The sequence below is a fragment of the Aptenodytes patagonicus genome, chromosome 27, assembly GCF_965638725.1.
Source record: "Aptenodytes patagonicus chromosome 27, bAptPat1.pri.cur, whole genome shotgun sequence".
Taxonomy (NCBI): domain Eukaryota; kingdom Metazoa; phylum Chordata; class Aves; order Sphenisciformes; family Spheniscidae; genus Aptenodytes; species Aptenodytes patagonicus.
Genome location: NC_134975.1, coordinates 2,063,605 through 2,133,837, shown reverse-complemented (window position 1 = coordinate 2,133,837; position 70,233 = coordinate 2,063,605). Strand labels below are relative to the sequence as shown.

General features: G+C 49.3%; 4 protein-coding genes across 4 annotated transcripts in view; 2 read left to right on the top strand and 2 right to left on the bottom strand.

Moving 5' to 3' along the window:
* Positions 1–2,017, top strand: part of KRT80 (keratin 80) — a 16,355-nt gene extending 14,338 nt beyond the window's left edge. The window contains exons 7-9 of the mRNA XM_076360489.1: positions 1–46; positions 415–470; positions 561–2,017. The exon at positions 1–46 is cut by the window's left edge and continues 175 nt beyond it. Coding sequence (XP_076216604.1) covers positions 1–46; positions 415–470; positions 561–763 — 305 coding nt within the window. The 3' untranslated portion in view covers positions 764–2,017. The remainder of the gene's footprint in view (positions 47–414; positions 471–560) is intronic.
* Positions 2,018–21,863: 19,846 nt separating this feature from the next.
* On the bottom strand, positions 21,864–25,806 carry BCDIN3D (BCDIN3 domain containing RNA methyltransferase). Its single transcript, XM_076360498.1, has 2 exons — positions 25,615–25,806; positions 21,864–23,342 (listed from the first exon to the last, which is right to left on the bottom strand). Exons 1-2 carry the CDS (start codon positions 25,804–25,806, stop codon positions 22,728–22,730), a joined length of 807 nt encoding a protein of 268 aa, XP_076216613.1. The 3' UTR covers positions 21,864–22,727.
* A 2,283-nt stretch (positions 25,807–28,089) lies between these two features.
* On the bottom strand, positions 28,090–47,006 carry FAIM2 (Fas apoptotic inhibitory molecule 2). The gene is made up of 12 exons (XM_076360495.1): positions 46,787–47,006; positions 44,985–45,165; positions 41,267–41,370; positions 41,055–41,119; positions 40,262–40,315; positions 37,842–37,892; positions 37,250–37,289; positions 36,712–36,749; positions 35,435–35,522; positions 34,771–34,866; positions 32,830–32,883; positions 28,090–30,953 (listed from the first exon to the last, which is right to left on the bottom strand). Exons 1-12 carry the CDS (start codon positions 46,799–46,801, stop codon positions 30,804–30,806), a joined length of 936 nt encoding a protein of 311 aa, XP_076216610.1. The 5' UTR covers positions 46,802–47,006; the 3' UTR covers positions 28,090–30,803.
* Positions 47,007–59,485: 12,479 nt separating this feature from the next.
* Positions 59,486–65,972, top strand: AQP2 (aquaporin 2). Its single transcript, XM_076360497.1, has 4 exons — positions 59,486–59,959; positions 62,040–62,204; positions 63,025–63,105; positions 63,902–65,972. The coding sequence occupies exons 1-4, from the start codon at positions 59,594–59,596 to the stop codon at positions 64,115–64,117; spliced, it is 828 nt and encodes a 275-aa protein (XP_076216612.1). The 5' UTR covers positions 59,486–59,593; the 3' UTR covers positions 64,118–65,972.
* The last annotated feature ends 4,261 nt before the right edge of the window (positions 65,973–70,233 follow it).

Sequence of the window (70,233 nt, the reverse complement as noted above, 5' to 3'; positions counted from 1 at the left end):
TGGAGATCCTCACTTACAGGAAGCTGATGGAAGGGGAAGAGAGCAGGTAAGCTGGGCTTCCTTGTGCCTGAAAACAGGAAGGGATGCACCCACCTAGAGAGAAAGCAGACATCCCAAGCTTTGAGTCTGGTATTGAAGGTTGGATCAAAGAAAAAACAAATCCCAGCAGTCCCCATACAGTTCAGCTCTGTTTCTTGCTCTAGAGTTTTCCTTAGACCCCCCAGATAGGAGGGTTCCAGCACTTCTCTAGATGGTGCTTTGCCCATATGCTGTTGAGTTAGCTTTCATGATCCAACCACACACTTGGCTCTACCCATGTAGCCCAGCTCACATGGGCCAAACTCCAGTCCTCTATACCTCTCTGGCACTGCAGAGGTTAATATGTGTCCTCACACTCTGTCCTTGTGTTCACAGCATGGAGCAACCAATACCCACAGTCATCAGCACTGTCCACTCCAGACCAAAGCACCGTAAGTGGTTTTATTCATACAACTTGGTAAAGCAGAGTGTGAATGAAATGTTTCTAACCTCTCCCCTCTCATTCCCCCCAACCCTGACAGTTTCTGTCAGCACCCTGAGAAACTCCAAGCTGTTTGCAAGAGGAACAGGCAGCACCAATGGCGAGATGAAGCCAAATGGAGGCAGCACAAAGATACTGCCCTCTAGAAGCAACAGTGACAACTCAGCAACACCTGAAGCAGATGCCTTCATCAGCTGTGCCCAGCCAAAGCTCAGTTCCCTGCCCACTGAAGAATGCTCCTAGGAGAAACAGAGCCCCACAGCATAAACACAAGACCCATTGGCATCTGTAGCCAAATGAGGCCAAAGCACTTTCTCTTGAACTCAAGCCAATGTCCAAGGGACAAAGGATGAGAATCCACTCCAGGCTGTCTTTTTTTAAGTTTGTCCCAGTTAACATCTCTGTTACCAGTTACAAGCAGAAACCAACCCAGGATTTTAGAGACTCTCCCATTCAGATACCCACACCAACACCTTCCTCTCTAGGTCTGTTTCCCCAGAGGATGTGCATTCACAACCTTTGAGATCTACCTATAAGAAACTTGACAGGAGGGGAAAGTATTATTACACAAGCTTTTAACACAGCAGCCAGAAGGCATCAACCCAGCCATTTTACCAGTATTATAAAATCATTCTCTCTGCTCTGTCCCTGCTCCGTGCCTGTCCGTGAGAGGTGTTCACTGATGCTGCCTTCCTCTGAAAGCCACATCGAGCTTTCCAAACTGAGCTGATGGGGAGATGCAAGTAAACAACCTGAGCCAGGTGGATTTGCGACATCTGGATTTGCATATCTGGTGACGAACATGCTGGCTGTACTGGGGGATCCTTAGCCACTTCAGAGTATTTAACTGATTTTACTGCCTTTTGGGTGGCCCCTCATTCTTTCCCATGCCACCAAAGCTAAAAACTCCTCAAAACTTTGATTTTCATAAGCCATCTCTAAGAGACCATCTCCGCCTGTCTTGCCTAAAGGCACTCCAGACTCCACACACAGTGGTGCTAGGTCCTAGAAATGGGATATTGGTTCCCATTTAACTACAGTGAGCAGGACTTGTCTTTGTATTTATTGAAATTACATAGCAGCTTTTACCTTACCTGGCTGACACCAGCCAATGCACACCAGTCATGCCACACCAAAGCTACTAGAGCCAACTCTGTAGATGCCATGTCCCCCTGTGAGCAAGGTGGGGGGGATGTTCTGGCCTCACAGACATTTCTGTGGCCCTCTTGCACAAACTAACATAGACAGGGCCCTGCAGTATTTTCCTTTATGAGGCCAGGCTCTGGCCTCAGCCACTGCCATGCAGCCGCACTTGAGTTCCCAGATTTTGAGTTCACGGGAGGAGTTGTTAATAGTCTCTTGGCATATTTCCGTTAAGTGCATCGCAGTATTTCCACATTTCTGTAGGACAGACAACTACCATAACATCTATGTAACCAGAACACCGGCTCTCCAGGGTTAAGGCTGTTATAATAAAGTATTGAGTGTCACACAGAATGCGTTGTATTGTTGGTTTTCTCTGAATTTCTTAGCACAGCCCACCTGAAACAGCAATTCCTTCCCCAGTTGCCAGCAGGTCTCAGCTGAGGGCTCTGGCTAAACTCTGGCAGCCAAATGAAGCTGAAATTGCTTCCCAGGTAATTTGTTTAGTCCACATCCCCAGGAAAAAGTACACAGGGCTGGAGAAGCAGACGCAGAGCCAGCAGCCAAGGCTTTGGGGAGCTCACCACTGTTCTGCCACCAGGCTCCCACATGGCTTTCAATCACAAAGCAGCTCGAGCATGTTTCAGGAGATGAAGGGTTATTGCACAGGCCATCACACTCTCACCACTGTACTCATCTACACAAAGCTTCCCCCTGCACCTCTGCAAAGGGGAACTTCTGTGCAGCTGGGACCCAAATCCGTTGTGGGGAACCACACTTCCATGCAGTCCCTCATTTCAGAAGTGCCCTTCCAGAGCACAGGGGTTTTCTTGGAGCTCCTTGCTCAAAAACACCCTCCTCTAAGGGACTTACCTGGGAGATCCAAAATGGGCAAGGCCCCCAGAGGTGCTAGAGGACCTGAGATGGCAAGCATCTCTGCTCTGCTGTTTGCTGCCCACCTGAAACACTGCACTTTCAGAGTCAGCTCAAAGGGTACAGGGGCAGAGGAGGGGAGGACAGTCCAGGCCAGGAGAAAGAGTCCCCACCTGTTAAATCTAGTTTCTCAAACTGGCAGGGATGGGAAAGGGGGGAGCTATGAGTGAGCTCCCAGTCGTACAAGCTGTTCCCAGCTCAGAAGGAGATGGCACTTTAGTGCAGAGCTTCCCCTGGAGGCAGGACCCAGAAGAGCCCTTTGATGAAAGTCCTTCCAGCTGGAAGAACAATGCTGGGTTTGTGCAAGGCTGCACGGCACCAAAGGTGCATGAGGCCCAGAAGATGAATGACTGCTCTGAACAGCCTGGCGTCCTTGTAAGGCAGGGTGGGGCTGAGGCTCTGTGAGCAAGGGGAAAGAGAAACACAGAGCTAGTGTTGCCCAGAATGAAACCGGAATGGAAAGGGAGGGCTTGGGAGCCCTGAACATTTCAACCTGGGGGAACTGGAGAAGAGGGTGGTCAGAGATGTGTGCTCACGGCCAGGCTGGAAAGGGCAGGGGATCAAGAGCAGCCCAGTCCTGCAAGAAGAGAGTTTCTAGCTGTTTTCCTTCTCTGCCGTATGGGTTTTTCAGTTTTTTTGTTTTTTTTTTTCTGCTTCTGAGCCTTCACCACCCAGAGGACTGGGAGAGAGCCCTGAGGCCAGAGCAGGGGACTAGGAAGCTGGACTCCCGGGTTCAGTTCACTGTTCTAGGACCCAGGAGAGAAGGACCCAACTCGCTATTTTCACCGTCTCAGTCACTTCACTGCTCTCTGCCTCAGTTTCCTCGCTGACAATTAGAAAGTGTATATCAAGCCACATCATACCATGATGATTTTATGATCAGAATGATTTTATGCAGCAGAATAATTCCTGCACTCCATTGATGGGAGCTGAGCTATGCCTGAGATAGTCACATTACTTTGGGACACCTGTATCTGCCTGTGCACCCGTCCTTCCACCTCCACCATACTACCCCTTAAGCACTGACTTCATCTGAAGGACCAGCCCCTTCCTCAGGCCTAATTTCTGTAGCTATTCTTACACCAGAGACACAGCCAGCCCTAAACGCAGCTGTTAAATTCACTGGGCAAGTTCTGCATCTTTTTTCTTTGTCCAGTGAAGGGCATCACACCCCTTGCCCCCTTGAGAAATACCAGGCAGCGCCATCAACTCAGGATCCCCTTTGGGGTTCTGGGGTACAGTCCTACAAGGGCAAGGATGCCGAGCCAGCACAGTAATCAACACAGCAGCCAACAAATTTAGCTGCTGCTAAGGGGGATCAGTGGAATAAAGGCAAGCTCATCCACATTACCTGGTGAGCTACATCCGTGCAATTCAAAGCACAGCCATCTCCAGGTAAAACCCTATCAGTTTCAACTGCAAGAGGCTTCCCAAAGATGATCTCAAACCCTGTCTGGAGCCAAAGATTAGAGCATCTGCCCAATCGTGGGGAAAGGAGACATCAGATGTCCAGGACATGGCCCAGTTGTGAGACAAAGCCCAGGGGCAAAACCCAGGGACAGATAAATACATGTGCTGAAAGCAGGGGGCAAAGCTGATTTTGGTGGGGCAGACTCTGGCAGGGAAGATCACCAGGGAAATATTCACGTCTGCACAACAGCAACTGGGCTGGAGTCCAGAAGACAAGCCAGAGCAGACAGAGGGAAGCGGCTGGGCTCCTCTGCTGTCTTCCAAGCAGGGAGAGTCTGAGCCCCAGACCACATCTAAGGGCACCGCATACCTGGGCCGCTGCCTCCCCGGGGTGGGGAGCACCCAAGCGTGAGCTCCAGGCTCCCTCTCCTGGGCAGGTGACACCATTGCAAACGCCTCCAAAGAGGCAGCTCAGAGGCCTCCACAGGCCCTGGATCCCATAAGCTGCCACATCCCAAATAACCCCCTCCTTCCTTCCAGCAAGCCCAGCCTTCCAGGAGAATGGGAAAACAGCTCCCAAGCACTGAGAAAGAGGACACCAAAGCGTGGTCAAGTTCTTTCCCTGGATGCTTCAAGAGGGTAGAACAGTGACTACAAAGGTAGACTGAGACACAGAGGTTTGCCCGCTCCTAAAGTGTTTTCCTCACCCACCAAGAACCCACGTCCTGGTGGAAATCATGCCTGTAACCTGGCCTGGCTGGCCCAGGTTCGTTTCACTGCACATAGACTGAAATCTCATTCCTTCACAGCCCACATATTTCCGAATCAGTCTGGGGATCTGCTTGGGGAAGGCAAATCAGTTCCCAGCAGAGTTACTAAGAGTAAAAAACACCTCCCTCGATCAGATCCCACCAGTTCAGGGAATGAACCTGTCACCTTCCCCTCCTTGGTGTCTGGCTTTGGTGAGTAACATCGAAAGCTCTGGCTGGGGGCTGTGCTGCCAGCCCCGCTCTGAAAAAGGCCATGGACCCTTTCTGACCTGCAGAGACACACCACTTTTTTTGTCCTTTAAGGGCTAAATCCTGCAAGAAAACACTAAATGTAATTTTTATAAAGAGACGAACCATGTTTTCCTTTGGAAACTCAGCTTTCAGCCCATCTGCTTTCCATGAAACAGCTATCCAGCTGCATGTGGGAGCATTTCTGGTTCTTCTCCTACCTCTCCTTTCCCCTCCAGATGTAGTGATGCTCCATTGGGCAGAAGCAGAGAGAGCCCACCAGGCTCCCACTAAAACAGGTCACGGACCTGGTCTCGGTGCAGACAGCCTATCTTCTAGTCCTCCCCAGCGCACTGAGCAGCCGGGCTCACAGAGACAAGTAAATTTAGACTGGGGAAATCTGGCGCAAGCCGAGTTCATGCTCTGTACCAGCGAAGAGGGGGGAAAATCCCTCCACACGTTCCATGTTGTTAAACATGTGGGAAGTGAGATGGAAATGTGTTCCTGGGGTGCAGAAAAGATGGCCTAGAGCTCTGGAGACTTTCCACTACACCTAGTCCCACTGAGTACAATTGCACTCTTACAGAAATACCCCCAAGCCCACTCCAGTTTCCAACCCAGTTTAATCTGCCAAGTCCCACTTCACCCACAGCTGCTCCCCCTGGTTCCAGCTCATGTCTGGAGTAACTCCAAGAGACAGGGCACAAGACAGGAGAATAAAGACAGATCCCCCAGGTTCATCTCCCAGGCCTGCTGCCTGGCACAGCCGTTTCCAGGGATCAAAGCAGCTCACCCCAAGAAATCAGCCGATGGGAAAAGGAACTCCCCCAGTCTTGGGCAAAGACAAGAGTTTTACTTTCCTTTCCCTGCATGACCTTGGACAAAACTGTGCCTCAGTTTCTCCTATTTGTTTTTGCCTGCAGTCTAAGCCGGGATCAAGTTGAGGGGGTTATAATTTAGCTTTCTTAACCAAATGCTCTAGCCCAGGATAGAGAGTAGGGAGTTTAGCAAGCAGGGAAGAGGCTTAACCATCAGGCAGGCAGTGATTTGTACTGTCCCTACCGTCTACCTGAGCTTGAAGAGATCTCCAGCCCCACCAAGGGGCACCCTTGGTTGCCCACCCATCACCTCCCTGGCTCTTGGGGGACACAAAACCAGCCGCACTCGCTGGGGGGAACCAGCCTCTTTGCAAGCCCCAGAAATCAGCCATGCTGGCTGCAAAGCCAATGCCGTAATTGTCTCCAGGGCACCTGGAGAAGGGAGGGGAGAGCAGCGAAGGGTGGAGGAAAACATGCCCGACCCCATCAGCCCATCCACAGGTCCCTTCGCAGGGAGGAGGAGGAGCAGCTGGCACTGGCTTTTTTGACCATATAAGGCCAGGTTTTTCTCTCCGTGGCCAATCCGGGGAGGAATGTGAACACCTGAGCCTTGCCCAGTTTTGACAGGGCCCATCCTCCCCTGCCCACACCCTGCCTCCTTGGCCAGGTGTACAGAGCTCTACCTGCAGCAGGGGAGGGGAGGCTGCCTCCACACAGCCCACTCCACACCTGGCACAAAACAGGGGGGAAATTTTGCCCTGCATGAATTCATCACTGGGGACAGTGGCCCAGTCAGGGCTTTCCTCTCCTGCAGCCCTTCAGACTCCCCAGGGTAGCTGAGCTCAGGTTGTCTGCTGCAAAGCTGGGTTGCCCCTTTCTTTCAACTATTTCCTGTTATTCACCATCCCAGACATGTGAAACACCTCTTCTTCGGTCCTGCAGCCATCCCTGTTGCTTAGTTTCCATCTCCACCTGTGCTTGGCTGGCTCAGGGCAGCCCTGGGGTCTCTACCTCCAGGATGGTGCCTGGGAGATGGGAGCCTGCACAGACCTGCTAAGGGAGCTTCACCTTTGAGATGTCCTCAGCCTGGCTTTGGTTCAGGGGAACTGGATCATGGGGGGACTCCATGCATTACCCTGTCACGGCTGGGACTCCCAGCAGTACCAAAACCAGTACATGATAGGGCTGGCAGCCTTCTAGCCCAGTGGCTCCCAGTCCCGGTATCACATCTTACTGCCTCAGCCCAAGGTGAGAGGAGGAATGAAGGACAAGGTTGGTCCATCACTTGGTGCACCCAGATTAGGGAAAAAAAAAATAGACCCAAGCTGCTACCAGCCAGGAGGGACATAGGAGAGACCCTGAGCTGCCAGCCCAGCCAGCCTCCAGGCCCCACCGCCCACCTCTGCCACAGCGATGCACATGCCAACTCTGCTATGACTCCACATGCCAGCGCCCTGACCAAACGAGCCCAAGAATTTCAGAGAAACCAGCATTCCCTTGTTGTGCTGCCAAGATTCAGTACCCACCTGCCAACAATCCTGGTTAGAGCGGGACAGATTCCAGGAGAGTTGTGTCAGCTCACTGCCCTTGGGCTTATGGGGTGGGAGTGCCAACAGGTCCCACACTTCCGCCTCCAGGCATGCCAGGGACTCGCACACACAGCAAAGCAGCAGCAACACACTCCCCACCCAGCCCAAATTCCTGCATATCCACAAGGCTGTCACAGGCCTAGAGGAAGCCTCATCTGAAACAAAATGGCAATAAGGTTGGCCATTTGATGTTTGCCCATATTTAATCCTGCACAGCCCTCCAGGAGGGCAGAGCCCCGGCGTGGGGGCAAAAAGGGTGGGGACCAGTGTGTGTGGGAGGGCAACATTTCGTTCCCTGGAAGGCATGAGTCAAAACAGCATTTCCCAGCACCTCCTGACCTGCTCTCCCCTCTACACACACACCATTTATGCTACAGAGCAACATCACCCAGCGGCAGTAGGAGTCTCTGGGAATCCAGGACAAGAAGCAAAGGGGCACTGGGAAAAGCAGCAGCTCTTCCCACAGATGCAGACATGAACAAGAATGTCCCTGCCGGGCAGGAGGGGTGTGTGGATTGTGGCCCATGCTAACCCCCATCAGGTCTCAGCAGAGATGGGGGTGTTCCTCTTTCCAGTGTGGAAAGTTCATCAGGGCTTGGAAAGGCCAGCCTGTCCAGAGTGCAGTCATGATGCCAAGGATAGATGTGTGTGAGCTGGTGTCCATTTTGCTGAGCAAACAAAGGAAAACAGAAAGAACGTCAGGTCAAATTACTACTAGTGATCAGGACTGAGACTTTGCAGCTCAGATCAGGGTCTGTCTGTACCAGGTTTCATATGCTCCAAGCTCAGTATGGTCCAGAGACCACTTACAACCTCACACCCATCATCTTCACTCTGCACAGATGCTAGCTGAATCTGAGACAGCTTTCAACTGTGGAGCCTGACAGCGCATCATGGCATGGACTGCAGATGTTCACTGGTGGCTTAACCTTGCTAGCAGGCACTGCTAGCACAGACGACCTGCTTCCTTAGGCCTTTGTAGACATTAGCAACCAGAGCTTGTAACTGGGGTTCAGAGTTTGTTGTCTACTTGAGAGGTCATCCTCTCTGCTAGCTTTAAGCATGGCTACTTAAACAACACGTATCCCTCAACAGCCTCACCAGGAACAACCAAGCGCTCGTGGTGCATTTGAGGAGGTGGAAGAAGCCCAACACATGGCACATGTCTACCCTCAGGAAACGGAGATAGTTTGGGCCCAGACCACCCAGCTGTGCTCCCTCCCAGCCTGACAGATCTCTCCAATGCACAAATACACCAGGCAGCCTCCAAACTTGATGCAGCACATCGAGTTGAGATCCATGGAGGGTCCTGGGTGAGCTGGGGCAGTGCCCAGTGTGTAGGGCAGGGCAACAGAAAATATTTGAGATTGCAGGTTGGACGAGATGAGTCACACACAAGGATGGGCAGTCCAGCTGCGGGAGCTGCCTGCTCAACTCTCCACCCCTACCGGCATAGTACCCTGGGAAGTTGCTAACCGTGGGAACTGGGATATCGCAGCAGGCCAAGCGAGTACAAAAACATGGCTGTTGCTGAGAGGAGATTAAAACTGTCCATCTCTGCAAAGCAATGACTTAGTGAGAGGAGCAAAACCCCAGAGCTCAGCAAGTCTAGGTGCTTGAGATTGGCTGCTTAAGCCTGGCAGAATCCCCGTGGCAATCGGCCAGGTATTCATAACATAATGGGAACGGTGCTCACCCATTCCTGCTGGGGCCTGCGTGGGTTTGCGAGATTTCATAGACACACCCTTCAATTCAAGGCTTTGGAAAAAAAGCTCAGCACCTGGGGAGGAGGGGGAGAAAGAAAGAGAGAAGGAACCACTTCAGAGCTGAGGAATCCCAGCTGTGACTCACTGTGGGGCGGGCAGTGGAGGCTCTGACGCAGGAAGCAAAGAGGGCTGGGAACGCCGGGGAGAGGGTCAGGGCAGGCTGTCTGTAGCCCTGCAAGGGGATCCTGCAGGGCAAGGCAGCCCCCTCTGCAGAAAGGACTCCTCTGCTAGACTCACCCAGCATCCAGCCTCCTCATGCAAAGGGGGGGCTGGTGCTGCCGGGGCCCAACTTCTGCTCTTGGAAATGGGCCTGGCTATTTTTTAGCATTAGCAAACCTGGCATGCACGTTTTCCAGCTCCCTAACGCCCATGTGCCCAGCTTTACCCACCTCTATGGCACTGAGATCAACTCCGAGAGTACCAAAAATATCCTTTGTCTCCAACATTTCTCAGGCTGGTGATATCCCAGTGCAACACCAAGACCTCCCCCGGCCGGCAATCTCTGCCACCCAACAAATGTCAGCCCCTTTGAGCTGCCCCACCAACACACATAGGAAAAAAGTTCACACTTAAAAAAGGGAATATAAAACATCTGGGGCTTGGTTTCCAACTCTTCCAGAGCCTTATCGTGTAGCCAAGTGATGTGTCAGCTCCTTTGTGCAGGATAAGTGCAGTAGGGCTGAAAGATACCACTACCAACATAAGAATGCTGATTTGGAGCCTTCTGTACAGTTTGCAGGGGTTAGAAATACAAGACAAAGAGTAAGATAACACCAGTTCAGATCCATAGCTGCAGATCCGCTCTAGATTCACACCTGCCTGTCCCACTGACCTCAACCAGATGTAAATCCAGCATTCCCTTAGCACTTCACTGGATAGAAGCCTGTGTAACTTCACTGAAGTCAGTGATGCTGCACCAGTTTATCCCCCCAGTGCCAGCTCTCCCAGTGGGTGACACTGTTTTAAGTCCCAGTTCCTGAAGTCAGGGCAACATGGAAGAACGGTTGCTCTCCCAGTTCAAATCAAAGCTGTAGCCTACCAACAACAGAAAACACTTAAAAACTGGGACCCCAAAAGATTTACAAACTAGACAAGGGGAACAACTCCAAATTTCTTTTCTTTCAAAGCAGTGGACGACAAGGCATTAAAAATATCCTGAAGTTCATTTAGCCTTGGATTTACCCAGGGGGAAACCTGAAACTTAGCAGCATGCAACATGTTTACCCCTCTAAAGAGCCAGCCCTGAGCTAGCATCAGACAAGCCCTTTGCTCCCACAGATGGATTGCTGTTCAGCCTCCATGTCAGTGCTTTCTCCAACCTAGTTTTGAGTGCACCCAGGTGGTGTGGAGTCTCTGGATGAAACAGGACTCCATCCATACATGCTCCGCTGGCAGCTTCCCGAACAGCCAGCTCATATTCATGGCAACAAACACCTACGGGACATGTTCTGACCTGAGCGCTGAATTCAGTTCTCCCTGGAGGATTCGCCCACGTACATATCTGGAGTGTGCTCTGCAGATTATACAACACGTATCTGGGGCAACAATGACAAGTGGATCCACAGAAAAGCCCCTGACTTTGCAAGGTCCTGGGGGATCCCAGTTGGACCAAGATAGAGGAGATTCAGTGGTTGGCGGGATTGAATTTCAATACAAAATGCCTGACTGTAACCCAGAAACATGAACTTCTGCCTTGCTGGAAGCTTCTCAGTCGTTGATGAGACCTTAAGTAGAGTAAGAAGCAACTCAGGGTCACATCTTTGAATTTATAAACCAGCCCTTGACTGCAGCAACGCTCCAGCCCTCTGCACTGGTTAAAAACCTGGTTCACAACTGGAAATTGCCTCTTGGCTGCACCTCCTATTCACCACTAGTTTCTGGGAAGGGTCAGCATTTCAATCTCTCCTTCCTAAAGCGGGCTGATCCGTTCCAAACCTATTGCCACCCTGACCAGGAAAGACCCCCGATTCTTCACTCAAGCAAAGAAAACAACCCATAGCAGCCTGGCTGTGCTTGTCCATCCAGGTCCTCCAGCTGCACAAGGAAGAGGCAGCATCAGCACAGAAAGACCTATGTTGCTCCTGAGCCTTCTAAAACCCTGCTATCACCATAGCTCCGATTCTGAGATTAACCCTAGGTCTGTACCAGAAGCAGGTACTTGACAGCGCCAAGAGGACAGAGCTGTTGGGACCAGCTTGCAACTGTATTGAGGATGCTGCTGTCCACAAGCAGCAGAGCTGGCAAATTAAGACTAACTTCAGCCTGACTGTTCTCAATGCCACGCCATTACCTTGCTCCTGATTTATGCTGCTAATAACAAGCATTGGCATCTGCCAGCTTAAACCTAAGTGGAATAAGCAAAATTTCAGTGAGCATTGGCTACAGCAGTATAGTGGGACTAGACTCCCTGTGGATTTTATGGGAGCTGGACTGGGCCCCGTTGAGCATTACTTTTGTGCCAATTTCTCTGCAATTTACTGAGAAGTCTGAGCTTTTTGCAAACCATCCCAGCCATGCAAGGAATGGGGTGGGGATGTTTTGACATGGAGTCTTGGATCACTTACAGATCCCACCCAGCTCCTTCCATGCTCACCTTTTAATGCTCTCTATGTGCTCTTGTTTCTCAATAACATCAAGAGGAGAGCAATTCCGATAGCGTAATTTAAGAGAAAACAGACTGCAGGGAGCAAACACTGCACAGACCAGAGTGAATATGCACAGCTATCAGGCCCAGGCACAACCCGTGCATGTGAATGCAGCATCCGAGGCTACACCTGCATCTGTTTGTGTGTGCACAAACACATCTGTGTGTGTAGACGTGTGTGTAAGCATCTCTGGACCCCACTGCTTGTCTGCATGGGCTGTGAAGCTCAGCTCTAAGCAATGCCATCACTTAACTGGAAATCTGAGGAGAGACTTGGCCTGGCAGCAAGAAAAGGGGAATGCTTGGGGCAGGTCCTGGCTGTTGGTTGGAGATGAAGGAGGGGCAGAAAGACCCCTAATAAGCCTGGAGTGAATTTCCTTTGGCAGCATCAAATACCCTTTGCACCTCCAGCTGCTAAGCAGAAAGGATAAAAACATTCCCCCTCACCAAAAAAACCCTAACAGATACAGAATTTGTGCTGCCTAACCAGATGTATTTAGCATTAGATTCCCGACAGGTTAAGCTAATCCTGTGTACATCACTAACTTTACTAAAGCCGATCCTCATCTTAGTGTGGTAGCTCAGCTCCAGTTCACATTACCCCCCTTATTTTCTTTGTTTCACATTGGCTGCAGGTGAGGTTGGAGCCAAGGCTGACAACATTCCCTTATTCTTGTTAAATCCTACCCCGTAAGAAAAAATTCAAAGTCTTTCTACATTTTCACAACAAACAGCTGCTTCTTGCGAAGCAAAACAGACACGTCTAATGTGTATGTACATGACTGCCCCTGTTCTCAGTGTTTCTGCAAGGCTTCTTAGGTGATAATCACATTTGTTTAGTCTGCAGTGAGATCCAAATCCAGTTTCAGATGTGGATCTGCATTTTACAGCTGGCCTTTATTCCCCTAACGCGTTATTCCAGCCCTTCCACCTGAATCCAAAAACCTGCAAAATTCAGCGGGTCTTCAGATCTGGAGCTCACCTGTTGAGTCATGAACATTGCATTGATACAACCCCTGGTGAAGATGTCTGAAGCAGCCCTACAAAGCAGTGCTCCTTTCAGTTCTCAGACACTGGTGAGAGCTTTCCTGAATTCACAGGAATGTATTAGAGTTAGTAACGATACCCAATTACACTCCATGAACCATGCCAGGGAAGGACAGAAAGGCCAGGAGTGACCTCGGTACTCCTAAAAGGGCAACAACAGATTTAGCTAGGTATGCTGGGGTAGAAGTAGCCTCCCGGCACACACATTCGTGTCCCCTAGGCCATGCAAATACTGCTCTGAAATTAGGAGAGTGATCAGGGCAGGGAGACGGCCCTTGGGCTGGGGAACCTTAGGAGACGCAGCCAGCTCAGGTTTCTTTTTCCCCCTCGCTGGGAAAAGAGAATTCAGAGGCTGGGCCACCCAGCCCCAGAGGACTTTGTCAGCATTGTTTGCAGCAGGGAGCAGGCTGTCGGCCCCGCCTGGCGCTTCCCTTTGTGCATTTGCTGAGCTCTGATCTTACAGCGTCCATTGCCGTGGGGAGGGAACTGCTTGCAACCAGGGCAGACGGCTCCAACCTACTTTCACTGGGTTTTGCGCAGAAGGCAAATCTTGCAGGCTTCAAAGCTTCCACATCAGCAAATTGTCTGACAAGTGCCTTCCCTGACGTCTTGTCAAAGAAATGCCAATGTAAGGGAAGTGTGGGGGGGTGTTCTCTCATATGTAGAGGTGCCCAACTTCTGCATTATATTCAGGAAGAGGTCATCTACCGCCCCTTTCCTTTTACCCAGCCACTCAGGCCCAGACCAACATGCTCTTTTCCACCTTCACTGCCCCCCAGTTCCTGTTTTGCCATCATGCAACCACAGTGCAGGTGCCTCTGCCCCACAGCAGGTGCACATGCAAAGCAGTTCCTGTGATGGGGGGAAAATGGGCCATTCTCCCATCTTATCACACAACCAAATTTGTATTTCTGTTACACGATATCCATAGGCATATCAGAGAGAGGAACCAGGGTGAGCTGCTCTCCATGACCTCCCTCTAAGAGATCTGATGGCCCCTTTGCGCTTCTCTGCTCTTTAAGAGTCAAAGTCTTTAAGACTACCCTTAGACAATATTACACAAGGTGCTGCAATAGTAACTGGTGGACTCAGTGGGCCCACCTGCCCTGGACCCTGAAATCAGAGTAGGGAGTCGAAAGGAACCAGGTTCTGCATCAACCAGTTGCTCCACTGATGACAACTGAGACTGTCATCAATGTACTTCTACAGGGAACATTAGGCCCTCTGGAAACCTCCAGGTACCTTCTTGGTACGTGCCTCCTCTCCTCCCTGTCTCTACATACACAACCATTATCAGGTTTACTAGTGGCTTTACGAGCATTTACACAATAAAGCATTCTTTTGCCTTGCAGTTGTGCCAGCTCTTCGTAAATCCTTAATACTCTTCCTTTTGAACCTGGAAGAGAACCAGGCCACCTCTACCAATACTGTTTGCTGTAGTTTATAGCTTACAACTCCTTAAAAAGATACTTTTCTCCCTCTCCCCTAAACCTCTACCCTTCTGAGTCATGCTCTGCACAATGCCTGAAGTCAGCACTTCACACAAACCAGCTGAAGCTGGTCTTTGGAAAAAACGCAGACACATACATACAGAGCAGGGAACAGCTACCAGCCAGGACCTGCAGCCTTGGCAAAGAGCAGAGTGAATTTGCTGGTGACAGCACCAGCTAGAAACGCAGATCAAGAGAGAACACGGAGAAGCAGAGCACCTCTCCTCTCTCCACCTCCCCCGAAGGCAAAGATCAGTGTTTGGGACACTAAATAGTCACCTGGGAAACTTGCACTGGGGGAGAAAAAGGCCTAGCACAGGACTGTTTTTTCCTTTGCATTACTCTCTTCTTCAACCTACAGCTCAGGTAAATGCATCCTTTGGCCTCGGGAATCCTCCGCAAATCAGTTTTGCACTGATGTTATTCAAGGTCAGATGAGATTCCTACTTTCAGCATTGATAGTACAATCCTCAGGAGAAAAGAGCTCATAAATACAAAGGCCAGGAAGCACCCCAGGAATATCTAATTTGATTTTCAAGTCTCATCCACATTTACTCTCCTTTTCTTCCTCACTCCTCTCCAAAGCAGCTACAAGGCTCATCACTCCTGTGAGGTCCCTGTTCCCTTTCACTGAGCCATAGCCTTTCAGACAGTATCTTTTCCACTCAAGGCTGAATACTTCATTACACATTCCCATGCTCTCAGGTTCAACGCCTCTGCTCTCTTATGGCTTTTCCATGAATGCAATGCTTGCCCTGAGCACTGTACAAGATGTCACGGAAGAAGCCACACCATTTTGGAAAGTCCCACAGGTTGGTTGAGGCAAAGCAGAAAAGGTGCTTTCACAGGTCACCATGGCTGCCCTGATCCAAGGACAAGGTTGTCCACAGAGGTGATGTGCAGTGGGCTCAGAAATGATCCAGGGCAAAACAAAAGCAGTTCTCTTCTCAGACATTCGTCCTGAGTAACAACTGTGGGTATTTTGAGGAAAAGACTAAGCAACACCTGTTTAAGTAATGGTTAAGATGTGGAGTTAAAACTCAGCCTGAGTCAGTAAGGAATGCACTGCAGGTCCTGCTCTAGAGGCTGGAGGACAATAAATAATTCAGCATCTGCCCTACTTAGCCACGCCGGACAACAGGAGTCAGCACTGGTCAGGCTGGGAATGTCCAGACAGAGAATGCAGCGGTTACTCCAGCAAATCAGTCCCAGGAGATCCAAGAGCCCTGGATAATAGCCACCACACACATTCCTGAAAAGCCCTCACAACTTTCAAATACTGCCCTGCTAATTCATTTGCCTCCACACACTGGCAGCAACGAGGTCTAATCCCTGACGTAATGCAACGGCAGCCCTACAGAGGAGACATCCTGCCCTGGTACCGTCAAGGCACTGCAGCTGTAGAAAGGGACTGATGTTCTCCAGGTAGAGATTGACACAGGACTCCACACAGGGCAGCTTGCACCCAGCTCCCCTGCGCGCTTTTATGCTCATGCTGTATCACCTGCTACGATGGGACACGAAGATACTGGCTATATTAGAAGGGTATGTCAAAACCTTCGCTCTCCTGTATGCTTTCTTCACAAAGGGTAAGAGAATTCTTCCCCAACATGCAACCAAGGATCTCTTCCCTCACACTAGCCACTTCACAGACAAGCTTTTCCCACCACCATCTCACATGCTTGAAACAGTGATCATCTAGGAGGTTACTGAGATTAAAGGGACACAGAGAAAGAGATGAGCAGTCTCAAGGGCCAGCCAGGAGAGGAGCCGCCCTGCTCACTTCCTTTTGATCTCCACAGAGAACACCATGGAGCTGCCCTTCTCTTTTGATGTGTCACCCTGCAGCTTGTTCTCTCGCAGGAGGGCAGGCCTGTTGCAGCATGACTGCTCCTGGATTTCAGCTGCTGGGGTAACAAAGCCACATTTCAGCAGCTTCTATGCATTTTACAGACTTCAGAGTCTCTGGGTCGACCCCAGGGGTGGAGGGGAACTGAGAAGGCCAAGGAGGGACACCACCCTCAGACTCAGCTCTAACTAAATCCTTGTCACTCACATGGAAGACACATAAATTGCTAGTGCAACAATAAAACAGAATTAATTATTATGGAATCATGAAGCGCTCCACACCAGGAAACAAAGCAGAGGATGTGCAGTGCCATGTCTAATCTCTGGCCCACCATATACAACTTAGATGAAGGGGGTTTTAATCAATTACAAAGGCACTTATCTAAAGCGTGTTCTGCTATGGAAACATGAGTAAGATCCCTCCTTACCTTCCCTGCTTCACAGCAAGGTCCCCACACTACAGTAAAGGAGTTTAGAAAGCTCTACTACTCTGAAAACATTATCACTCAAAATAAAACCTTCTCCTCAGAGTCAAGCCGCTCTGTGAAGTATCCAAGGATGCAGCAGTTTCGTTGCAAGCCAGGATAAAAATCCAGGCACCTGATAATAAGCATTTTATAAGCTTGATCTACAGCTGATTGAACTTGTGTTGTCTGGTCATAACAGATCAGGTCTGCATAGCATTTCGTATTCACCCAAGAGCTTATCACACCAGATGTCAGGTTATGCTTCCCAGTGAAATAGAGTGTGCAAGATCACAGGTCCAAGGAAAGGAGCAGCTTGCCCAAGTTCTGCAGCCAGCTGGTGACAAGCCTAAGAAAGGAACCCATACTTTCCAACCTAGAACAAAGGTCTTTTAGACTTGAGCACCTTCAGTTCTTGTCAGAGCATTATAAGCATATCCCAACCCCAGATCATGACCCCAAGCTTTCTTCTTCAAACTCAAGACCACTTCGGAGTCCAAACCTCGTGGGTGACCCAGCTCTGTGGTAATAAGGACACTCCCACATAATTAAATCCAAGAAACTCAAGCTTGAGCTGATAACAGAATTGGGGGCAAGGCTTCTGCCCATAATGCTCCAAGGGATTTTTGTGCAAAGGCATGTGGGAAACCAACCCTCCCACCCATGTTAACACAAGTAAATCTAATGAGAAAACTGACGTGCCTGCAACAAAGCCCTGAAGACTAAAGAAGGAGCCCAACGGCCGTACAAACTTCCTACACACCACTTATCTATCTATCAACTTCTCCAATAGGTCCAGAGAGACTGCACGTAAGCCTTGGAGACTCGAAGAGACCATTCTCGCCTAGGCATCAAACTTAAGTGTACATGGCTAAGCCGCATCCATTTCCATAACCAACTGGGCACAAGAAGCGAACAGCTAATCTTTTGATCCCCTCTGACCTACCAAGCGCTCCTCATTTGCAACAAGACCAAACAGGACCAGCCTTTACACATGTCCAGAGTGAACCTCAGACTCACACCTTGGATTTGTGGTTGCTTTTCCCACCAAGCCCCCCCCAACTCTGCCAAAAGGGCTCTGTTTCCTCACACCACCAGCTCACCTAACAAATCAAAACTTTGCAAGAGAACTGGCTCACACCTGCTAAAGAAAAGAAATCAGGCGTTTGGTTTGTGGCTGTTCTTTTCTCAGGTTTCCACACTGCCAGAAACAGATACCTGTATTTCCATGGGTTGACACCTCTCACTTTTCTCCTTTAATTCATGGGCAGCAAAGTGCCAGGAAGAACAAGAATGAACTTGCCCTCAGCTGAGCATAGGAAATCCGAAAGTCTGCAGCTTCTGCTGTACAAGCTTGTAGTGACAAGTTGCTGGGTTTCCAGCTAAATGAAGCTGCTTATGGGAGCAGACATGTTGCTGCCAACTCTCAGTTCCTAAACTTGATTCCTCCATTCTTGGGCTGGTCACACATTCTGGGGAAAGTTGAATTAAACCATTTTTAAAGCATGTCACCATTTAGAAATGCTGATGAACAGCATCTGCAAAGCTGTCAATACATATATGCGTAAGAAGGGAAGCAGACAGCAGGGAGATAGGTGCTTACAACAGTTATTTGCTCTGGCAGCTGTCAATGTTAAACTGATAAAATTGCTGCTGTTACACCACATTTACACACTAAACTTTTCCCCACTGAGTGCATCCTTTGTACTCATCCAGCACAAGTATTTAGTAAACAGCAAACTGTCTCTTAGCATAAGCAAGAGTTAAAGTTAAGAAAAATAAAAAATAATAAAAAAGGACCTCTCATCGACTCCATCTAAAATCTTACTTCCTACAAAGGCTGGAAGCAACTGCAGAATCATCCGGAAACTGGAACCTCCAAGTTCTCAGCCCCAACTTTGACGCTAGCTTATGCATGACTAGATGCTTCACCACCTCTGCCTAGATTTTTTCCATCCAAGGAAGGGGGATAATTAGCTGCAACTTGCTACACAGCAGTGGCATGAGACTTAATTAGTCAGAACACTTTGAAGGTATGGTACCTAATTAATATCTGAAGTGGCTGCAGTGATTATTATGAACAATGGCATAGCTCACAGCTGATGATACAGCTCAGCTCATCAGTATTTTTCATTCTCAAAAGTGCTGTGCAAACATACAGCCAATATTTCACATCAAATCTCCACAGTGGTGGGTGGTTATCAAGCTCATTTTGTGGATGGAAAAACTGAGACAAGGTCTGATGGAGCCCAGCAACAATCACAAACCACAGAGCATGGGAACTTTACAAGGCATTTGCATGGGAACTCCTCACTTGCTGCTGGGATGGAACAGGGCAGCAGTCTAACAGTCCCATCACAGTGCCCTGCAATATTTTGGGTCTGTTTGAAAATGCTCAGCTATACATGCTCTGTGCAGGTGTTGAATTTAGAAGGCTCCTGTAAGCAACCACAGGGTTGGAGCTTTAAGGGTAGGAAAGAGCAAGCAGGATCTCTTAACTAACCCTCCAATGCACAGGCGCACACACACACAAATAACATGGCACATCATGAGCGAGCCAGGACAGCTACAGGACCTACACATCAGCACAGCCTGATGCCATATGCTCCCAGGTGAGTAGTGGGAGCACAGCTCTCCCTCTACATACACAAGGAAGTTGCATCTCCCTCGTTTTAGCAGCAGCAACCACCACCACGTTGGCCCCATTCTTGGATCATGGAGGACATGAGCAAGCAGTACTTTCAGCACAGAGGCCTCTGCGCCTTCCCTTAACCGAGGTACCCCGAGCTCTACAAGGGTAACCACCCTGAGGACTCACACAAGCAAGGGGCATCTCCATTTCACCAGCTGTATGATGAACAACTACCAACCAACTTGCAAAGTACTCTCAGCAATAGGGAGCAGGAGCGTTGGTTTTAACCCTCATCTTTACTTTCCTTCTGTCCTGCCTTCAGGAGACCTGGGAACACATTTTAGCCACATTGCGAAATGCAGAAAGAGTATGAAAAAAAATTCTCTATAGCCTTACATAAGCACTGCAGTTGAGATCCATAGGCTCTCTTCTATCGCTGTGTCATGGAGCTGGGTTCCCACCTGTCTCATCTCCCAACAGCTTCCTGGAGAGCAGAAGCAGCAAGCTGAAAAGAAAAGGAAAGAGTTTTGGGGTTTTTTTTTCTCCTGTCTGCTAAAGGATTGGCTCCATTTTGAGCTCCTTAGTATCCCAAGAACTGCAGAGAGATTTGTGTTGACATTATTTTGAGCTGTATTTGTGGCAAAATCCAAAGGATGAGAAACAAAACACACTGCTGTGCCAAAGCCAAACAGAGCTAGTTTTGGAGCTCAGCCATTTCTGAGACAGTGGGACATATTGATATTAGCAATTTAATAGTACAGACTTGAGAAACAGATAAGAAGTCATCATACTGTTACATACACACTGGGCTGGTTTGCAGGTCTGTACACGGCCAGCACATAAAGGCTTGGGAAAAAGAAGAAAAAAAACCAACCCACAATCTTTCAACAAGCAGCAGCCCAAAAGGATCTCCCAGGCAGATACTGATCTATCACTCAGCACATAAGGAACACAAAACAGGGTCTCTTTGAAAGGGAAGGTCATTCTAGATGGGTGCAGGGGACATCTTCTGTGTGTAACTCTTTGGGTTGTCCACCTTCTTAGCAACTCTTCACAAAATTTTTCACAGGCAAGTGTGTGAATCCCCAGAGGAAAATGGAAGGCAAGAAACCCTGTTCACCCCTTTAAACTTGAGCACTGAACAGATAAGTCCAGGACTATTTTATAAATATTTCAAAGTTCAAAGAAAACAGCAACTAATATTGACACAACCCAACAGAAACATCCCAGGGGGCAAGGCTGCAGGTTGCACGATACTCCAGTGCCACCAGCCGCGCAACACAGGAAACAGCAACTAAGCAGAACGAAAGGGGAGGCTGAGCTGCCTGGTAGCATTGGGTGAGCCAACACCCCTCAAGTCAGTGGAGCTTACCCATAGATTACAACGAATGTCAGATGAGGTGCTTAATTACCAAAGTGATAAATGTTATATGTTAGTAAGCTGCAAGAGAGATCAGGCACTTGGGTGAACCCTCAGGAAAATACATGACAAATTGGTTCTCCCTTCGCTCCCACAGGGATAGTAAAATCAGCCCAGACTTAAAAGTTGTCTTTAAGAAAATTAACAACCACCACCACCAGGGAAGGCACGTTTGTTTGCAGCTGAGAAGGCAGAGGAGCTCTCAGGACTCCTGGCGGGAGCCCTAAATATTTTCTACGTAGCAGAACACTGTGGAAGTTGCATTTGTGTGAAGAGCCTCGAAGCCTTTCTGTGACCTTACTCAGTCCCTTTAAACACATGTACGTACACACACACTTTTTTCACAAGTTATCCATGGATCCCAGCAGCTTTTCATCCAGAAGGCTGTGGCCAGCCAGAACACTCACACACTTCACTCTTTCATCTGAGCTCATTGCAGAGGAAATCAAAGCTTGCTTTTTTTTTTTCCCCCCCTCCACTATCACTGCATGAGTAAATAACAAGGAAGTCCCAGTAAGGACATAAAAGTAAAATGCAAGCAAAGTTTCTCTCTGCCCCTGCACACAGGCTCACCTGGGCACGAGAACTGCTAGACAAGAGCACCTCCTGGAGGAGACGTCCTCCTCTCCCTTCTTTCTCCCGTACTGAGCTCTCATGACACAACGCTTACGGCACATACCTGGGCTTCCCTCTCACTTCGCAGTAAGGAAGCAGCGGAACTTAGAAATTCGTAAGAGTCATCCGTTATCTATTTCTGTGTGTCATAGTCTACTCAAGTGAGGTTTTTAATCTGTTTAGACAACACTGTAGAAGCGTGACTCCTACTTACTATCAAAGCTAACAAAACCACTATGCATGAACTAAAGCTAGTAGGGATATTAAAACAAGAAAAATGAGGTTAAAATAAGACATTTTGCTCAAGTTTTCTTTCTTCCTAGGTATTACTGGGGGGGGGGGGGGAACCCATAACAGTGAAAGTTGTAATACTTTAACCTTAGCCAAACATAGCTTCAAGCTTACCAAATCTCACTTGAGTCTGTAAATACAACGAAATTATAAACTCAGTTACCTGGGACTGCTTAGGTGTTGAAAAAAAATGTGAACAAAAACAAAGATTAAAAAAACCAACACAGTATTTACGATAAAATTAAGTTATTTTTATTTCAAGGATATTATTACAAAAAGCACTCACTCAGTTACACACTTAAACGAATACACGCCCTACCATAGAAATCCCTCACTCTGCAGAAAGATCACACCACTGTCAGCCTCCAAAGCACACTCCAGGCAAGCCCCATCTGCAAAGGTGCATCGATCACATCCTGACCAATATCATAGGCTCACAGAAGGGTTTGGGTTGGAAGGGACCTTTTAAAGCTCATCTAGTCCAACCCCCCTGCCATGAGCAGGGACATCTTCAACTAGAGCAGGTTGCTCCGAGCCCCGTCCAGCCTGACCTGGAATGTTTCTAGGGATGGGGCATCCACCACCTCTCTGGGCAACCCGTTGACCAGACAGCCTCTGCAACGATCCAACTCACTTGTTCATAGGTGGTAAACCAGGTTATATATTTTCCAACAGCATTTTATACAGAAAACATGACAAGAAGCAGAACAAACAGTGCATCGCACGGGTCAACAGAAATGTCCCCTTTCCTTGAAAAGCTCCAGGGACAAAAAAAGGCATGTTTTCTCTTCTTCCAGGGAATATTCTTGGTACACATAGAAAGCACATACGTAGCAACTCTGATTTCAAGAGCACTTTCTAGGAACAGCAATCTCAGAACCCAAAAGGTGGGTTAAAACTGCCACCGCATTTTGCAGATGGAAAGGGGGGGGGGGAAAAAAAAAAAAAAAAAAAATCACACAGACATTACTTGCCTCGAACTCCCTAGGGAGGTCAAGGTCTGGTCCCAATAGGGATTTAGGAATTCCTAGATCTGACTGTGTCAACAGCAAGCACCTCCTTGCCTATACATTCGTGAATGCGAGAGGCCATTTGTCAATCACTGCTCCTGTTCTGAAGACTCCCTGCCCTCGTAATTTGAGCCATTTGATTTAAAAAGCAAGAGACTTCTGTCCCAGCTGGTGCTCCCAAAGCAACACACCAGCTCCATGGCACAGTCCTTCGTTAAGATCTGCGTTATCCTCTCTGCCATATCCCCATTGATAGCAAGAGATCGGAAGTGATCAAAGTCATTTCTGCCCAGCTTCCGAAGGCGGCGTGCGGCTGCCCTGTAGCACTTCCATGGCTGAGGTTCAATCAGCAGGTACTTGCACAGAGAGGAGAGGAAGGACAGGAACTCCATGAGGCCATTATCCCCATGATTCAGGTGGATCCACATGGTCACAGACATGCAAAAACCAATGTCAAAGGTGGAGCGGCCAAAACGGCCCAGGTAGGAGCTCAGGAATGGCTCCCTCGCACTGGAGTCCATGATGTCCAGGTTGGCAAAGGATATGGAGGCAGGAAAGGGGCTGCACTGCTGAGCCCTCTCAATCAACACCGGATCAATGTCACAGCACAGAAGGTTCAGATCCTTTCCAGCTGCAGGCTGGTCCAGGCTGCCTTCACTCTCCTGAAGGCCAAGGAGATGCCTGTACAGAGCCACACTTAGCTCCTGCAGAAAGGAAAATAACAGGAGTTCACGGGGCCTGCGCTGCTTTGTTAACACATCACCAAGCCCATAGGATCCCACTCTCAGCAGCAAGGTACAAGCGCCAACTCAGAGCTTTCTCTCAATGAAGTTCCGAACAATAAGCTCACCGACAATCTTCCTTTCTGTAGCAAAAAGCATCATGGTAGCCCTGACTACCGGAAAGTCAACCAGAGACTGGAACTAAACTTGTGTCGCCCCACACTTGGGGTTTTGCTCCAAAAACTATGGGAAAGATGAGTTTTAGTAACAGGAATCTTGCTGGATATCCCCATCCAACATGGGGGGGTGAAGGCTTCACTGGCTTCCCTAGGTGAGCCTCAGAGTTCCCTAGTAACACTTAGAGCTATTTATAATGCCTAATTTAGAGTAATACATTTCTTCTTCTTCTGCTAAAGTAAAAGACATTCCCTGACCATTAGATTGTAGCATAAGATAGTTAACATGAGAGTTTTCCTTCGAATTTCCTTTCACAGAGTGCGCCACTAAGTGGAAAGTGTATCAATCTTTCATTAAAGGAGATCCACTGAAGTTCCTGAATGACATCGGCTATGAGCGCATAGCCCACACAAGTGGGCAGATAGTGTCCTCTAGTGGTGAAAGTCTCTGCATCTCAAAAGAACTGGACTGAGAACATTTTTACCTGACCTGTTTTACAAGTTCACCTGAAATACGATCTAGAATTGTCCTTTAGATAATGCCTTAGGCGGCCTTTCAAACCTTCTGGCAGGGGGCTGGGAGAAGAGAAGCCATGGAAACAGTAGTACTCTTGTCCTCCACCAGAATGTAATTTCATTCTGAATGAAAAATTATTTCTGAGTTAAAACATCGATAATGTTTCCATCTGAAAAAAAATAATCTTTAAACATAGTTAAATTAAACATTGCACCAGTATGTATCAGAGATGCACACATACTTCTGAATTACAACACAGCAAAGCTGCACACTGAGGAGAAGCCATGAGAATAAAGCAGAACTAGGTAAAGAAAGAGAATGAACTCTGAAAATGGGAAATTCTACAAGATTCACCAGCTCTGTCACAAGATCTTCAAGAGCACGTGACCAGGATTTTAGTTCAAAGTTCTGTCTCATGGATAAATGATGTGATACTACCCAAACACAACAGACTATGGTTTTTAGCTTCAGGCTTGTCCAGTTCCCCTGCTCTTAGGGCAGTCCTATAGCAGCTTACTGGTACTCAGGACACGCAGTAACCCAGGGCACTGCACACTTAGGCCTCAGTGGGAAAGAGGACAGACCCACCAACACAGCCTCCTAAACCAACTCTCAGCAACACAACCAGCTCCACCCCACCCCTGCCTTCACCCTCCTCTCACAGGAGACCTGCAGAGAGGGCTTCCCACACACCGACGATCTCCTGACCCCCACCAGTCTCATGTTGCATCCAGGTCCTGCTTTCCCACTGTGCCTTTTATACAGGCTCATCCCTGTCCCAGCTGCTATCCCCACCCCAGCCATTCCAGGCTGTTTCACTCCTCCCCAGCCCCCAGGTCAGTGCTCCCCCCAGCCTTCCCCACTGTCCCCCAAGACTCCAGGCCACTGCCCCCACCCAGTCTTCTCAGTCTGCCCCATTCTTCACCAGCATCCCATGGGACTGCCTCCCCCAACTTTCCCAGTCTCCCCTCCAACACCCCAGGTTGCTGCCTGCCCCAGCCTCCCCACTCTGCCCCAATGCACCAACACTCCACACCAGTGCCTCCCCACCTTTCCAATCACCTCCCAACACTCCAAACTCCTGCCTCCCCCAGTCTCCTCCGTTTGCCTCACTACCTCAAGTCACTACTGATACCGAATACTTCCCCAGTTTTCCCAGTTTGCCGCACTGCCCCCCTCCCAGGCTCTCATCCCCTCCAGAGTCTTCTCAGTCTGCCCCACCACGCTAGACCAGTGCCTCATCCCCAGTCTTTTCTGTATGCTGGACTGCCCCCCAATACCCCAGACCGATGCCTCCCCAGTCTGCCCCACTGCCCCCCAGTAGTGCAGAGCAGTGCCTCCCCTCAGTCTTTCTCACAGCCTCCCAAAACCCCATACCAGTACCTCCCCATAATATTTCTCACAGCCCCCCAATACTCCAGACCAGTGCCTCCCCCCAAGTCTTTCCAGTCTTCCCCACAGCCCAGACCACCACCCCAGCGTTTCCCCTCACCCCAGGAACCCCCCAAGCCTGCTGCCCCGCGGCCTACCCCTCCCGCTGCCCGCCGAGGCGCCCTCTTACCCCCGAGTTGCACCCCACATCGAGTCCCAGCAGCGGGCGGGCCGCCGCGGGGAACAAACTCCGCAAAAGCCCGCCGGGCAGGAGGCTCACTCGCCCCTCGGGCGGGTGGAAGCGGGAATAATTGGGGAAGTTGCCGTAGGGAGCAGCGCCAGGCTCAAAGGCGGGAGACACCTCACTCACGGGCGCCGCCATTTTCCCCTCTGCCCGGCGCGCTCCGGGCGGGAGCCAGGGGGGAGCAGAAGCGTTCCGGGAAAGAAAGGTTCCGGGGGGGGGGGGAAATGCGCCTACCTGCATTGGGGCGAGGGGGGACCTGCGGCCTTGGTGGGCTGGCGGGGACAGGGATGGGGTCAGGGGACAAGGCCATCCTCCCGCTGCCAACAGACCAGCACAGCCCCAGCCCCCCTTCTCCCAGCCTTTCCGGCTCCATTTGAGTGAAAAGAAGAATTCTTAGAGATTTTGTGTAAAAACACCCTGCCTGGGCCCCGTCACACCAGGGCAGGCTGAAGAGGGACTGCTCCAACCACCCAGGTGTCACCTTCGGCCCTGCCACCTTTGCCCTTTGCCCCAGCATTGCCATGGCGCTGCTGTGGCCTAGTGTGGGGGCGCAGGCCTTGGGGGGGGGGGGATCTTGGGGTGCCCCCCGCCCAGGGCGCCTCGGCAGCAGGGCCCTGGATGAGCCACCTCCCCCGAGAAACAACCCACGTCCAAAGTCTGGTGTCAAATAAAGCCAGAATTTTTAGCTCCGCTTTCACTCTGTGCCGGTGTCAAAACCCACCTGAATCTGGGCAACCCAACCTTGGCCAGCGCTTTCCCCATTTATAAAAGGTTTTACAAACTTTTATAAAAATGTTATTTAAACACACACACGTATATATTAAAAAAACCCATATAAATGTTATTTAAATCGCATTTAAACACGTGATTGCCCTGGGATTGCCCAGGCCCCCAGAGGCAGGCAGCTAGCAGGAGGTTTTACAGCAGAAGAAAATGAAAGCTCGTGGTTAAAGGAAGGAAAGAGTTGGCATGGGGAAGGTTTTAGGGTCAAGTTGACACAGGGAACCTGGATTTCATTTTATGTTGATATTTTATCACAGCGTGAAGAGCAGAGGGCGCCAGGAGCTCAGAAATGTGGGTGAACCGCTCCTGACTGAATCAGGGCCCTTCTTGCACTTTGTTCTTGCCATGGAAGAAGCAAGCAGGGATCGGCAGGGATCCCCTGCACTGTGGCAAGGCCGGTGCAGAGTTGGCATCAAGACTCCATCCTTCTTTGAAATACCTCGAGCACGGAAGGGAAGGCAGGCAGAAAGAAGTGCAAAAATAAATAAAAAAATTTCCCCCTTCTCCAGGCAGTGGAATTCAGTTTTTTTGAGGTCTCCTCTGACTCTCTCTGGCTGTATTTAGGGCCCACAAATTTCTGTACTGTTTGCTATAGGCATGTGAAACAGCACGATCCCTTCCTCTTTCCAGCATCCTTCACACCCCGATGAATCTCCCTGTCTCCTCCCTTCTCCCACATCCTACCTCTGAGTGGTCCCACTTTGATTAAGCGAAATGAATTTTTGCCCTGTTCCTCAAGAGCCAAGTGTTGAAATTTGACTGAGTCATCAGCCTTTTATCCCATTTGTGGTAATTACAGGAACAGCTGATGATGCCTCATATAAATGCTCGTGGCCACCTCGTTGTTTGCATAGAAATGCGCCGCTTCAGTTATTTTTCCACAAATGCTGTCCCACAATAGAGCATTACCCAGCACAACACAGGGCAAAATATTTTCTTGCCACAGAAAATGCACCTGTCGGCAAGAAAGACCATACTGGCTGTACCGCACTGTTTAGCCACACTTCTTAGGAAACAAATCTCACACCTGCCTTTTGGGCACAGCTCCTTCCAAGGAGCAGAGATCCGTTGCTACAAGATGCTGCAGCTGGGATTCCTCTCCCCTGAGAGCTCTGACAGCCTGGACTAATCAGCCCTTCAGAGCTGATAGAGAGAGATAGGAGTTTTCACCTCCCCATGTAGGCATTAATTTAGGACAGGTGAATTGCTCTCTGGAGGCATTTTTTTCCCATTGACTCTAGAGAAAGCTTAGTACATCAGGTTGCTCTCCAGAGCTACAGAAAATGCCCTCTGAGCAGGTGCCTGGCTTACAACACTTGCTTACCCCCACTTACTTGTTTTTTAATCCTGTGGCCACTTAAACCAAGTCTAAGAGAGAGCAGGATCCTCACCCAAGGAGCCTCTCACTTCTCATGTATGATGCCTATGCTGGAGCCATATACATTTTATTACTTTGTGTAGGATGTGTTCCTTAGTCATAACCAGGGAGGGGACAGCCTGGTCTCCATTAAAACTTTGGGCCATGCCACATGAGGCCATAGTCTTGGTTATGTTTTCTGTTTTAAGGGGATGAAGCACCAGCTGTGCAAGCAGACCTTCCTTCAGCTGTACTTCAGTAAGGAGACCTCACAACAGCAGTAACGGTTTTGCAACAATTTATTAGCAATGTTCAGAGAAAATACAAAATCCTATTTACAATGAAATCATAAGAATGGCTGGACAAAAGGAGCAGGGGGATACAGAGCCAGTGTCCAGGTGATGCAGACCTCAGATAAAGGACATCCACACAGAGGAAGAGAAGCAGCCCTGCACCTCCCCTGCGCAGAGGTCAGGGAACCCAGGAGGAACATGCCTATAGCTATATCCCACCCCTAATCCTGTGTCACTCAGCCTCATGGGGACTTCCACCTCTCTGAGCATGTACGTAGCATTCACTGCTTCAGTCCAAGTGCTTTCACTGGGCCTGGCTTAGATGGACTGCAAGCCACAGGGTCAGCACAGAAGAGGGACCAGGACACATGCAAGAAGGGAGCCCTACGGAGGGGCAGGGGAGGGCAGCAAGCCATCTCCACTCAAGTGGCCTGGAGACAAGCAGGTGCCATGCAAGCTTTTCCCACGCGGAAGCAGAAAGCCAGGAGGAAGCAGCAGCTCAGGCAGCAGCAAAGTTACTCCACACCAGAAGGAAAAAGAGCAAGAGATCCAGAGTGGGCTGCAGATCCATGTTCTCCTCCCCAGGTCCCAGGGTACACAGGGCCAGCTTGGAGGAGTCCCGGTGCAGAAGGGAGAGCTGCAGAGCTCTGGTCCAGATTGCCCGCCAGAGGACGAGTTTTAGGACTATTCCAGAGTCAGAACTCATCACGTAACTCCATACTCCCTCCCCAAAAGCTGGAAAGCAGAAATACCTACAGGCCTTTTGCTGTGAGCAAAAAAAGGCCGCACAGCCAGTCTGCTAAGATAGTTCAGAAGTGCCTGCATGGGTCTGAGCCAGAAAATTCCCTCTTTAAAATCCTATTTCATAAACTTTTAGGGTGCCTCCCATGCTGTCACCTCTCCCAATTCTACCTGCTTGGCAATTCAGGGCCCTTGTTTCTTCTCTGGCATGTACTGCAGAAATCAGTGAGTCATGAACTTCATGCTATCACCACCCAATAGTCTCCCTTATTCCTAAAAAAAAAAAAGAAAAGGGGGGGGGGAATTGGTTTGGGGGTGGGAAGGTAAGGTGGAAAGTATCACTTGTGCTCCTATGTGATCATGGACAAGGTCAGTGCAGCCACAGAGGGGCTGAAGCATTTTTACTCTCTGCACAGTAACTTTCCTCTGCCCAGCTCAGGGCATTGAACACGTGTGGCGGGAGGATACAACATGTGAAGGGTAAAAGCCAGGGCAGCAGCAGAAGAGGAATGTGCGGTACAGAGCATTTTGGCATAGCCTCTCTAACACACGGGGATTGCTAGAGGCAGCTCAGTGACGCACTTGCCCTGGCATTCCCAGAGAGATTGAAGATACAGGTTTCTATCAGCAGGAAGGATCACCTTTTAAATAAGAGCAAAAGGCCTCTTATCTCCACCTGGAGCTTTACAGTTAGAAATTAGCCAGCTAATCCCCAAACAGGGGAATGTGAGCAAGGGGAAGATGGAAAGTTACCTGAGCATTCAGAGGCATCCAGTGCTCTCACTGACATCCCTGTTTGGGGGAGCAAAACTGGAAAATGGCCAGAGCAAGAGGAAGAGGCAACATTGGCGTTTGCTAAAGCAGTGCCCATTCTGAGCAACAGGCATTCACCCTGGCCTCAGTCTCTGGGTAGTAACCACTAAGGACCATTAATCTCGAGCAACCAAGACAATTTTGTGAAGGCATCAGATCCGTAGGATGGGTCACAGGATCTCAGCCACCCATCTCCCACATCAGGAGGTGCCTGGCTTTGCATGGGCTCTGAAACTCAGCCTCTTTCACCTCTTCTCTGCCATTCTCTGCCAATAATCCTTACATGGGACCACAACCCTCCCAGGTGAAGAGCCACACTTCAGAGAGAACTGACATACATGTCCCCCTTGAGTGGGGAGGTGAGCCCACAGCCGGTGGTCCTGCTACCCAACTCTGGGAAGGAAAGAAAGTACAAACTCAGCCCCATGGCCAGATGCAAAGGATAGAGAAGAATTCTTCCTGCAGGGGCATTAGGGATGTCCTCAAAGAGGCTGCACGTCCTGAACAACAGGTTCCCTTGTGCCTGGAGGACTGGTTGCTGGGACATCCAGACTACGTGATCCCCGTGCTCAGTGCCTGCTTTTAGAAGTGCAATCAGGAATATATCTCTGCAGAGGCCACAAGGCTCCAAATGAATGCAGGAGAGAAACAGGGGGATGCAAGGATTTCCCTAGCCTTTTCCCTTTGTTCAGCTGGTTTTCCTGCTAGGATGCTAGCAAAATTCCCTGCTCTCCTCCCCTTAATGTTATTTCCCCTTTGCAGAGCTGTTCTCAGCACTTCAACATCCCATGATGTGCAGGACTCAGACAGGCAACTCTGACAGCCGCTGGGGAAAAGAAGATCTTGGTCTCATGCCTCCCAGTCTCTGGTCTGGTTTGATCTCAGTAGGAGTGGAGGGAGCAGAAGAAACATAACACTTAAGCCCTACTTTGCTTTCTGGGTCACAAAGGCCTAACAGCATATGTACAAGCTGCGTAAGGAACCCAGGGGTGTTGCTCAGCTGATTGAATGGAGCCTGCTAGTGGGCCAGAAAGGGTGGGTTTGGTTTTGTTTGGTTTTTTAACCCTCTTTTCCTCTTCTTTTAATTTTTTTTTTTTTTTTAAACACTTGCATCTTGCCAGCAAAGAGAAGACACTGCCTTGCTGCACTCACTCCTGGCTGGAGCCAAAGAACTGGAGGAAAAAGGAGAAGATGTAGATGATGTCCAGATAGATATTGAGGGCTCCAAAGATGTATTCCTCTGGGTTCAGCGAGTACCGACGATTCCCCATTAGCATCTGGGTATCAAATGCCAGGAACTGTGAGGAAAGAGGAAGAAACCCAATAACAGTCACATGGAGATTTGGCACATGGAGTCAAGAAGTGCTCTAATGACAGGAGTTCTCCCAATTGCTTCACTGTACCCAGAACAAAAATGCAGCCGCTTTTTATGGGCTGTAACTGCAATTCAAAAGCTCAGAACAATGCACTGAACAAGCTGCAACTTTCCCCTTCCTTCATTTCTCTCTTGATAGTCAAACCCTGGGACTATTACTCCAGGCCTGCCTTCCTTCATGCTTTTTCCCAAGGTTCCCCTTTGCTTCATCCATCCCAAGTGTGTCCCAAGGTGAGCTCTGGAGCAGTTCTCCCTGTTCCTCCTCAGCCAGTCCCTATGACTTGTTATTCCCAGACTTCCCCCAGTTCAGAAACACCTGCCAAGTAACAGGGTGACCTGGACCCAACATGACATTGCAGCAGCAGCAACACCAGAGCAATAAAGAGCAAGAAACCCCAGACCCTGGGCAGCACCAAGGTATGCAGAGCTGCCAGCAGAGGTAGCCAGACCCAGAGGGGAGCTGACACCTTTCTGAGGTACAAACATGACTGAGTGCAGGGCAGATTTTACCAGTGAATCCATCACAGTGGGAATCCACTGCCCAGCCGGCCTGCAGAGACACAGCACTCACAGGAACAAACGTGGGCTACAAGGCAGGCTGGTGGCCCAGCTGCAAGAAAACCTGCACCTTGTTGCATGACTTCAAGCTCAATATCTTCTCCCATCACACCTTTACTTCCTCTGTTAACCTAGCTCACGACAGACACCTTGGCGCGGAGCTCTTCGGGGTTGGCAGGGCATCTTTGCCATCGCCTGGGGTCAGCTGGCACCTCTGCCCTCCCCAGTCATAAATAACAACTGATCTCCCCAGACACTGTCAGGCTGAGCTGACAAGCCTGGCACAATACACTCCACCAGCTGAGTTTCTGACTGAAGTTTATGGAGTAATTATAAGGTGTTTAGCCTACTTGTATTTTACAGAGCAGTCTTTAATCATGAATCACAGAAGAAATATCCGAGCTCACTTGAAATGTCTGTATTATAGCTAATAAATGAAATTGCTCAACTGTTCTTATTCACAACATGCCCAATGGGCACCGCCTTGAACCCCAAGGCAGCCCTCCTCCTGACCCCCACCTTGAGGTAACGCCAAGCACCTTCCCAGACAACTCCCACACCTGAATGGCAAGCACGGCACTGCTGGGACTTGCTCTGGGAAGAGGCTCGCAGGAGGGACCACTGGGGAGCAGTCGAAGGAATGAATCAAGTCTTTTCAACTTTCCTTGGAGGAGCTGCCCAGCTTCAGGGCTTTTCCTGCCTGCAGTGAACCTTCCTAATGCCCTTTAATCCCAAACCATAGCCTCTCACTCTCTTTCTGTTAGTCAAAGTCATACCCAATCCTTGGCCCACTCCCACTCAACCAGCCCTGACTTGACTTTGCTCACTTCTGCATCCTCATTTCATCCCCAGGCTCCCTTTGAGCCCTGCGGTCCAGTTCCTGCTGCTGTGCCAAAGCTTAACCTCTGCTTTTCCCACTCCAGAGATGCCTTTATGCCCTGTCTCTACAATGCTTTCTGCTGTTCACACCTAGTATTGCGCATGCAGCATGAGTTTGCCAATCATACCGTGCTCTGCACCAGCACTGTCACGTACACCAACACCTTCCTGGGACAAGGCTGAGGTCACCGCAATAATTGCTATTCAATGAGCCATTTGAGGATGTGGAGCTCTCTGCAATCCTGCAACTTGCTCTTCTCCCTTCCCCAAGCACCCTTCAAGGCCAAAAGCATTTACTCCTTGCTTATTTGCTTATTTTTCCTGCCAGCACTTTCCCAGGCCCCATGACCAGCACCACTTACCATAGTAAAAATAATGGCACCGAGCAGAGCATAGATTGCGTGGAGCCAGGGGACCTAAATGAAACAAATCCATCAGTCAGTGCCTGGGAGAAAACTGGTTAATTAGGACTTGACACAGAAGAGGGCTTTAGCTCTTATGTGGAGGATACGAGTTAGGGAAAGTGCTCTAATAGCCCAGGATGGACTTGCACCATTTCCAGCTCCAACACAGTTTCTGTTGTGGACCTTTTCATGGCAAAAAGCAGGTCACTGTGCCTCAGTTTCCCCTCTCACTGTGGCCATTGTGTCTACTCGGCTCATAAGCTTCTAGATCAGGTACTTGTGTTTCCAAATAGGCTACTTCAACACAGCTGCCGTCTCTGTGGAAATATCTTAGTACTGTCCTGATAGAAACATTTTGCAGCAGCCCTAGGTTTTTATTTACTCAGACAAGGCTGATGCCACTGGAAGAAACACCAAATGCTTCCAAGAGCCAGACCCAGCTTTAATTAACAAGCATAACTTAAACATGTTCATCTGCTGGAGTCACAGCAGGAAATTCACTGGAATTAAGACCAAACCTCAACCCCTGCTTGCTGTGGCACAGTAGCACACAGTGCTAATGGAGAAGTTGCCTATCTATATTCCAGGAGAAGGTGCCCACACGGACGGCTGATTCAACCCAGAGATCGAAGCCTGCCTCCCCAGATAGACAAGCTCATTACAAGGCTGCCTCAAGCAATGCTTATCTTGACAAGCTGCAAGATAAAGAGTAGTTGTCTCAACAGTTTAACGGCAGTGGCTTGGCACCGTAAGCTGGTTTACCCTCACGTTTGCACAGGGGAGAGGTGGAACTCAAGCCAAGACAACCAAAATCCAAGCTCCTGCTTTTGGAAACACCAGCTTGTGTATTTGTCCATCATCAGACCAACTCCAGGACTAGTACCAGTGGGAGTGTCTCCTGCAGGTCTGGCCCTTAAAGTATGACTCAGGTCCCCAGAGAAGCCGGGTAAGACGTGAAGGGTCTGGAGATCACTTAAAGGCTGCCGTGATCAAAGCTGGGTGCCTCCCTCTCTGGCACAAGCAGGCATTCAGGGTGATTAATGATGGCTGCACAGCCCCACACACCTTCCCTCTTTCATTAGCATCTTCCAGGGTCTGTCAGGCTCTTGCCTGAATGACGACTCACCTAATGAGACGCTCTTGGATGGAGACCAGACACTCCGTGCTGCCACACCAAACCCTCTATCAGGTGTGGTCACAAGCCGCTCCAAGATTTCAGCTGGGCACAGCCAATGCCAGCTGTGATCGGGTCTGAGCCAAAAGCAGGGAGGCTGAAGGAAGGGGCTGGACCCATGCAAGAGGGGCTGGCAGCAGTTGGAAGAGTGACAAGGTAGTCACTCATGGTCAGGACTTGTTCCCCGGCCACTCTCCAGAGGGGCTTATTGATGAGAAATTTGAGCCTCAAGATTTAAACACCGCAGGACAGTGCCTGATATTAGTGTGAATACAGCCAGGTCTGGCCAGACAGGCACCCCACTGCACTTGTCCAGAGTCCAAGTCCTGCCCCGAATTTGGGGCAAGAGCCCTGTTTTGTATTGGGCAGGCCATTGCTTTAATGTGCTCACCGCCCTGGTTTTACTGGGGGGGAAACTGAGGCACAAGCAGATGATGTGACCTGCCATGGGGTCACTACACAGCTCCAGGAACAAAAGCAAACTTCCTCAAGCCCCAGGCCAATGCTGTCCTACAACCTGATATCTGATTGTACAACAAGAAGGCAACAGCCACCTGATCTTGCCTTTTGTTTGTTGGTGTTTCTGCACATTTTCAGAGAGCAGGCTGGGACACTCCTCTCAAGGCAAGCCCTGGAGCTTGCCCGCTTTAGGCTGATCAGCTCCCAGCCTTGCACCAGGACTGGTGGCACTGGGTGAGGAAGGAGGGGCGCAAACTCTTACTCACATATTGGTAGGGCAGTATCACAGCCAGGATGATGCCACCAAAGAAGAGTACCATGAGCATCACAAAGAGGACGCCCTGGTAGGAGGTGAAGTCAAACTGCAAAAGTAAAGAACATCATGTTACAAGTGCAGAGTGCTGAAACAGGAGGCAGCGAGGGGAGCCAAACCTCCCTGTGTCCACAGGGAGGGATTCCCCACAGCAGCACACTCATCTTGCTGTCACATGGCAATTGCTTCATCTGCATCTCAGGTCCTATAGCCCAACACCCATCTGTACGGCACACAGAGCCAAACGCTTACCATATCCCCTTTATTGCCATGGGCAAGAACTCGGTACCCATCACATACCTGAAATCCAAAAGCCCCTCACACACATTTGTGCCAGTGCCCTTCTGTATCCCACAGCCTAATCCTCCAAAAAAACCACCTTACACCCATACATTAGCATCTTCCAGCCCCATCTATACCCCTGACAGATCCCTCACCCCAGCATCTGTCCTAATCTTCCTGCAACCTTCACTTTACTTCCCAGCTTCCCTCAGGTTGCTCCTGTATCCAGAGCCCTACAGACCTGCCCCTCACACCTCACCCCCAGCACTGCCTGACCCTGTGGTCCTACCCCTGGGAGATGCCTCTCCCAGAGGGACTGATCAGCACAAACTCACCTTGGTCTGGAAGCTGAAGATTGTGACAGACAGACACACCAGGGCTGTGATCCCCAGACACAGAAGGACCGACTTGGTATTGTAGTAACTGGAAAATTAACAGCAAAACCACTTTTCAGTGTTTCCCACAGGGACAGGTAGGAGGGATTAAGACAGGCAGAAGCTTAGCAGAGGTGTACAGGGAAAGCACAAGTCCTAGGGGCGCAAACAGCACTGAAATTATCGATATCCCCCTTAATGTAAAAAGGGAAGGATTAGAAAAACACTAAAAAAAGATTAGATGGGTTTTCCTCCTGTTTTAAATAGAAGAGGGTAGGCAGGAGGGCATGTCTATGCCTTCTGGGAACTCAGGAGCAGCTAAGATGGGGACATACTATAAAAATCTATCTGTCCATGGACAGATGGAGAAGAGGGAGGATTCAGACTGGGAGGTAATAAAAGTAGAATGGCAAATGTCATTGCAGCACAATGAGAAGTCAGAAAGCTGCAGCCACTGTTACGCTACTGATGTGCTCGTAACAGGGGGTTGGATCTTGGAAAACTGCAGGGAAGGAGGGATTTGAACAGGTAGAGAGACTGAAGGCTTAGGTTATAATTTTTTTGTATGTCTGACTACTGATTTTGGTTACAGCACCAGGCTCAGCCCTAAGAAAAGCCAGTCCCCACTCTCCCCTTTAGTGTGATTTGAGAGTGATATTGCTGGTATTTTCCCCGAGTTGCTGAAGCCACTACTTTCTTTGTCCCCAGCACACATCCATCAACACCCACTAGCTCATCTGCCTCATCACCAGGGACCCACGTGAACCAGGGCTGATCTTGTGAGCAGATTGTAACAGTAAAAACACAAGCAAAAGGGAGCAAGCTGTAGACTACAAAAAACATGAAACTGCTGGAAAAACACTCCTTGTCTCACTCCAGCCCCATCTGCTAGAGTGCTGCTTAGTGGAAAAGGTGAGATCACAGTATATGGTAGTCCCCTATAGCCCATCGTGCAGGCACTGCCTTGTCCCTGGCTCTCTAGTGCTCTACTATAGGATTTAGCATAGCCAGGAACTACCCTGTGCTGCCCCAACTGTGACAGAGAAGGGGATGCCACCATAGGTCTTGGAGACCTTTAAAAATTGTTTTCAAAAGGGAAGGTCAGGCTTTGTGTGGCTACTGGAACAGCTCCAAAGAGATCAGGTGGCCCATATATTTCAGAAGTAGGGAAGGTTTTTTTGCAGGAAGAGACAGGACATAGGACCAGAAAACCTCCAGAGACTGCATGCTCAACCTACCTGGAGAGCATCCCAGTGAGATAAGCCATGGAGAGTGTCTGGGAGGGAAAGAGAACCACATTACTCCTGTATTTGTGTCCCAGGGAGAGACACACAACAGATAAAACATTTCAATTACAGTGATAAGGGCAGTGAAACCTCTTAAACAGATGCTCAAGAGAAGCAATTTTTACATAGTTTCTAATCCTCCAGTGATTAATGTCCACAGGGCAGGTTAAAGTGAGGGCAGCCCACCACCCTGAAAGCAGTCCCACCTTCTACATCCCTCTACCCCTCTTGCACAGGACTCCAGCTCCCTACCACTGACCAGCCTCCACAGGCATATATTTTTTTTTTTTTTTAAACAGAGGTTCCCTTCTTTCCTGCTTATCACATCCTAGTTCAATTACAGCTCCTCAGCCCAAGTGCAGGGCAATTAGAGGATGAAATTCCTGCTTTCTGCAGGAATTCAGACCAGACATCTCTCCTGCTTGGAGCCATTATGAAACCCACACTGGTTGCAGGGGCAGGGCAGACGCTGTCCAGATGTGCTACTTACAAAGATGCTCAGCAGGATCAGATTCCATGGGAAATACCTCCTGCAAGTGAAGAAACAGGGGCTGGTCAGCCCTGCGATGCGGAGGGCAGAGGTAGTTAGCAGCGCTGCACAACAGGTTGCATAAGATGTGCCATATAATTAATGGCCTGTGCAGCAAATGGCGGGGGTGGTACAAGGGGACAGTCATCCTGTTGGGAATGAGAGACCATTTGGGGTACTCCTAGACCAAGAGGGCAAACATCCCCATGATATTCCAGCAAAGCAGTCAGCAGTGCCCTGCTCCACTGAGAGCAAAGACCACCATCCTCTGCAGTATTTAATAATGAGAATTTGGAGCTAGAGTGATGCAATTTTTGCTGCAACATAGCTTCCTTTCCAGTTGCAATCTGACTTCAGCTTTTAATGTTGCGTTGCAGCAACCCACAACTGTATCAGGCCTGAAAATACAGGTGCCACCTCAGTCCCTACATCACTGTGTCAGCATGACCCCATCCCATCTCTGCAACACTGTTGGTCATACTTGAAACAAGAGGAAAAACATTCATCCTTCATTTCACAGGGCCATTTCAAATCGAAAAAGAAAATATTTTACCTGGGTCCAGAGCAGCAAGCAAGAATCAAGTAGGTCACAAAGAAAACAGCGCTGCAAAGAAAAAGAGAGCAGTTTAGGGAGGAAAACCCAAGCATTGTGTGTTGATGCAGGACAGAAGTCTCCAACTGACAAGTTTCAGTGCTCTGCTGTGCTGTTTAAAATGCAAGCACCGTGCCAGAAGTTAAGGTTGGGTAGGAAGCAAGGCAGTAACTACCTCTCGCTGAAGCAGTTTTCTGCCCACAGCTGCCTACTTTGCTTATGCCAGTCCAAGGTGGGACGGCACAACCATCTCTGAAAACCCCAAAGGATGGTTTTACAGCAGAGCAAGGGTAGCATTCAGGTCCATCCAGGATAGATGGAGCACCCAAACGTGTTTGCTGTTGACACCTTGTCAGTGCATGAATTGCTCATACGGAGGTGGCCAGAATTTGCCCCTCATTTCCAGGCACTTCCTGGCTTGGTGGGATCAAGGCATCCTGATGGGATTTCAGCAGCCCTTAAACCAAGATTCACAAGGCTGGTAAAAGTGATTTGCCTAAGGCCAGAGGGAAGGTCTGTGTCGGAGAAGGGAACTGGTCCCACGTTACTGCACCAGCACTCGAGGAAGAGTTCAACAGCAGAAGGATCCTCTAAGGTCAGTGAAGCTCACAGACCCAAGCCTAATATGCTGTTGCACAAGCTATCCCCAGGTCACAGGAGAGTTATTTATCTCACATGACTTGACCCTTCAGCAAAGCAAAAAAATCCAACAGCTGAGGGATGGTCTCCCTCTGCTCTGGATGTCATGCAGCCCGGGTGTTTTTCCACAGTGCTGATGGGTTATGGCACAGTGGGAACCTGCTTACCTGCTTTCACCCAGTGCCTGGGGGGGAAAGCAGCTTCCAAGCATGCCGATGGCTGCACGATAGCCAGTCACCTTAGGTCTAATAAATGAACATGACTCCAAAACCCACGGGCCATGATAAATGCAACAGAGATAAACCTGAGCGTTGCTCTCCCACGGGGAAACCAGGAAAGCTGGAGTGGACACGGCTGAATAGATGAAAGCAAGCATGTAGGGAGCAAAGAGAGCCATTGCAGTTGTCCACCTCCTTTGCATCCCTTGTTGCACATCTGCTCTTGCTTTAATCCCTCTGAGCCATCACCCCAGCAGTAGAAAAACACTCTAGGGCACCCACTTCTGTTTTACAGAGACATATAGAGAGTGGGGTCTCTGTGTATGAAAGAGACCCAGACCCAGATCAGGACAAGCAATTGGGAGACCCTGGGATGGAGGGAAGCGTTGGCTCACTGAGAGGTGAAGGGACAGACAAAATTTAAGTCCCTCAAGTACAGAGCCTACCCCCAGCTGGCCCAAGACAGGTTTGCTCCTTCTGAAAGATGCTAATTTCCAGTAAGCTACAGGAGATGAACCCAAAGGTCAAAGCATAGACCTGAGCAGAGCTTGGTCTTGTCTCCCTACAAGGCAATGCTGCTTCTCCAATCTACCAGCTGGCCAAGAAGGAGCACATTATTTTCCTTTAGGGTCAAAGAGGCATGCTGATGCCAGTTCCCTTCTATTACTGCTATTTTGGGTCTTTTTTTTCTAAGTTATATAAGCTGGTGTCTCATCTCCGGGCCTGGACACATTTCATGATTTGGGTGCGAGCTAATTAAAGCCAAGTTCACAGAGCCTTGTTCACAGACAATTGCATCGCACACTCTGCCTGCTTAATTAGCAGCACTAACACAAGCAGCATCCAGGAAACCAGCACAACTGCAAATATACTAACGCATGGAAGCACAGCCTACGCTACCTCCGAGCTGACCTTTCGGACCAGGCTTGATTAATGAATGGCATCCCAAATTCTGGGCACCAAGAGTGGCTCCGTGATGAAGACCCAGGCATGACAGCCCCACAAACACCCTAATCCCTCCAAATATATCCCCCCCCTTAACATTGACTGCACTCTTCTTCATCTGTTGCATATCAAGGCATGCCACGTAAACCCAGACAATCTCCTTGCTTTCAATGGGACAAACCCAAAATTAAGCCTCTAAGGTACCCTAGGCACCCTTTCAGGTCTCACGTCTGGGTTTCTGCACTGTTTTCCTGGAAGCTCCCCAGTTTTACCTGGTTTGCTCTGCAAGCGATACTCATGTATTTACTTTGACCCTGGTTTGTAGAGAAGCAAGCCCTCTTTTTGAAAGTATTTGTAGATATCTAGCATACCTCATGTCTCAGACTCATTTAGGTGAGATTTTCTATCTTCTCACCTCAGAGTTATCCATGAATTTCCCCAGCTCCCCCTGCACACATATTAGTGCAATTTTTCACACACAAGGTACAAAAGTGTTTGGAAAGTGTCTCCACATCGCCACAGCCATATCCAGAGCTGTTTGGAGCATACATGGCCATAGGAGAAGACAGAGATACTCACTAGGAAGCCCAATACCAGGCAGCGTGCGTCTGAATGTACCCCTTGACCGGCTCGCTGCAAGACAGAGAAAAGGGATGCTGAGCAGAAAGCATAAAAAAAGCCGATCACTTCACAGGTTGCTGCTACATTAAACCTGGCAACACACACAGGGTGATGCAGCACAGAGTATGTGAAAAAAACCACGGCTGAAACTACCCAGCAGGTTGACCAACTGGAAAGAAATTCAACCTGTCAAATTGGAAAGACGGCCCTGTTATCAATTACACAGTCAGGCTTGCTCGGGGAACGGCCGCTGCCTTCTCTGAGAAGTGATTAAAGAGCTGAAATCCTCAGGCTGACAGTGATTCATTATTTATTCTGGAGGCAACATGAGCGGCCCAGGCCCAAAATGCTCAGTCATCCAAACTAGAGACAGCTGCTGCTCGAGTGTGGGGTATCTGCTTCTGCGAGGGGAGGTAACCCAGTCCCTAAAGCTGAGGTAGGCTGGGATCTGATGGCCTTGATAACTCCCAAAGGAAAAATACAGCGGTTAATACTCAAGGGCAAGCAGCCCAGGCCTCTTGGCTGGGGATAGCACCCAGAAGGGACAATGCATCATCCAGAGGACATGCAGGAAAGGTAGCAGAAGTACTGAAGGACCTCTCAGGGTTCCCTCAGTTTTGTTTTTCTATTGGAGCACATGAGAAAAAAATTCAGGTATCTACATAGCAGACAACACCCCCAAGTAACAGGTAATTCAGGAGCAGGTCATACACAGGACAAAGCAAGCATTACTGCTACACAAGAGACCTACCAGAAGGTGAAGAAAGCCACAATAACGACAGTGACCAAGAGCTGAACCATCAGGATGGCATAAACCTGCAACGAGAGGCAGCCCATGGGCGACCCGCAGTCTCCAGCCCAGGGAAGCCAGCAAAGCCATTGCAGCCAGGTCCCTCCAAGGGCTTAGAGCTGGTCTCCTGCCTTCACAGGGGAAGGCTGAGCCTGGAGAGACTTGCCCCTTACCTTCCTGATGAACACTCTGCACACGTTCCTGTCATCCCAGCTGAAGGTCGTGAGCATCTCTGTGTCCCCTGGGTACCCGCCACTGCCATAGCTCGGGCTCGTGCCTGAAGCAGAAGCCAGACAGATCAGCTCCTGTCACCCAGTTCCCTCCCCAGCTGCCATAATCTGACCCCAGTGATTGACTACAGCTCAAGAGGCTCTGTCCTGGTTTCGGTAGGGATAGAGTTAATTTCCTTTCTAGTAGCTGGTACAGTGTTTTGGATTTAGGATGAGAACAAAGTTGATAACACACCGGTGTTTTAGTTGTTGCTAGGTAATGCTTACACTAGCCAAGGACTTTTCAGCTTCCCATGCTCTACCGACTGAGAAGGCTGGAGGTGCACAAGGAGCTGGGAGGGGGCACAGCCAAACTGGCCAAAGGGACATTCCATACCATGGGACGTCATGCTCAGTACATAAACTGGGGAAAGCTGGCCGGGGGGGCCGCTGCTCGGGGACTGGCTGGGCATCGGTCGGCGGGTGGTGAGCAATTGCACTGTGCATCACTTGCTTTGTATATTATTATTATTATTATCATATTATTATTATTATCATTTTATTTCAATTATTAAACTGTTTTTATCTCAACCCACGAGTTTTTTCTCACTTGTGCTCTTCCATTTCTCTCCCCCATCCCACCGGGTGGGGGGGAGTGAGCGAGCGACTGCGTGGTGCTCAGTTGCCGACTGAGATTAAACCACGACAGGCTCAAATGTCAAGGTTTTCTTATTGCACTGCAAAACAGAGGCTTGCTGGGATGCACTCTGCTCCCTTCACACTCCTGCATCTTATTAGGACCATCTCTGAGAACAGAGGAGGGAAACCACTTCTGCAAACTCCAGCATGACAAGGACACCAGGGTTAATTCCTGTCTATGGTAACACCATATTTTTAATGGCAATTAGAGGGCTCATATCATATCCTTGCTCACCTTTCACTGAATATTAAAGCATCCCCCAGAGGAGCCATGACTCAGCACCTCAGTCATTCCCATCAGGAGCTCTGGTGCAGGAGGATTCCCTCGCTGGTCTGTAATTTGCCTGAGGTTAGACTGTGTCTGCATCATGTCTTATGTCAACGGTGTGCCCTCTCCTCTGAGAGAACCTCATTACAGCTCATTACAGCTTTTCCATAAGGTCTGTCCCTGAATTTGATTTCCATGCAGGGAGTCAGAGGATAGTTTAGCAGCAAGCCTAAACAAGGGGGAAACAACCCCGATGCTACTGCCGAGAGTACCTTCCCCAAAAATCATCGCACCACACGACCCAGCCCTGCTTTGCTGAGGGCTCTGTAATGCAAGCTGCTGTTGCTGGAGTTTCCCTGCAGATGGGCAAGGAGGACGGCTGCACCATAAAACATCAGTTTGCTCTGCAGCCTGAAGGGAGATGGAGGGAAACATCGGAAAACCTCTGCTGCCGGGGAGGCAACTGTGCTGACAGCCAGGGATGAAGGTAGCAGCGAGGATATTGGAGGGCAGGGGGCTGTGAGGAGAAACCCAAAGCAGCAGCTTCTCCCTGCTAAGATCAGCTGCACAAATTAGATGTAAGAATCAGCCTTCTCCATCTCCTGAACCTCATGCTGAAGAAAAAATAAAACAAACACTGAAACTTCAGTTGTCTTAGCACATCGTTCCCCTGTGCTATTCACTTCTCTTGCAAATATCCCCTTCCTTGTTACTAACAGTCTCCCCACTGTTATGTGATTACACCAGCTATACATTCATATCCCTGCCTATTTAACAGATGCCTCCCCTCCTTCTCAAAGCTTTTTAGCTCAGTGATACTCAGATCCCCCAGGCAGACAGAGGAGAGACCCTCTCAGACTCAGAGGACAGGCTGCAGACACCAGGAAAGCCAAACTCAAGGCCCTGGTCCTGGATTTCTTCTGTTTTACTGGTCAAAGGTTGCTTGCTCTTATTGCAGAAGCCTCATCCTAAAGATGCCCCTGGCAGGAGATAAATCCCTTGTGCTCTTCTTGTGCCTAATAAATCTCTTGTGCCTTCTTCTACGCCCCAGTGGAGATGAAACTCCTGCAGTGCATCCTCCCTGCATTTCTGCAGTATCTGTCATCACCCACACAGGGCCAAGAGCACCTGAGGCCCATATCCCTGGGACACTTCAGTGCCTCCTGCATCAAAGCAATCAAGGCATCTAAACACCAAATTAGGCACCTAAATGCCTTGGAGAAACGGAGGGGGTTTCCTCCTCCCTGGCTAGTGTCCCCAGCATCCATCACCTCCCACATATGGCCACATCTGGGGTAGCGAGACAGTGTGTCCGAAGCTCATTATTAAAGAAAGCAACCCAAAACACACACCACTTCTCTCCAGCCGCTCCCAGTCTCATATAAGCTGTCAGACACAGCCCCATGGCATGCACCGTCCCCCTCCCCCAACTCCCCCGGTACAGGAGCCACAGCTTGCAGTGTGGCTGAGGGCAAGGAAAAGGGAGAAGGACGTGAAATCAGAGGAAAACGCCAGCACGGATCAGGACACAGCTGCAGAGAGGAAATCCTGCCAGGCTTGTCAGGGAGGAGACAAGAAATGACACATCACCTAAACAAGTCCTCCGGGATACCCAAAATACCAGCATCCTAACCCATTTGGGCTTTACCCATCCTAATTCATCATGACAGTAGAAAGATCCAGATGGTTGTTATAGCAAGCTGGGAGGTTATTTACCACCTCTGTTTCTGATCCCTGAAGGCAAACAAGAATGAGGAAAAATCTGTGAAACCATCAGAGTGTGCAGGCACACACATCTCAGAGGGGTTTAGATTGCTTTTTCCCTTTCCCTAAACATCTCCATCCCTGCAGCTGCGACCATCCCTGCTGGACGGAACGGGCAGCCAGCAAAGCACAGCAGGGGAAGAGGATTGAGCAGAGAGAGAGAGGACTTAGGAGTCATTAAATCCAGTCCCTCCAGTGCTCTCCCCAGTTCAAGCTGTGCTGACCAACCAGTTGGCCACCCAGCAGACTCGCTTGCTGGCCACTGCGTCCTGCATCCATCCCAGCTTGCCACTACGCAGCTGTTCCCCTGCATTGGGCACAGTCGAGCCTTTGTCCACTTGTCATGACCAAGCAGAAGCTGCACGCAGCACCCAGGGAAGAAAAGCTGTTTGTTTGCCGAGGAGTCGGCCACACACACCGATGCTGGAACAATTCAGCCTTCAAGTCCAGCCGTGTTTTAGCCTCCACTGGCTCTGAACACCAGCTCACAGCAGCCAGACATCACTGATGCCACGACACTGATTTTGCCAGTTCAGCAGCTTCTTTGAAAGCCGGGGTTGAGCAGGAGCTAGAGGGGGGGCTGCTGCCTGCAGAGCTGGGAGCACTGCACCAGGACTCTCCCCAGCCCTGGGAGATGACATTGCCCAGTGCAGCAAGCTGGGAGAGGGGATTTTTCCCATCCTGGTACTGGGAAGGAGAGCAGGGACAGAGCACTGGAGTTTAGTCCCACCTCTGGAAGGCAGTGTGGTCTAGTGGTTGGGTAAAATGGCTTTTACATATAGATGTAGACTTACATGGCTTATAGCTACAGCTCTAGGGTGAGCTCTACCATGGACCAAACTGGGCACCACATCCCTGGTTGTCCTCTTCTCTACAAGCCTGTAGGGGGAATCTCTTCTCTACCCCCTCTGCAAGGGGCTCACCCTGGGGTACAGCCACAGAAGGACTTACTGGGGTCGACATAAGCCCAGCTGGGGTGGAGCGGGACCGATGGGGGAGGAGGGTAAGCACCAGACTTCATCCCTTCTCCTGCTGTCGCCTCCTCATAGGTCGGAGGAGCTGGTGGAGCCGTGGCATTGTCCTTCTTCTCCCCTTGCCCCTCGGAGTTGGGGGGTTTATTGTTCACAGAAAGCTGCACAGAAATGGGGGGGCAGATAGAGAGATTAGACTGTAAAAACAGCATAGAAACTGCCCTGCAATGGGAACCCAACAGGGCATGGGCAGAGGTCTGGAGGTCCCTCTGGTGGATCCCAGGAACTGGAAGGACACCTGGTAACTCCTGTGAGCTGGCAGTGGACCCATCCCTGCACCCCCAGGAAGGAGCATCCTCTGATGTGATGGAGGGAAGAGATGGGAAAACACCTGACATGTTAGAGGGGATGAAAAATTATAGGCAACCAGGTCTGAGGGGAAACACAGCCTTACCCAGGGTCTTCCATGGTGTCTCAGGCTCATATGTAACAGTGGAAAGCATCCAAATAACTCTCTGCTTTTCAGCCTACTTCTGTCTACATTTCCCCTTAAAAAAGAGCTTCCAGTTACTGGGCAGAAAACCCTGAACGCCTTCATTTCCCCTTACACCCACGTTTTGGGGAGTTTCTCCTAGCCCCCAGGAAGTGCTCTGGTTTGGCTCTCCAACATTTTCTTCTAGCTCATTCCTCTATGCCCATCTGGAGGCTCAGCCTTGCTGCTTTCCATAATTTGAATATGTAGCTAAGGGACTTGGGATCCCATGTCTTCAGACTATGAAATACCAGCAAAGAGCCAGCCTCAGGCCACCTGAGAACTTGCTTCTCCTTGGGAACATTATCCATTCAACCTTTTAGATCTTTGTCATCCCAGGATAAGTTATGAGCCTGGTATCCTGCCCTTGCTGCCAAAGGGGGTGCCAGCTCAGCATCAGGGATAGCACCCCCATGGAACACAGAGATGCAGGGCTGAAACCACAAAAAGTCCAAAGTGAAGATGATCAACTAACCAGCACTGCAACAGATAGCACAGTCCCTTTAAGAAGGTCTTAAATTTAAGGTATAACAGGCCCTTGAAAATAAAGCTGGGATACCAGGCTGGGATGTGCACCACAAGCAGGCCCAGCTGCATCGGGATAACTGTACCACCTCCTCTGCCAGCTCATAGGGACTGTCCTCACCCTGTCCTCCATTACATAGCCCTTGGGTACAGGGTGGCCAATATCATGCAAGACCCCCAGAGATACAAGAGGGACGGTGCTGCCTGCATCCAGGCAGCTTCCAGCATCGTTGTCATGGCAATGGTGCACTGTGCTGGCAGAGGATGCATAACCCCCCCCCCTCCCTGGTGTCTGATCATTGGAGAACCCCAAAAATCCAGAGCTCCCTGGACCAGGAAGGAGGTGCTCAGGGCGGGTGCCAAGTGCTGACTGCTGGGGGCACGGATGGGAAAGCACAAGCACCCCGCTGAGCTCCCTGACATCCAGGATGGGTGGAAGAAACAGCCACAGGTCCAACAGCAGAGTTGCGCTCCACATCCAGCACCAGAAAAAACAGCCCCCAACCCCATAATGACACAGCTCTCCACCCCCTTCCTCTGCTGAAACACCCCCCTCGCAGGGGCCAACGCACCGGGCTGTGCATGGGTACCCAGCTCCCCCCTCCACAGCACTTGTTTTATTCCTTAAATCCCCTCCCTTCAACCCATTTCCCCTCCCCCCCCTAAACATGCAACAATTATGCAAGCAGGACGACTCATCATCCAAGCACTGGCCTCCCACCTACCTTCCCCTGGGTCATGGCTCCTCGCTAACGATGCTGCCGGACCCTGCGAGCAGCAGCAGGAGGGAGAAGGCCGTAGCTGAGCACGAGCCTCCTCGCCAGGTCCCTTCCGCCCCCTCTCCTGGGGTGTTTCGGGGCTGGCTGCAACCGCTGCAGCCTCCGCAGCCTGCGCTGATGCCTTCACCTTCTAGCAACATCCACGGAGCAACGGGCACTGAAGGGAGGACCGTACCATTCCCAGCCTGCAGCACAGGGGGAAGCCGGGAAAGAAACAGCTAAAACAGAGGCGAGCGGCCGCCGGCAGCAATGGGGAGGATGCACAGACACAGCAATGGGGAGGCAGCGGCAGCGGCAGGGTCCCACACCGCAGGGTGGGAAGCAGCCGCCCCAGAGGTGCTGAACTCGGGGCTGGGATTGCAAAGGGGAGGGAGACACGAAGGATGCTTTGCTGCAGCATCTCTCTGCCACTGCATGCCAGAGCTGACCGCAGTCTGGGGAGCAGCAGCTTCCACAGGCCCTGCTGCAGCCAGGCACAGAGCAACAAGGGCTATTGCGGGGGGGGGGGGGGGGTTGAGGCTCCGCTGGGGCAGAGGGAAAGGCCCGAGCCAAGCTCTGTAACATGAGAGCAGGAGGGAGGAATCGCACGCTGCCCTGGCTCCCTTCCTGACCCTTTCCAGGCTTTGCATGGAGGGCTCATTTGCCCCACATGCACTGTCCACTCTGGACCAATGCCGCCCCACCTGGTGGGGGCACAAGGAGGGTTTGGAGGTGTCCCAGGGCAGCCCCCATCACTGAAGCACTATTATTAATTCACCCCCATGAAGGAGTGGGCTGAATGGGGAATCCAGCTCCCAGTCCTGAGCATGTCCAAGGGAAGGGGCACAAAGTGAATGAGGTTTTGCCCCCTGTGACAGGACCTGGGGGAATTACAGTCTGGAGAGCACAGTAACCTTTTCTCTGCTGAGGGTTTTCCTCTTCCAGACTCAGTATTTTAGCTCTTTGAAGCATCTTCAGCCTGGGATGGAGCATGTGGGGTCCTGCATTACCCCACCAAGGAATCTGGCTTGGCCAGGGACTGCAGCTAGGATGAGTCCCTCTGGGGTTTGTCAAGAAAATGGGTGTCTCCTTTCTCACCACAATGCCACGCATCACCTCCTCTTACCACCCAGCCACAGCAGGAGAGAACAGAATTGCCCCTTTATATAGTGAAATGCTTCACATGGGCAGAAAATTTGTCCAGGAGAGAGGAAGAGACAGACAGTACCAACACAGCATACCCTCTACCTAAACACATGGAGACACAGGCTTGTGATGAATGAGAGACATCAGCAGAGCAGTCTTGCGCTGTGTTCCCACAAAATGAAAGCACAATTTCGGGCAGTTCTGGGACTACACTCAGGCTAGGAGCTGTGTCCCTACATCCCAGCTCCCCACATCCTCCCTCCGGTCCTTCCCCAGCCCCTTCAAGTCATTTATTGCTTATCATGCCATAAGCATGCATCACACCTCAAATTAGTTTGCCAAGTCTATAATACAGGTACAAAAAATAAATTAGCTTATCTGTTTACTCTGCCATGAGAAAAAAGACCCTGCCACATTTTAGGCTCCCTAAACACAGACCTAGAGAAGGTGAAGAACAGGTCTGCAAGGAAAGGAGGCTGAAAAAAACCGTCCCCATTCGCAGCTTCTGCAAAGAAGCAGGCAACGGAAGGGTTAAAAGGAAAGCATGAGCTGGAAATGAAAGAATGCAGCCAAGCAATGTACAGCTGGCATCCATACAGACCTAGCCCGAGCTATTCAATTGGAAAGAGAGGCGATTACCACAAGGACTGCAAAAACTTGTCAGGATTATTCAGAATCAATTAAGTGCCTGTTAACCACAAGCTCCTCAAGGGCTTTCATTCTCCTCGAGGTTGAGCAGAGGCATAAAACTGGGCAGGTCCCAAGTGAGGGAGAGAAACTCAACCCAGCAGGTGGGGTTCTCACTGCTCCAATGGAGCACAAGGAAACCATGCTTGGCTTGTTGATCCCCTTCAAGCATGGGACGAGCCAAGGGGTCAAGGGCTTGGGAACAGAAACTCCAGGTGATGCGTGGCATTGTGGTGAGAAAGGAGACACCCATTTTCTTAACAAACCCCAGAGGGACTCATCCTAGCTGCAGTCCCTGGCTAAGCCAGATTCCTTGGTGGGGTAATGCAGGACCCCACATGCTCTATCCCAGGCTGAAGATGCTTCAAAGAGCTAAAATACTGAGTCTGGAAGAGGAAAAACCCTCAGCAGAGAAAAGCAGATGGCATTGCCTACCACAATAGCCTCCCTCTAAATAAAAAGCAGCAGGAAGGGAAACGAAGCCTGTCCACCACCCTGTTGTCTAGAAGGCCCATTCCCACCCCCCTGAGCTCCCCCAACAGGGAATGTTTTCGTGGGGCTCTGGGAAACCATCGTGCCTTTCCCCAGCCAGGAAAATGAGCTGGGAGAGCCCATGGGTTGCAAGGCTTGAAACGAGTCTCATCTCTGCCATGGAGAAGACAAGGACAACTCTGCCCAGCTGACAGCAATGAAAAGCAGAGCCCTTCAGCCCTTGCAGGGACCATCCTTCTCCAACAAAAAAGCTGCTTTAAACCTGGTTCCTTGCTTTCCTGTTTGAGCTGGAAGCTCTTAAATGTGCCACAATCCTACCAAGAAGATAATTTTCTCTAGATCTTCTGCTTTCCCAGTCTCACAGATGCATTAGGAGGATAAGCACACACAAAAGCCAGATTCCAGATTGCGATGCTCACACACAGCATCACAGCAACCGTTCAACATGCCTTCATCCAGCTCCCTGACCAACTGCTGGTCCAGCTCAGCATCAGGCCACGTGAGGCAGCCATTTGCCTGCACACACATCCCTTTAATACTCAGGAAAAAAAAAAAATAAATAAATCTCTGTCAAGGCCACACCCTGCCAAATCCACAAGGGATTTCACAGGGATTAAAGCAACTTTGCTGAACACTCAATCACATCAAAAACAAGGTAAAGAAAACCTGATGGGGTAATTAAGGGATCTACTGCATCAACATACATGATGGCACACCCAGGAGCCCTCTGTAAATATGCTTTCCCCCATCCCCAAGAGGGAAAAACCCCCACTGGCAGTCAATGCTCTGCCGTGGACTTAAAAAAAAAACCCACTAAAAACCCCAGGATTTTACCCTAGGCTTCCAGGCTGCTGAATTATCCACGGATTATTAATGCTAAATCCTGCCACCAGGCTTGGTCCCTAGATGGGAGATTAACAGGCAAGCTGTGAACGTCAGGGCATGCATGAAGAGGGGTTTGGAAGGATAAAAGAAATAAAAATGCCCTTATTCTTGAGGGGTAAAGTCCTACCCTTGTCTCCCATCCTGCCAGCATCCCAGGCACAGGGTGGGCAGGGAGGTCCCCAGTGCCTATTAGCCCCAAGTGAGCCACCCCAGAAGCCTCACCTCCATGAGAGGTGGAAACCCGCTCCCAAGAGCCAGTATCTCCCTTCCTGGCCAGCTCATACATTCTTACTCTTGCGCAGAGTTCTTCAGCTGAATTAGCCCTCCTTCCTTCCCAAGCTGTTTTTGAAGAGCAGAGATAACTTCCCCTTAATGTGCAATATAAGGAGCTGGACAAGCCAAACTATTTGGGATGGGATGTTCTCCTCACTGGCTTCTGCAGTAAGCATCGTCTCTAGCTCAGGCCTTGACAGCCAACAGTGGTGCCTGAGCTAAAAAAAGAAACCCAACCCTCCATCGCCCCCTTTATACCATCAGTTTTCCATTGCCTGGAAGAAAGTCCTGCAAACTGTGCCCAGCTGAGCTGTCACACCTGATCACAGGCACCCCCAACCGCTGGGTAAAATTAATTTAAGCCCTCAGAAGAGCATTTTAACTAGAGAGGGCTCAAACCCCAGTGGTGGGCAGTAGCTGCAAGTCAGCTGGGGACCATCATCTGAGTAAGCTTCTTGGTAGCTTGCAATTGTTTGCCCATGCTGTGGGGCTTAGACAGTGCCAGGATTTGGGTGCTTTGAGAAACTTTGCCCTATTTTTTTTAAACGCCTCCAGAGCTATGGTGTGTGATTTCAGTGAATTGCAGGGAACAGGTCCCAGTGGTGAGGTTAAAAAATAAACGGAAGCAAAATCTGTGATACCCACAAACCACGTCAGAGAGTAACAACAACACACACTCATACACCAACCAAACAAATAGATAAATATAAAGATGAGGCACTCCCCAGGATTAAATTGTTCAGCTGCTCAGGAGTGCATTTCACTCATCGCTGCCAGAAGAACATGTTCTTACCATCATCATGTGCATTCGATGCTGTTAAACAGAAGGAATTGCACAAGTATGCAAACTTGCCTCACTGGGAGTGAGGGAAGAGAACAGGTTTGGGTGACACTTGGAGGGAGACCTTCATGCCACCATGCAGTTTCTTCTTTAAACTATTATGAATTAAATTCATATAATACAATCCAGGGATGTGCACAGGAATTTTTAAAATTCTTACGAGCCCATACGAGTGACCCGTGGCCTTGTGGTGCCGCAGCAGCCTGACACCCAGGACCCAGGCAATCAGCAGGGAGAAGAGATGGAGGAAAGAGCTTTGCTGCATTTCAGAGCCCAAATTTCCAGCACTGAAACTGGCCTAAAATCCATGTTTGTTGGTGCTATCCTGGAAAAAGCCTCTGTCTTTGCCCTGGAAGCTCAAAGTTAGAAGTGAGGGGGTTTCCCATCTGGCCTAATGACGTCCCAGGAATAGCTTGTAATGTGTCCCCTGTCCTCCAAGCCCATGACATCTGCCTTCCTTGCCTACGTCCCCGAGTGAGCAAACACCTTAGCGTTTCCTCCTTTGCATAGCTCCAGAGTTCCCAGCGAGCTGCTTCCTTCTTCTCTTTCCTCCTTAAAACACATCTTTCCCATAATATCCCTGCACACGTGACTTTGCTAGGTGGAGAGATTGATGCCTGCCTTGCTGAAAGTAACTTCATTTCCTCAAACTTGCCCATTTGTCTGCAGATTTCTCTCCCACTGTTATACCATGAGTGGCCTGATACGCACTATCTGGGTCTGTACAGTCTTGCACCAGGCTGTCCTCATCTGAGATCAGGGTTCCTACACTCCACAGTAACCTAAGGTAGAAGATTTGCAGTCTTGGTGTGTGCTCTTTGAGTGGGATTTTCACAGTTTCTGGTGTATGACAATGCTCCCCCCCCCCAGCGAGACCTGGCCCCTCTTGGATTCACACTGCAGCAAATTTACGAGCGCCATCGGACCAGCAAAAAGAAATGCAGAGCTCCCTGGGAAGCTCAGTCCCCACCTGGGAGAGAGCAATGCTTTCCACATGCTGGACTTTGCTGGCAAGGTTTCGGAGGAGCTGCTAATGCTCCTCTCCATTTTATACAATTCAAGGAAGCAAAGCAAATTGCACTGACACCCCAGGGCCAGATCCCATCAACACAGGCATAAATACAGAAGGAAATCCGTGCAATAGCCCAGACTTAAAAAAAAAAAAAGTCCTCAAAAAGTCTTTCTACCAAAGAAGGATGGCAATTCACACTGCTGACAAGCCAATCCCTGTGCTGTGCCCGAAAGCCCACACAGAAATCAAGTAACTAACCACAAACAAAAATATCCCACGCTGAACCTTTATTCTCAGAAGTGGAAAAGAGCCAGAGGCTTTATGAAACCAACTTTGTGGTTCTCTTACTGTTGCAGCCTTGGCATGGAAATTGGTGTCTGGGTAGCACCATAAAACAGAGAAAGAGGCACGTAGGGGAAAAGAGGATGAAAGGTAATAGACAGACAGAGAGATAAAAAAGGATAGAAGGAGGGAAGAAACCCTTTAAAGTTTTAAAGAAATAGGTTGCATCTTCTCCTATCTACATGCCTTATGTAAAAGTATAAGTTTTAGGAGTAGTTTTGGAGTCTGCACTAGCCCTTTCCCAGCGTATGTTGATCACACAGACCAAAGGAGACCTCTGCAGAATCCAGCATGGTGGAAAGGGCCAATGGCCAACTGTTGCCAGTTGGCTGTTGAGGTCTTTTCATGGGTGGTATCCAATTTATTGAACTGTTCTGCTCCTTTCCCTGCTTTTCCCACCTTCCCAGATTCAACATAAATCTCCATCTGGGGTGGGAGGAACTTCCTGAAGCAATGTGGAAAACATAAAAAGCATAAAGGTATTGTTTGATATGAAAATGATCATCACCAAAGCAGCTCTCAGCTAGCAGCTCGCTGGAGAGGACCTTCTGGGAACTCACACCAAGGTCCTAACCTTGTTCCTGATGCTGTCCCGGAACAGAGGGAAGCTGGTGGACGCCCACGGCCCTTGGACAAAGTCATTCTCCCACAAAACCGTTCTTGCCCTCACGGCTCTGGGTCAACCATCCTGTTCACCTGCTGCACTGCTTTTCCCTGGAGCCTATCTAGGGTGTGAACCCAACCTTTTGTTAATCGTTCAACTGGTTCTGCACAAACCCCACAGGCCTTTGGGCACCAAGCACTGGAAATCCCAGGGTGGAGGACGAGCCCGCCGCAGCTGGGAGTGTTCAGTAACTCTGAGAGTTACGGGGCACGCAGCACCACTTCATGACCGCACAACGGCTCTGGGCTGCTGCTGAGATTGCAAGTGCTGAGCTTCACATTTTTAGGGTCGTGCTGAGACTCTGAGTTGAAGATGCCTCTGAGCAGTTGCAGCCACCAGCTTCCCGGGGCTGCCAGAGCCTGGCTCCGTACCCAGACCTCAGCTCCGTGCTCCACCAAAGCAGAGGCAGAAGCAGCTTCATACTCAATGGTTGATTTTAAAATGACTGTTCAGTTTAATGGCTGGGAGGGATTTTACGTAATCTGACATCTCGTCTGGCTCTCTCTCTGTGATAGCTGCCACTGGAGCCTGAAAGCAATCCTTCTTTTCCCCCTATGGACCACAAAGTTTCTTGCACTGCTCCCTATATCTGGCTGTACAACGAGGACCATGGCACTGACCTTGGTCTCAGATGAAAGATGCTGTTTTCAGAAGCCAAGCACCTTTTTCTTCCTCCATCAATCCCAGCTGGTTATTAGAGGGATTTCACAATAACTTACTTTCATCCGTGCACTGTTCACGTACCTCCTCACTGCAAGCACCAGCAGCTCCCCAGGAAAGATGCTGCGATAACAGCCTCTTCTCAAAGGTGAAGCTGCCAGACACACTCCTGCTTCCCTCCCAGCAAAGATCAAAAGACAGCAGCCAAAAAAGTCCCGCAGCACAGGTGAGCAGTCAGTACACAAATTGGTACCCCCAGCATTGATGGTGAGATAACACACATATTGCAACAGTCCTAGCTCTGCAATCCCTTACAGCGATGAGGATCTCAGATCCACAGGGCTGCAGAAGACAGGACAGGAAGGGACAGGGGACATTGCTTCTAGAGCCACCGGCAGGACCAATTCCTGGCAGCATCTAACCTAGGTTTTGGGTTTTTTTTAATCCAGGAGAATTACCTAGAGAAAGACATCTGAATTGAGCTCATTCATTTCTCCTTCATGGGCTTCAGCTTGATTACTTCTGATTTACATCAAAATGAGGAAAATAATGGAAAGACCAGACACTGGATGCTTTCAGTGTCTGATGACAGACACTGCACTGATGTCAAAGCCGTGTCCCCAGTTTACACCAGCTGGGAGTTTGGCTCATTAGATGTGATTTGTTTTGCAAACGTAACACTGGGTATCTGGCAAAGGGTGAAGCTGAGGTTTTCTGCTCAGCTCTGTCACCTGAGGATGATCTTGCAATCTGATTGATTTTAACTAATGTAATACTCATGCCTGGGTAAGTAGCAAAGAGCTTACAAGATCTGGTAAGGCCACGGGGTCTATCTCACTTCAAAATCTGCTGGCTATATGGATATCCTGGTGTTTGGCTTTGTTTCATGGATTCAAGGGAAAAAGCATTAATTATTTTCCTGTAAATGTTTATGTAAAATACGCCATGCCCTGGCCTTGAACTTCAGCACTCAAACAAGGGAATAATGCTCTCCTTTCTTCATCCCTTAAGGCATGATTAAAGGGAGGTCAACACCTAACTCAGCCCTGTCTCTGACATTGCAGTATGTTGGGATTGGCCATATCTTGTCTGTTAAGTCTCTCTGCAGAGGCAGAAACCATGGTTTCTCCCTCTCCCTGGTTCTGGACATTCTGAGTCTCATTAACATCTTGTTAGCAAAAGAAAAATTGTATTTTCCTGCAAATCACAGGAGGAAAGAATTAAATCCCTGCCTAGGTGCTGTACAGAGACCAGATCATTCTCGGGTGGAAGGCTTCGTGGTCTTCACAGATGTCAGGGTTTTATATGGCCACCAGAAATGCGTACTGATCCTGACATGATTCATAGCCCATCTCCACCAATGCCAGAGTCTCACTGTCTACCTTGACTAAGACCCTAGGCAAACGTTCAGGACTGAACTTGCAAGTCCTTGAGATGGGATAAAAAAAAAAAAAAAGAAGCCTTCTCCTAACACCAGGCCCAGTTCCTGGCCCCCACTCAAGCTCAATTCATTGAAGGTGGTGAAGGAAATCAGGGCTGCATTAATCCTTCTGCTTCGATTAAAACAAGAACAATAAACACTGCAAGAGCCAGCAGAAGTTTTGCATGAATAGGGATTTAGGATTTGGCCTGAAATGTTGGAAAAGGTGCTGATTTTTTTTCCATTTTGCTCTGCTGGGTGAATGTCCTTTTGATGTAATATGACAATGGGAGAATATAATTTTTCCTGATGGTCACCTCGCTTTGGGGAATACAGACATTATCTTCTATTCTGTCTGTTCTCCAACCAGGAGTGGGAGAGAAGTAAGACTTTCCTGGTACGTTTATGAAATGCAATTAAAAACATGCCTTGGTTTGCATTGCAGCAAGAGCTGTGCTGCTGCGTCCCATCACGAAACAGCCTAGAGCTAAGAGGGGTCTTAATCCACTCCCTCGATGCTTTGCAGCTCACTGTGACCAGTCATCTCAGTACGCCCCATCCTGCAATGGGCATCAGGAGCCTAAGGGTTAACAAACTCAGCCTAGAGGAAGGTGAGGGACCTGTGTTTGGTCCTTTCCCTGCCAGTGGGACCCACACACACAGATCCACCTGTCTGGATAATGCCCGTGAGGGTCAGGACATTCAGGGTGGAAAGGTCCCTGGAGCCAAACTAATGCTGCAGGTGCTCTGATTCCCAGGTGGAAAGCTAGCTGAGGTGTTTCTGCCCGTGCTGATCCCAATGCAAACATGTCCATACCCTCATCCTCATCTGCTCCGCTTCCCCAAGTGTCCTGGCAGCCCATGGCTGCCATTCCCTGCGCTCCGCTGGGCACCATGGATGGGGCCAAATGCACCGGCACATCCATTTATCCAGGCAACAAGCAGAAAACCTCAACTGAAAAACAAGGAGATTAGTCACAATACTAGAATTAAGATATTTTCCTTCTTATCCTTCGGCTTCTTTTAAAGGCTTCCCCTAGAGAACTCTTAGAGGTAGCATTTTCAGTTTTACACCTCCTTTCTTGGAAAGAAAACATCTGTTTCAAGAAACAGCAGAACCAAGAATAGCTGGGTTTGTATAAAGTTTTCTCCCAAGGCTTAGTCCTCCTGTGGATTCTCTGGTGTCTAATAAAAAGGGGCGTTTGCTGCCGTGTGAAGCATGGGTGCGGGTTGTCTGTTTAGCTGTCAGAGAGGAGGGGGATTTGTCTGCAGGCGCTCTCTATTCACAGAAAAGAGCAAAAAATGGAGCTTCCAGCAAGGTCTGGGCAGCACACACACCTCCTGCAACAGGTGAGATCCAAGCAGGAAAACTCACTGTTGTTTATGCAATGAATCTTTTATTCTCTGTGGCTCGGAGGTATTTTAGATGGAATGGAGATACCTTAAAGATGTGTATACTTTCCTGAAAGCCAGGGAAGCAAAGATATCTGAGCCATCTAAGTCACTCGAGAAGCAAGTTGTTGTGCAAGCACAGTTCCCTTGCTTGCAAAATGTTCTTCAAAAACGCATTACCAGGCCATTTTCTGCCATCGGGAGGAAGCACGGTGTATCAACCCTCCGCAGGTGCCAACACACTCTTAATGAGCATTTGCACTTGATCCCAGGGGAGGGCTGCTAATGCCGTTACACTCCAAGGGCTGTGGATTAGAAGGTAAAATAATGCACTTTCCCATCTCAGATGGCTTTGCTACCGGGCTGCAATGCTCTTTGCTGCTCCAAAGCTGCAGCACACTTGGTGTAAGGTGTAAAGCCACGTTAGCGTCAACACCAGAGGCTCCAGGAACCCCTCCTAGACACAAGCAGAGCTTCAGCAACCCAGTACCAAGCTCTTCAGCTTGCTTGGTCTCCCATTTCTCTGTTTCCCAGGCGTATGGCAGGACGCATGGCCGTGGCAAGGCAGGAAGCCTTGGCTCTGGCACTGACTCACTGCCTGGCATTAGCAATGGCAGTGTCTGGCTTCGTGCCGTGGACCCCCTCTCTGTAAAACTAGAAGGATTACAGTCACCACAGTGCTAGAGGTCTCTGGGTGAAAGCTGGGATGTGTTATTATTCTTGCTGGAAAGCAGCATCTCACAGCAATAATTTGCCCAGCCCCACAGTGAAGACCACGATAGCAGAGCTCCCTTTCAGCAAGACGGCTCATGATGCAACACCAATCCTTTCATCGTAGTACGTAGCAGAAACCCACTGTCCATAGCACAAACATCTCAAAACACGGCATAAACAAGAGCTGCAATGAACTTGCACATTGCCAGATAGAAGTGAGGACCATGAGGCTGTGTTAGATTTTTAAGTTGTTCAGAGCTAATCCTGCTTACTTCTCTTTCCTTTTAATTAGTCTTCATTAAGCACTGATACATCACAACTTCCTCGCCATGAATAACTATTAATCAAATAGGGTATCAGCTCCAGTTAATTGTCCATATTAGTTCTCTGTCATTCCCTGCACTAATAACAGCCTGCATTTGTAATTGGTCCCTGACATAACTAGTTCTTGAGTAATGCTAAGCTTGCAAATCTGTACCAGCTAGGCAGGAGCAAGAGGCTACAGACTGGATGTGACCACGTTTCATCGCTCATCAGCATCCCAAATATATTTAGCCTCACAACCTGTTTTGTGAGATTGGCTTCATTGTTGGAGAACCGGGGGCTAGAACGATGCCATGATGGGCCAAAGTCCCCAGGGAAGTCCAAGAGAAGGATTTTCAAAGGGAAAAGATGAATACAAGTCTTCCAGGCTCCAGACTCACCCATGGACTGGACTTGTTCTCCCCACAACCTCTCCCTTGTTTAAGAGCAATGTCCCCATAAGCGTCTTCTTTAAAGAGAGGACAAGAATAGAATAGAATTAGAATAGAATAGAATAGAATAGAATAGAATAGAATAGAATAGAATAGAATAGAATAGAAGCAGAATAGTTCAGTTGGAAGGGACCTACAATGATCATGTCAGTCCAACTGACAAGTATTGTTACCCACCTTTTGTGGAGGAAAGAACAGGCCTTCACATGTCCGTACGGGTCCTTTCCAACTTGAGGTATTCTGTGATTCTATGACATAATTTGAACAATATGGAATATTTTGCGGGAATCTTTCACATCAGTTTGGTGGCACTTGCAGGGTTCCTCTGGAAGGGAAAAATATTTGGATTATCATGTAGCGACAGCCTTTGTCAGAGCCAAAAAATGGACTCTCAGTTCTGTGCTCTGCATCCCTCTAAAATAAAATGGTCCTTTCAACTCCGGCTCTATCCTGGGGGAGCGCTCCTCCCAGCTTGCTGTGCTTTAGAATAACTACAGAGTCTGATAACAAAGGGAAAAAACGAAACAAGTGCTATCTTTCCAGCAAACCCACCAATCCCAATGACATAGGGAGCAAAAATCTTTACAGACATCACCCAGGAACGGGCAAATGTGCCCTAAGCAATGGAGGAAAAAGAAAAATGGACTTGTTAGGCAATCAGTGGGTGGTTTGATGTGAAGAACCATTCCTCCAGAGAAGAAAATATCATTCCTCTTTTGGGAATTAACACCAAGAAGTAAAAAGACATTTCTGAAGAGCTGAGTTTGCCAAAATCCACGTAATCAGAGCACAGCCAGTACTCCAGCAGTGCGTGTCATTTTTTCACACTAGAATTTCTTTCTTGATAGTCATTTCTTGGGGCTGGTTCCCATTTTCCTGGGTAGGAAATCTGCGCCCAGACTGTAAAATTCTGGTACTCTAAGGAACCGAGTTGTAGTAAGTCCCTTGGAGTTTTGTGCCTCCGAGAGACTCTTTTGCATTCAGTTTTGCCTGGTTATTTAATCATAGCCCACATCCTGTTTTTCAACACAACCCCACCTCAGCTTCATCTCTAGCTCTACAGAACCCTCTTTGCTTGCTCTCCTCTCCATGCTGCAGGTGGTAGAGCTTGGAGAAAAAAGGAGCAACGAGCACCTCTGGGGATAGGACCCCTAGTAAGAAAGCACAGGAGAAAGGGAACAGTGTTTCATGCCATTGCTCGAGGCTGATTTATGACCTCCCAAGTGTGGCAAACACTGCATTCCCCAGCTTTAATAGAGGGGGCAGGGTCTCATGTTCCCTCAGCTGGAACACAAATGAAAAAAAGCATCAGGTTTCCTAGGACCACAATCCCACCTCCTTCAGCGGGTGATCCTTCGGACCCCCCCGCATCCATATATATATATATGTTGTCCCCCTGTCATCCTCTATGGACACAGCAGCCACGGTAGCAATTGCCTGAAGACACCACAGGCAGGGTCAGTCCTTGCAGCCTCCAGCAGCCGCCACTCCATGATGTGGGAACTGCGATCTGTAGCCTTCACCCGGGCTGTCTTTGCAGAGTTTTTGGCGACTTTGGTCTTCATCCTCTTTGGCCTGGGCTCTGCTCTGAACTGGCCCTCAGCTTCCTCCCCGAGCATCCTTCAAATTGCACTGGCTTTTGGCTTGGCCATCAGCACGCTGGTCCAAGCCCTGGGGCACGTCAGTGGAGCCCACATCAACCCGGCAGTGACGGTGGCTTGCCTCATCGGCTCCCAAGTCTCCTTCCTCCGTGCGGTCTTCTACGTGGTGGCCCAGCTCCTGGGGGCTGTTGTGGGGGCTGCCATCTTACACGAGGTCACCCCTGCAGACTCCCGGGAAGGCTTGGCCATCAACAAGGTAAGACTTCAGCCCATGGATCGGCTTGGAAGGGAGCAGGAAAGATTGGGCAGGGCTTTTGGGAAGGCTGAGGGATGTGAAGAAGGGTTTTGTGGCCAGCAAGGACCCCCTTTTATTTAGTGCTGGGTAAGAAGCCACTGTCAGCTGCAGCCCAGCACCATGAGCTTGCTGCACCAAGGGTCCTTCCAGGAGCAGGGACGAAGGCAGAAGTCCAGGCTACTTCCTCTGCTTTTTAGGACTAAAATCAGAGGTATGATCCAGCTGGTCACATAGACACCGTAGAGGACAAAGCCACCATCATCTCAGTTTTGTCTAGGGCTGTATTGTGGAGGATCTGGATTCGGAGGAGACCCAGGTGTTTAGGGAAGGACATGACCAAAAGCATCACCTCTCCATTCCTCTTACCCCAAGCTTGTCCCGCTTTCCAGTCTTAGTGTGGGTATGGGCAGCCTTTTCTCCCCTCTGTGTTACACCATGCCACTATTTACAGGCTGCTGTGCCAGATTCCTAGCAACGGGGATGTTGCGCCAGGGTAGGGAGGGTTTTTTGGGGCCTAAATCCCAGCTTTTCATTAGATAGTACTGCTCGTTAGGTTGCTTCCCATTGTGAAGGGATGGCCGCACCAGATCCAGCTGGTTCATTCCAATGCCCAACACGGGTGCCTGGGCAGCGCCACCGTGCAGTGCCAGAAGGATCCCAGTCTGGTTTCAGACATGCAGGGAAAAAAGAAAACTGAGGAACCTTAGGAAGCCACAAGGGGACTCCCCAGTGGTATCTCAACCTCCAACATCCCCTTCCCCACCCGTGCACATAATAAAAAGAGGGGAAAAAAATTAAAAACTTACAGGGTTCACTATGCCCTCTCTTTTCTCCATGCCCCACCCCTCCTCTTCAGCTGGATACAGGCAGCTGTATCTCCGGTAGAGATGCCCAAGATGGGACCAGCATCACCCAAAACCAAGCTGAGCGGCGAGGGAGGAGGCGTGTTTTAGCAAGTGGAACACAGAAATCCCCTTTCCTGCAGCAGGGAGGCACTGCCAGGACCCAGCTTTGCTGCCAAAGAGATTAAGAGGGTTGAAAAAGGGATTGTGGATTAATCTGAACAAGACTATTTAGGCTGATAATAGCTGAGGTTTAATAAACCCAACAAAGCAAGTAGGAGTTTTAAGAGAGACTTTCAAAATGCCCAGCTCTGTTGTTTTACAGCTTAAACCACCTAAAGGAGGGAATAGGGATTTTGATTTTTTTTTTCCTAGTGGGCTGTTCATCTTGTAGGTGCCTGCACAAATTACCCTTAAAAAAAAAAAGGAGGGGGGGGGGGATATCAGAGAGAGGAAAGCGAGTAAGATCTGACTCTGGATCTCAGCCAGGAGGGCAATTGCTGCCTTTGTGGTGTTACCGAGTGAAGTGATCTTGGGATCAGCATTTGGGAGTATGCACGGTGTCCAAAGCAGGGTTCACATGGGGAAAGAAAGGGCAGAGATGTGCCAGGATGGGCTGAGGGAAACAACAGCGATGGGAGACCGCAGGCAAGCGGGACTGCCAGCTGCAGATCTGGCTGGCAGCGCTGCCAGATCCATCCAGATTGGATGAAAACCACCAAGAAGTAATGAAGTGTCAGAAAGCAGAGTTGGAGGAGAGAGGGTGCAACCAGGCACAGCCTCAGATCAAATCTGACAAATTCTTTCAGTCAAAAAAGTATGGGAAGGGAATTTTTTTTTTAATGCCAAAATATTTCTTTTTGACATTTTCAAAATGCAATTTGTAAACTTTTCCAAAAGGCATTTTGCATTTTAAGTATGAGGAAAAGAAAAAAAATCGCTAGGGGGGAAAAGAAGAGTGGAAAAAAAAGCCAAAGAAATGCAACTAAAACATTTCCTCCTATGTCAATCAAATATTACCTATTGACCCACTTTTCCTTTTACCTGGGAAATTTTTCCTCCTCTTCGTATTGGTGCCAAAAATCTCACTTATTTCCTATGTCCTTTTTTGGTTCTCCTTCATTTGGGTTTCCCCCTCTACATTTCCAACCCAGTCCCCAAACTTCCCCATCCCTGAGACACATTTTCTCCCCTTCCAGCTGCACAACGAGACGACGACGGGACAGGCGGTGACTGTTGAGCTGTTCCTCACCTTCCAGCTGGTCCTGTGCATCTTCGCTTCTACCGATGAACGCCGGGAGGACAACCTGGGCTCTCCTGCCCTGTCCATTGGCCTTTCTGTTGCCGTGGGGCATCTTCTTGGGGTGGGTAGAATGGGCTAAAACACAGCGCTTTTTAGGTTGCCTTTGCGCCCAAAGCCTGCTTGGCTGCATGCTCCGGGGTGGACACGGGATTTGTAACTCATGTGGTGCCCGTGGCTTTCCAATGCGTAGAGGAGAAAAATCCCACCAAAGCCATAACAGAGCCATAGCCTGAGCTCGGCTCTTATTGGGCATGAAAAAACTTAACCTGCTGAGCTCTGCTGCTCCTTGAGTCCTGCAGGGAGCTCCCAGGGATCAGTGGGGTCTTCTATCCTGGAGTGAATGTGTCAGCAGCTGAGGCACTCAAGACCATGATAAGACTGGGAAGTATTTGGGATGGACACCCAGGGAAATCCCTCCTGGATGACAGACCAAAGCAGCCCCCGACGCTCCCAGCTTCTCAGTGCATGCATTAAAACAGCGATGTTTACACCACATCCTCCATCCTTGATGATCTGCAAGCCCATGTGTCTATGGGACTATTCTTCTCCTATCCTCAGTGGCATGGAGTAGCAATTTGCTCCAGGAATAGGCACAGCAAGAGCTTGTCCCTGCAGTCCTGGTCACGCTGCAGGGCACATCACCCAGCCTGCAGCTGAGTTGCACCATGCACAGGACGTGCTCACACAGAAGATGCGCAAATACAGACAACTCACCCATGTTGACTCAGGTGCTGGAAGCTGCTGGCATTGCTTTTCCTGGAACAGGCGTGCTGGAGGGTGAAACATCAGCTCAGTCAATGAACCATGCTAATAACACACCAGGATTTTTTAAAATGTGCTAAAAGGGCTTAATGCTAACAATGTGTGGTGTTTCTCGGCAGATCCGTTACACCGGCTGCTCCATGAATCCAGCCAGATCTTTTGGCCCTGCTGTGATAGTTGGAGACTTCAGTGACCACTGGGTAAGAAGTCAGGTCTATGTGCTGTTTTGGTGGGATGAGCCCCCCAAATTGCCAGTATTCCTAGAAACCCTCAGAGCCAGCCAGATTCCTGGCATTTCCATGCCAGCTCCCGGCTGGAAGAGAGATGTAGAGATTAGCAAAAAGAAGTGGGGCTGCTGGGTGCTTAATTGGCTTATCTAAGCAGGGTGCCTTGCAAGAGGAAGAGGATGTGTGGTTTGTTGACCATGACTTAGCAAAAGAAGTAAAACCAACGGAGAGGGGAACTCCTCTTGCCCGTCCCGGGGACCTTTCCTGGTTCCAGTTGGATCTGGGCACACATTTTCCACCAGCTCCTTTGGGAACACTCCCAGGCATTTCCATCTGCAAAGAGTACATTCGGAGCCAGAGCTGTGGTGGTTCAAGCTGGCGTGCTCAGAGGTGTCCAGCCCAAGCTGGTAGCCTCCTCCTCTCTATAGCAATATGTAAATGGGTAGGAAGATACTTCTCCAGAGAAACCCAAATCATTAAGCATGCTCGTGATGGGCCTATCATTAATGAGGATCACGCAGCTCTCAACAGAGGAGGAAAGACAGAAGAGAATGGTTAGGTATATGCAGGCACAACAGCAATAGATGGGAGTTCATGTCAACAGTGATGGCCAAAGCAGAGCTGGCTTCTGCATTTTGCTCCCAATACACACAGGGTAGGAAGGAACATAAGCCCCCTGCAATGCTCTTCAGAGACCCTGGTTCCTCTCCGTCCTCCAATCTCAGGCTGGTTTTTGTTCACCCGATTCTTCTCTTTCCCTTTCCCCCAGGTCTTCTGGGTGGGCCCTCTGGTTGGGGCAGCAGCAGCCTCCATCATCTACAATTACGTCCTCTTCCCGCAAGCCAAAACCTTCTCGGAGAGACTCGCCATCTTCAAAGGCTTTGAGCCGGAGGAGGACTGGGCAGAGCGCGAGGTCCGTCGGAGGCAGTCGGTGGAGCTTCACTCCCCACAGACCCTGCCAAGGGGGATGTCTGAGAAGGTGTAGCCAAACCTCCCCCTGGGCTGAGAGAGGAGCTGGGGAAATCTGGCATCCGTTTTAGAGACGGTGCTTGTTCAGATGAGCATTTCACCTCTCCCCTCTCTCCCTTCATTCTTGCTGGGGGACTGAAGTTGACTCATCTCCTGGGGAGATGCACTGTGATGGCCCAACCCACCTTCTGTCTCCCAGCTCTCCCCGTGACTGACATTTTTCTGATGCTAGGGGATAATGCCATTAAATCAAAACCACCAGTGTAGCAACAGGAACAAGGACACTGGGATCCTACCCTGGGCTGGCTTCTTCCACGTTCTCCTTGCAGAATTTAGTGCTCAGTGGAGTTTGTTGCCCTTCACGAAGAGCTCTGAGGTGCTGCAGAGAGTTGTTATTACAGCCATTTGCTGGGTGTGGAGGTTGCCACCCGATGCCTCATTGCTGTTGAACTCCACTCACCTGTCTCCCATTTCTTCTCACCGCCTGGCTGTTTGTACAGACACACACACACACACACACAGAGGAGCGCTTGCTTCGTGCCACAAGTATCTCACAAACTGGAAGTTTTGCTGCTGCCATTTACAACCACTCATGGGATGCAGATGTCCTTCACTCACATGGAGGCTTTCCTGAGAAGATGGGACTGGAAGCATGTTCTTGAGTCCCTGCTGACCCCAGTGGGGAGCTCTTGCAACTGCTCTCTCCTGTGACAATGAGAAACCTCCTGATTTTCAGCCCAAATTCATCCACGATTCGTTTGTTCTTGGACCAGTGTTGCCTTTTAGCTTTAATGCTTCATCTCTCTCCCTGGTTTTTGCTTTCTTTCCTCTGTTCCTGTTCCACTCTGATTCTCAGATGAGTAACACAAAGCATTTAAGGTGTGATCTTCTCCATCACTTGCTTCCTACAGCCCAGACCTTTTTCATGGCTGCATCACACCAAAGCCTCATAACCATCCCACCCCTTTCTTCTGCTCTGTCAGGACCTGGTTACGGTCCCCAGCATAGCCAAAGAATTTGGGTTAGTCTTTGGGATGCAACTTTGCTCTTTCAACCATTAATTTAATCCCCTTTCTATTACTTAGCCTAAAAGTCATACACTTCCAGCATGACATCCTAATGCTTCTTTCTGTTGGTGATGTCTCCCCAGCATTGCGCCATCACAAAATGTCATCATCACATTCAGGCTTTTTCTGCTAAGGCTGTTAATGGAATTATTCAATAAGATTGGACCCAGTTCCAAATCATAAGGAACATTACTGATCATTTTCCTCCCTCTGACTGTTTTGACATGAACCACCACCAAATGATGCTCTTCTCGTCCTCTTTATCCACTGTACTCTACTTGTACCAGTCTCCTCCTCCTTTTGAATTCATCATTTCCTCTGTTCCTCGCTGTGCTCTTTCTCAAACATGTGCTAATGGCTATTGCCAGAGAGAAAAGGAGTAAACAAAGCTTGATCTGGCCCAGACCAGGTGTTATCGTGGTCTTCATTTCACCATACCAAGTGAGGCTGAGAGCACGGGAGCTCCTACATCACCTCCTCTAGCTGTCACTTGCTGTTCCTCATGCCACGCTGTGAAGCAAGGGGAGAAATGCTATCCCAGATACCAAGCTTTATTTGTTGTAGCCAAGGATCCATTTTACTCTACTAGTCAATTAATGCAAATATCCCCAGAAGGCTGCTATCAAAGTGCAGCAGTTTTAGCACTGGTTTAACCCATTCTCTGCCACAGCAAAAATATTGATTCTGGTCCTCCGCTTTGTTCCTTCAATGGCAAAGGAGCATTTTAATATTATTTCAGAAAAGGCTTGTCAAAAAAATCTGTCTGTTCTCAGCAATGGGAATTAAAAACATGTTTCAAATCAATCAGAGTGTAAAATTGTATTTAGAACACCAAATACTCAGTTTTAAAAGTAGTTTGTATTTTTGTTACTTTTCAAAGGAAAATAAATCCAGGTATGTCAGGAAAACCCAAAGAAACTTATCCAGAAGTTATCCTGTCAATGATCTGCTGTATAAAATGCCATACAGCTGATTCTTTTTTTTTTTTTTGGCAATGTTCAAGTTAATTATATGCCTCTTCCCCTTCAGATCTAAGCGTTTTATTTATTGTTTACTCTAATGATGTTTAAGACCCCCATAAACTGCACAGGGCTCAAAAATGAGTTTTAATGTCTAATAATTACTGTACTCTTTCAAATAAAGTGCTTTAAATTCACTTCTATCCACTGAATTAGTACATGTGAATCAAATAATTACGCATTTATGGTCATATAATATATATACAGTCATATAAAGTAACCTCCCAGACCCGAAATCCCACAGCCAGCAGTGCAGCACAGCCCAGTCGGGCTTCGAGTGCAGCTACCTTGTGCCAACAACCTGATGATGTGCAAAAGTGACATTAAAAGAACAACCCCCGTCTTCAAAATAGGGACCCACAAAGTAAAGACCATCCCCACTTCAGCACCCCTCGGATGCTCTGATTTCTGACCTGGCCGGATTCTGGTCTCAGCATGCCAGCGTTAACATGAAGCAATCTCACTAAACCAGATTTTCAGATGGCTAAAGCAGCCTAAGTCCTCTTGAGTCAATCAGGAACACGAATTTACCTTCTCCGCAGAGCTGCGTCACTGAATTCAATGACACTTCCAAAACATGCACCATCAGGAAACCAAGCCAGTCATTCCAGATTTACACCAGGGCAACTCAAATTAGAGAGCAGGATCAGCAACCCAGAGATCAGAGCTGCCACAGACCAGCCTAAAACCTCGCTAAATTGATAACACTTTGTATACCAGACCTCAACAGGAATGCTTTGAGCCAGGATTTGAAACCACCCAGCCATACCTATCCATAAGCTCATGACTAATAAAGATCTACAATATATATTGCACCATACATTAACTTTTATTAGCTTCTTCTCCCAAGTAACGAGCGATAGGATGAGAGGAAATGGCCTCAAGTTGCGCCAGGGGAGGTTTAGATTGGACGTGAGGAAAAATGTCTTTACTGAAAGAGTGGTTAAACCTTGGAACAGGCTGCCCAGGGAAGTGGTGGAGTCCCCATCCCTGGAGGTATTTAAAAGACGAGTAGATGCGGCGCTGAGGGACATGGTTTAGTGGGCATGGTGGTGTTGGGTCGATGGTTGGACTCGATGATCTTAGAGGTCTTTTCCAACCTCAATGATTCTATGATTCTATGATTCATCGTGGACCTGTGATAAATAGTACGACCATGAAATCAAAATGAAAATCACTGTACAATGTGTCTCAGATAACATTGCTTCCTACGTCCTGCCCTCACTTGAGACCATGAGGCTTTCCTTCACCTCCCATTGTCCCACCTCTGAGTTCTGGAGGTCCTCAGCATGATCAGGTTTGGGGTAGTCATTCTGCAAAGCACTATAGGTTCCTCGGGGTGCTGTGAAAATTCAAGACATGCCCAGACCCCTTTCTTTGACTTCACTGCTTGGCTGCCATATTCAGCCCATCCTGTTGCTCTAAGATACCAATTAAATGCCAAAATACTGTATATCTTCAGCAGAAATATGTGATTTCACAGAAATACCTTTTGAACCCCTGCGTTGTCACCCAGGGCACCGTCACACAGTTCCCTAAGACGATTCCCCCAGCCAGCTCTGATGAGCTCTTCATCCCACTGGGTCTCCAGGGGTCCAAAACTACACAGCCCAAACACTGGCTATGTCTCAAGACCTGGAGATCTGGAGGGGCTGCTGGGACCAGCTTCCTGGGAGGTGCTCCGCAGCATGGCGACAAACCAAGGCACCACGATGTTTCCCAACACGCCGACCCTACCTGCGGGAGGAGGGACAGATGCAAAAGGTGACAGAGATGTGCAAAATGTTATTTTGAAAAGTATCATTGTATTTTCAAGCAAAGGAAATCTCCCTTTCTGCACGCTCCTGTGCCTTCGACATCAGCCATTTGCCATTGACCTCACGAAATGCATACTGATGCCTTTTACAGGCACCTTGTAGTTAGTAGCGAGACATTCCCTCGTTTCAGCATTTAAACTCCACGAAGGAGGGTTGCAACACTTACCTACTGATTTTTTACCTTGTGTAGGGGTGGGTGAAAGCAATCTGAAAGCATCCAAATCTCTGCTCCAAAGAAAGCTGAGACAGTCTGTCCCAAGAGCGCAGACCTCAAACCCAGCACCTGAATTGCTTCTCCGTCACGTGGCTGCAAATGGGGAAAGTGCAGTGCCTTACCTAGGAGAAAATGGAAAGAAAATCAACCTGGCTTGGATAACATCAAACCCTACAGTATCTTGGAAAACATGGTGCAGGGCAAAACGCTTCACTCCTGTAGAGAAAGGCTCACACTTGTGGGATGGAGAGGTAAAGAGCACAGCCCAGCTTCAAACCTCGGAGATCAGAGCTGTTTTCTTCTCTGACTTTCTTGGCCTGACCTTGTACAAATCCTCCAGATCCAGATCTTCAAGGCCATGTGAGCATTCAGCTCCCATGTGGCCCCTGCCTTGCAATGGCATGACCTACCAAGGATGCAGGCACTTCATTATTTTTATGGATCTATTTATATATGTAGAAATATTTGTTTTCCTTGAGGAGGGGCTGGGAGGCTAAGTCCATCCAGGAAAGCAAGAGGAGGAGGTAGGGCCAGGTGTAGTCTGGGAAAGGACCCCAGACCTTCTCAGAAGGTGGCTGGTGCTCCATGGGGGAAGCCAAACCCCCAGCTAGTTCCTATATTTTCAAGGCTTGCAGTGAGTCCCGTTTCACAAGGCTCTGCCAAAGGGTCTGGGTGCGAGACCAGAGGCTCTGCTTTGATTTTCAGCCTGATTTTCCAGGAATACAAACAATCTAAAGAAAAATCACACATTTCTCCAGAGACCACTCAGTGCAAGAATCTTTAGCTCCAGATCTGATGCAACAAGGGATGCTACCACCACGAATCTCTTTAAATCCTAATTAGTTGTTGTGGTTTAACCTCAGTCAGCAACTGAGCACCAAACAACACTCGCTCACTCCTGGCCCCCCCCCGGTGGGATGGGGGAGAGAATTGGAAGAGTGAAAGTGAGAAAACTCATGGGTTGAGATAAAAATAGTTTAATAATTGAAATAAAATACTACTACTACTAATAGTAATAAGAAGAAGAATATACAAAGCAAGTGATGCCCAGTGCAATTGCTCACCACCCACCGACCGATGCCCAGCCAGTCCCCGAGCAGCGGCCACCCCCGGCCAGCTTTCCCCAGTTTCTGTACTGAGCATGACGTCCCATGGTATGGAATGTCCCTTTGGCCAGTTTGGCTGTGCCCCCTCCCAGCTTCTTGTGCACCTCCAGCCTTCTCAGTCGGTAGAGCATGGGAAGCTGAAAAGTCCTTGGCTGGTGTAAGCATTACCTAGCAACAACTAAAACATCGGTGTGTTATCAACTTTGTTCTCATCCTAAATCCAAAACACAGCACTGTACCAGCTACTAGGAAGAAAATTAACTCTATCCCAGCCGAAACCAGGACAGTATTATATACTATCTAAATTTTTAAGTTGAGAAATTTCTTGATGCGTTTGCTCTGGGTCTCAGAGGCAGAATGGGGTGAAAAACTGATTTTCCAGTTCACCAAGATAACCACCTGTCCATGTATTGTCACCAATATTGTGCTTTGCAAAGTCTTGGGCTCTTGGAGCCAGGTGATTATGCAAGAATTTCAGCTTTTAAGAGCTTCCAGATTCCTCTGTGTTATGTTATTTATGGCATTTATAGGTGCTTTGGAGCCTGGTCGTACTTTCAGTTCCCCTCTGCCTTGATGCAACTCAACCACTTCCACCCCAGAGCTGGCCCCTGCTCTCCAGCCAGCTCCCATGCCTTCCTGTCCCAGCAGCACGCACAGCAGGATGGCATTGCCAAGGCGAAGAGGAGAGATTGCTTTCCCAGTGGCAGCTCTCTCCCCACATCATTTCAGCATTTATTCCCAAGCGTGCTCCTTGCCATCTTGAAAGGAGACTGCAGGGGTGAAAAAGACATTTCCACGGCAAACACATTTCAAGAGGAAAAACACCACTGCCCCAAACACAGCTCTGTCTGAATCCTGAGGACACTGATAAACAGCTGCTGGCCCATGAGAATTCAAAGTATTTATCTA

Coding starts and splice junctions, on each gene's coding strand:
- BCDIN3D (XM_076360498.1), bottom strand. CDS start 25,806: ATGGCGGCGCCCGTGAGTGAGGTGTCTCCCGCCTTTGAGCCTGGCGCT. Junction 23,343..25,614: donor ATGTGGGGTGCAACTCGGGG/GTAAGAGGGCGC, acceptor TCCTTTCTGCAG/GAGCTAAGTGTGGCTCTGTA.
- FAIM2 (XM_076360495.1), bottom strand. Junction 40,316..41,054: donor GTGGCTTTCTTCACCTTCTG/GTAGGTCTCTTG, acceptor TCTGTCTTGCAG/CGAGCCGGTCAAGGGGTACA. Junction 36,750..37,249: donor TGATCCTGCTGAGCATCTTT/GTAAGTAGCACA, acceptor TTTCCCTCCCAG/ACACTCTCCATGGCTTATCT.
- AQP2 (XM_076360497.1), top strand. CDS start 59,594: ATGATGTGGGAACTGCGATCTGTAGCCTTCACCCGGGCTGTCTTTGCA. Junction 62,205..63,024: donor CCGTGGGGCATCTTCTTGGG/GTGGGTAGAATG, acceptor GTTTCTCGGCAG/ATCCGTTACACCGGCTGCTC. Junction 63,106..63,901: donor GAGACTTCAGTGACCACTGG/GTAAGAAGTCAG, acceptor CCTTTCCCCCAG/GTCTTCTGGGTGGGCCCTCT.